Consider the following 72,089-nt stretch of genomic DNA (forward strand, 5'->3'; position numbering starts at 1 on the left):
TCCTCCTCAAGCTATACTAAGGTACTTTAGTTTATTATGTTTTTTTTTAGCTTACATGATATACCTTGCAGGAAGAAATATAAAATGGCTAGTAATATGGTTGACTACAAATACTCTCCCTATGAATCCAAAGAGCAGTATGGTTTTGGGAACTCTTCCAATTTGGAAGTTATATGATAAGCTTAAAGGAAGAAATAGGAGTTGCAAGAAGATAATGATAGGATCATACAAGCATAGGAAAAGCTAGCAGAGGCAAATGCAGTGATACTTTAGATCTTGTTAGATTTGTAGCAACAAGGATCATTTTGGATCGGTCATGTGCAGGAGGAAAAAAATAATGGGGCATATGGTAGTAGATCGCATGGTGGTCACTGATCAGACAAAGATGACACAGTCAGAGATGACAGATTGTTGGACACTCTGGATAGGAGAGGGGATAGACATAGGTATGATATTAGTTCTAATTTAGATAGGAACTATGATCGTCATCGTTATCATCCATACAGGAGGAGTGGTAGGGGATACTTACTGAATGAGTTTAAGAAAGAAAAGCCACCATTTTTTGATGGAGAGGTAAAGAGATCATTGGATGTAGAGGAATGGTTGCTAGGTATGAAAAAGTCCTTTAGGTTGCATGACTACTCAAAGAACATGAAAGCTAGAGTGGCTACATTCAGTCTTAAAGGTAAAGTAGACATCTGGTGGGAAGATGTGAAGGATGTCAGAAGTATAAATGAGGAAGACTTGACCTGGAATGAATTTGAGCGGCTATTCAAGAAAAAATATATGTTAGAGAGATACTTTGATGACAGGGAAAAAGAATTTTATGAGCTAAAGATGGTATCTATGACAGATGATGAGTACACTAGTAAGTTCCTAGAACTATTGAGGTATGTGCCTTACCTCAAGGAGGAGAAGGATAAGATTCAAAGATTCATTAGTGGACTGCGGGTTGCATTAAAATAAAGGATTGAGTTTAATGAGCCTAGATCATCAGAGGAGGACATTCGGAAGGTAAATCATTGCTATGAAAAATTGAAGCACAAATCTTAGACAAAGCCAAATTGGAAAGATAATGCAAAGAAAAAAGGAAAATGGAACAAGAAGCGAACAAGACCACAGGTTTCGAGAAATAAGGAGAATGTTGCACCACCTAAGAGGTTCAATGCATCAGATAAAGGACAAGGACATCATCCAGAGGAGCAGAGTAAGGAACTCATGCATTGTTGGACTTGTGGAGGGGATCATCGTAGGAGAGATTGTCCACAATAACAAACTGGTAGACCTCATATATACAATGCGCAGGAGACATAGATTGTTGGGGATGTCAGTCAGAGCATTCCATGTATCTATGCAGGATTGGATAACAAACAGGCAAAACATGAGGAATTTATCATTGAGATGGATAGTGATGAGCCTCAATATTGCAACAAGGATGCTACAACTCCTAACCAAATTTATTTTATCAACCCATGGTTTTGTACAAACTTGGAGGTGACAATACTATATGCACAACAGATGCAACATTCTAGTCATGTCACTTCTCAATTGGAGTGCTAGATCGCTAGGGTTCCAGAGTAGTCTTTTGTTGACCAGAAGGACTCAGATTACTGACAGTAAATGTAAATCTATTTCTAATGCAGGAAAGTAAATGCTTGTCTATTTAGGGAATGAAAGTTACTGAAAGGAAAACACTATGAAATTCCATAAATCATCTACCTAGGAAGTGACACAAATTACTTGCAGAAAGGAACTAGGCTAACCTTGCAATTTATCATCTAGCTATTTGGACTATTTGGACATGGAAAGTTGTTTTATCATCCTATGATCAATATATGCATGCGCTAATTATCTCCATTTATATTTTGCAGAGAAAAAGTATTTTAATTGCTAAATTCAGAAATGTAAATGCTAGGCTTATTTTTTCTAATTTTGCAGGTGGAAAAAGGCATGGGAGAGCTAATCTCAAGTGGCACTGATAGCCATGGAATCCATGAGGAGGGCCTAACCTACCCTCATACTAGAATTTATGGTCAAAACAATGTCAAACAGAATGCTACAAGAGATCATGTATCTGCTATAGGAAACTGCTATAAGATGTCCTAGTTTGCTATAGGATGTCCTGGTTTCCTACAAGAAATTAGTTGAAGTATTTGGGAGGGAAATAATAGTGATATGAGGTGTTGGAGAGATGTATGACTATGAGAGAGGGTGTAGGGAAGCTGCACATTGCCCAAGACTAAATCCAACACTTCAAGAAGGTTGGATTTTCCTAAGGTGACTGCAAAATAGAGATTCAGATTATGGGATGGTATGCCTTGGCACAAGGTGAAGAAACCTTAAATTAAGCTATTTGATGAGTTCCTCCTTGCAGATCAACAATCCCAACAACAAAACCTATTTTTATTTTCATTTATGGATCACTACATGTCAACATGGAAAAGATGAGTTGAATTTGAGAAAGTTTACCTATCTATTTCTAATGACTAGATATATGAAATGGAATGCCTCTTATGCTACAAAAAACTTAAGAAACAAGATAACAACTACTGGTGCTTCCAAGAAATCGTAAACATTGATCTATCTAAGAATGGAACCTAATCTATGTAATGACCAAAATACACTCTATTTTTTAGGCTGTGAGAGTGGGGACCTTTGATCAAGATCCCATGAAGGAGATGAGGAAGAGGCCACTGTCACAAGCTTTTCTAAAGTACTTTCCCTCCCTACTGCACCACTAGTCTACTTCTTCAAACTAATGGAAACAAGATTAAGAAATCATTCAAATACTTGTTAGGCTAAACAAATAATAAATAACTTCAGTAGCTAACTATCATCTTAATCTAAGAATACATATACAAAAATAGGAACTTCTGTTGCTAGGGTTGGGCCCTAACCCAAGAGCTTCAGCCCTCTGAGTCAACTCAGTGCTAGATCAAGGTTGAATTTCTCATTATCATCAAAATGTAAAATACAACATAGAAAATAACAGTCACAATGTTTTAGCTCAATTTGCCTCTAGGTTACAACAAAAAGTCGAACCCTAATGAGTCCTTTGGCTCTCTTATTTATACAAACTGAAGCTATCAACAACTTCCTAAAAAATAGGTATACTTGGCTCCCTAACTCAAGAATAATTTGTCTTTAACTGTCACTGGCTTGGCTGCCAATGAACTCGGCTTGCTTGGATGCTAGTAACTCTGAGATGATGAGATATGGTGGAGGAATCTTCGAATGATTTGAGGAGTAAAGGAGGGAGACCAATCTCCTAAAATATCTCTTGCTTGTCCACCTCGAGTTCCTACACTTAAATTAGCCCAAAACTGCTCCAATTCCTGCATTTAATACATATTAGGCCACATGACATAGCAACTCACCTTCACGCTTATCACTAAGCAAAATATAACAAAATATGTAAAGGTACAAAGAAGCGAGTTCATCATTGGGTAAGAGCTTGTGCATTTGAATTGAAAGGTATGCCTAATGCAACACATTTGAATATAGTATCCCTGGGTTCATACAATATGTTGTTGGGCATGAATTGGTTGTATCTTCATAGAACCGAGGTATATTGTTATAACAAAGCTATTTTTTTCTAGGATGACAATGGGAAACCAAGAGTCTTACAAGGTAAGAATAACGCCACATCAGCTAGGATGGCGAAAAATATGCAAGAAAATTGTAGCCACAAGAAAGGCTATAAGCTATTTGTTGTGCACATTTCTAGTGATAAGGGTAAGGAGGTTGAGGATGCAGATGTGTTGTGCAGGTACCCAGTGTTACAGTAGTTTAAGGATGTATTTCTTGAGGACATTTTAGAGTTTCCACCTCATAGGGAGGTAGACTGTTCTATTGAGTTGGTGTTAGGGATAGCTCCAACTGTTGGGTGCGGAGCTTGATTATCTTCTGTATTCAAAGGTATTGCTGCACATTGGACCCCAGTTCGAAATGGGGTGGTAACTCCGCCCGTAAAATCTTCGCTACAGGGGGGGGGTCTAGGGGCGGCGGTTGTGACCTTTGGGGAGCCCCCCCTGGCGAGGGGTTTCAGGGGCAGCGCCCCCGAAGCTAAGAATAGATGTAAAATTGCCTTGTAAAAGTATAGTAATTTTTAGTCAATCTGGGCCGTTCATTAAGCAGATATCTGACGGTAGAAGTTATGTTTAATTTAGGGTTTTTTTCCCTAGAAGGCAACCCCTCACTATATATGAGGGAATTGTATTGCATCTATGTAGATATGAATTCTGAGTGAGAAAGAGAGAGGAGATTGAGAGCGAAGAGGGTGTTACAACGAATCTGTTGTAGGTTGTATCTCTTGAGTTTGCTAGATAATATAAAAGGAAGGACTGGTTGTTTCTTCGTGGACGTAGCCCAAACTGGGTGAACCACGTATATCAGTGTCTCTCTTGTTTTATGCGTTTTCCGTGTTTACATTTTTGCAATATTTTATGTGTTCTGTTGCTCTATAATATATAATTTTCTAAAAACTGGTATCAGAGCCGAAGGTCTATTTGGCTGATAAACTCGCAGGAAAGAAGGTTTCCTTGTTCTAGTGGGAGCAATGGCAGAAGATGGTAAGTTTAGGGTCCAGAAATTTAACGGCCAAAACTTCTCTCTGTGGAAGATGCAGATGGAAGATTATCTGTATCAGAAAGATCTGTACCTACCATTGGGCGGAAATACAAAGATGCCGACGGGTATGACAAATGAAGAATGGAACCTTCTTGATAGAAAGGCACTCGGAACAGTACGGTTGTGCCTCACAACGTCGATCGCATTCAACATTTTGAAGGAGACAATGATAGAGGGTTTGATTAAGGCATCGGCGAAACTATATGAAAAACCCTCGGCCTCAAACAAGGCATCCTTATGAAACGGTTATTTAATATGGATATGTCGAAAGGTGGATCTGTTGCAGACCATTTAAATGATTTTAATACTGTTACAAGTCAGTTAAGTTCTGTAGGGGTAAACTTTGATGATGAAGTTAGAGCTCTGTTATTCTTGTGCTCATTGCCAGAAAGCTGGAATGGTTTAGTAATGGCCATTAGTAACTCTGTTTATGGATCTAGTACTTTAAAGTTTGATGATGTTGTCGGTGCTATCCTTAGCGAGGAAATGCAAAGGAAAAGCTCCAGTGAAACATCGGGTAATGCTTTGAGTGCAGATTCGAGGGGAACAAAAATGGAAAGAGGAAAGAGCTCAGAATATCGCAGTAAATCAAGGAAAGGCAGATCCAAGTCCAGATCGAGGATAGTGCGCTGGAAGTGCGGAAAGAAAGGACACCTAAAGAAAGAATATAGATTTCAGAAGGGAAAAGAAGGAGATGCACAGCAAGAAAACAATCATGAAGCAAATGTGACAGGTGAGGTGTTACAAGATGCTTTAATTCTTTCTTTCGAAAATATTATTGATTCCTAGGTGGTAGATTCAGGGGCCTCATTCCATGCCACACCTGATAAGAAATACTTTCATGACTATGTTCAAGGAGATTTTGGACAAGTCCATTTGGGTGATGATAAACCCTGTAAAATTGTTGGAATGGGTAAGGTTCTTGTAAAACAACAGAATGGAAACCAATGGCTACTAAAGGAGGTAAAGCATGTTCTAGATCTGAAGAAAAATCTGATTTCAACAAGTCAGTTAGGTGGTGAAGGTTGTGTGACAACTTTCACAGATAAAGTTTGGAAGGTCACCAAAGGAGCCCTGGTAATAGCAAAACGCGAAAAGGTTGGTACATTGTATTTATGCAATGGTATTTCTAACTCTGTTAATGCTTTACTTTTCAAAGGAGCAAATGCAACATTATGGCATCATAGGCTCGGACACATGAGTGAAAAGGGGATGAAGATTCTTCACTCAAAGAATTTGTTGCCAGGTTTGAAGAATGTTGATTTGGACTTCTGTGAGAATTGCATTTATGGAAAACAGAAGAGACTCGGATTTCTCAAAGTTGGGAAAGAAAAGAAAAATGAAAAATTAGAGCTTGTGCATACAGATGTATGGGGACCTGCTCAGGTATCATCTCTCAGTGGCTCTCGTTATTATGTTACTTTTATTGATGATGCAACTAGAAAAACTTGGATTTATTGTATTAAGAACAAACCTGATGTATTTGATACTTTCAAGAAATGGAAAGCTTTAGTTGAGATTGAGACAGGAAAGAAATTGAAGTGTCTCAGATCAGTCAATGTAGGTGAATATTGCAACAAAGAGTTTGATAGGTACTGTTCAGAGCATGGAATTCGCAGAGAGAAGACAGTTCCAAGAACACCACAAGAAAATGGTGTGTCAGAAAGGATGAACAGAACAATCATGGAGCGTGGAAGGTGCATGAGATTGCATGCAGGGTTGCCTTTACAATTTTGGGCAAATGTTGTAGATATTGCTATTTATCTAATAAACAGAGGGCCTTCAAGTTCCTTGGATGGTGGTGTTCCAAAGGAAGCATGGACAGGTAAAAAGGTAAACTACTCTTTTTTAAAGCCTTTTGGTTGTGAGGCCTTTGTCCATATTAATAAAGAAAATAGAACAAAGCTTGAGCCAAAGTCAAAGAAATCTACCTTTATTGGATATGGTGTTAATGATTTTGGTTATGGCTTATATGACTATGAAAATCACAAATCATTAGGAGCAGAGATGTAATATTCAATGAAGAGGTCTTGTATAAGAATCAGTTGCAGGAAAGGAAATAGGAAAAAGAAAACAAGGAATACACAGTTCTTGATGAAATCACTGAAAAAGTAAAGGTGCCTAAAAATAATAATAATCAACAACCACCACCACAACAGCAACAGGCACCCAAAACACCTGAAAGTGGTGTTAGAATATCTACCAAGATAAGTAGACCCCCTGAACGATACTCTCCTTCATTATATTATTTATTGTTGACTGATTCTGGTGAACCTGAATGTTATGAAGAAGCAATGCAGATTGAAAGCAGGAACAAGTGGGAGGTAGCCATGGAATAAGAGATGGACTCCTTAATGCATAACCAGACTTGGGACTTAGTCAGGTTGCCTGTAGGAAAAACTACATTGAAGAATAAATGGGTTTACAGGTTGAAGGAAGAAGATGGAGGAAAACAAAGTACAAAGCTGGACTTGTGGTGAAGGGGTTTGCACAGAAGAAAGGTATTGATTTTGATGAAATATTTTCTCCTGTTGTTAAAATGACTTCAATCAAAACTATATTAAGTCTAGTAGCAGTTGAAGATTTGCATCTTGAGTAGTTAGATGTAAAGACAACCTTTCTCCATGGGGATTTGGAGGAAGAGATATATATGCAGAAGCCACAAGCATATGAGGTGAAAGGGAAGGAGAAACTAGTGTGCAGATTGAAGAAGAGCTTGTATGGCTTAAAACAGGCTCCAAGGCAATGGTATCTAAAATTTGACAAGTTTATGTCTGAACAAGGTTATACTAGATGTCACTCTGATCATTGTGTTTATCTGAAAAAGAAAAATGATGGCAGCTATATTATATTGTTATTTTATGTGGATGACATGCTTGTTGCAGGGTCTAACATGCAATAAATAAATGTGCTCAAAATAAAATTGGCAAATTTATTTGCAATGAAGGATTTGGGAGCTGTAAAACAAATCCTTGGTTTGAGAATAACTAGAGACAGGAAAAATCGCAAATTAACATTGTCTCAGAATGAGTACATAGAAAAGGTGTTGAAAAGATTTAATATGCACAATGCAAAACTAGTTAGTACACCTTTTGCTAGCCATTTCAAACTTAGTAAGGAAATGTGCCCAAAGACCCAAGAAGACGTGAATTATATGTCTAAAATTCCATATGCATCAGCAGTTGGAAGCTTAATGTACGCAATGGTCTGCACAAAGCTTGATATTGCACATGCAGTGGGAGTTGTAAGCAGGTACATGAAAAATCCAGGAAAGGAACATTGGATGGCGGTGAAATGGATTCTCAGATATTTGAAAGGTACCACAAATCAAGCATTATGCTTTGGTGGTTCAAACATTTCTCTACAGGGATATGTTGATGAAGATATGGCAGGTGACAGAGATAACAGGAGTAGCACTATAGGATACGTATTTATTGTAGGTGGAACAGTTGTTAGTTGGGTTTCAAAAATCCAAAGTGTTGTTGCACTTTCAACAACAAAAGCAAAGTATGTTGCTGCTACAGAGGCTAGTAAAGAAATGATTTTGCTACAAAGGTTTATGGGTGAATTGGGTAAGGAGCATGATATGGGCACGTTATACAGTGATAGCCAAAGTGCCATTCATCTTGCAAAGAAATCAACATTTCATTCCAGGACTAAACACATACAGCTCAAGTACCGTTTCATACGATCAGTGTTGGAAGATGGAGAGTTGAAGCTGGAAAAGATACACACTAGCTAGAATCCTGCAGATATGATAACAAAAGTTGTAACCAGGGAGCAACTGAGAATCTGATCAGTTTCAATTGGTCTTCAGGTATGATGAAGAAGATGAGAAACAGCCAGGTCCAAAGAGGAATCATTGTCCAGCAAATGAAGCAGCGGTGGAGTTGCTATAATCAGTCTCCAAGTGGGATATTGTTGGGTGTGGAGCCTGATTATCTTTTGTATTCAAAGGTATCACCACATTCGACCCCAGTTCAAAATGGGGAAGCAACACTTCCTGTAAAATATTCACTGCAGGGGGGGTCTAAGGGGGGTGGCTGCGACCTTTGGGGAGCCCCCCCCTGGCAGGGGGTTTCGAGGGCAATGCCCCCGAAGCTAAGAATAGATGTAAAATTGCCTTGTACAAGTATAGTAATTTCTAGTCAATCTAGGCCGTTCATTAAGCGGAGATCTGATGGCAGAAGTTATGTTTAATTTAGGTTTTTTTTCCCTAAAAGGCAACCCCTCACTATAAATGAGGGAATTGTATTGCATCTATGTAGATATGTATTCTGGGTGAAAAAGAGAGAGGAGATTGAGAGTGAAGAGGGTGTTACAACGGATCTGTTGTAGGTTGTATCTCTTCAGTTTGCTGGATAATATAAAAGGAAGGACTGGTTGTCTCTAAGTGGACGTAGCCCAAACTGTGTGAACCACATATATCTGTGTTTCTCTTGTTTTATGCGTTTTCTGTGTTTATATTTCTGCAATATTTTATGTGTTCCATTGCTCTGTAATATATAATTTTCTAACACCAACATCGAAATCACCTTACAAGATGAGAACACTTGAGTTGGTTGAGTTGCAGTTGAAGGAGATGTTGGACAAGGGATATATTAGGCCAAGTGTATTGCCATGGGGTGCACCAATATTGTTTGTGAAGAATAATGATGGAACACTCAGATTATGCATTAATTACAGGCAGCTGAACAAAGTGACTATCAAGAATAAGTACCCTTTGCCGAGGATTGATGACTTGTTCAATCAGTTGAAGGAAGCAATAGTGTTCTCAAAGATTGATCTGAGATCTAGATATCATCAGGTACGCATCAAAGAGGAGGACATTCACAAGACTACATTCAGGACCAGGTATGGGCATTATGAGTTTTTTGTAGTCCCATTCAATTTAACTAATGATCCAGCTACATTTATGTGCGTGATGAATAATGTATTGTGTTCGTATTTAGAGAATTTTGTTATTGTATTCATTGATGATATACTAAAAATGAAAAAGAACATGTTGAGCATTTAGAAACAGTATTTAAATTGTTGAGAGCGCATCAGAAGTATACTAAAAATGAAAAAGAACATGTTGAGCATTTAGAAACAGTATTTAAATTGTTGAGAGCGCATCAGAAGTATACTAAGCTCAAAAAGTGCAGTTTCTTTCAGACTGAGGTACACTACTTGGGGCATGTTGTCTCCAAGGAGGGCATTGCAATAGATCCAGAAAAGATAAGAGGCATCATGGGATGGGTAGCGCCTAAGAATGTGGATGAGATGAGATATTTCATAGGTTTGGCAGGTAACTACAGGAGTTTCATCAGGAACTTCTCTTAGATTTCTTAATCTATTACATTTTTGCAAAGAAAACATAAGAAGTTTGAATGGACAGAGGAATGCGAGGCTAGTTTTGAGCAGCTCAAACAATTATTGACACATGCACCAATCTTAAAGATTTCAAATATAGATAAAGAGTTTGTAGTGTGCACAGATGCTTGCAAGAGGGGACTTGGTGGAGTCCTTATGCAAGATGGGCAGGTAGTATGCTATGAGTCGAGGAAACTAAATGAGCATGAGCAAAACTATCCCATGCATGATATTGAGTTGGTAACGATTATGCATGCATTAAGGATGTGGAGACACTATCTTCTGGGTAGGAGGTTTACATTGATGAGTGATCATAGTGGTTTGCGATATCTATTTAACCAACTGCATCTGAATGGTAGGCAAGCTCAGTGGTTAGCTATGATTAGCGAGTTCAACTTTGAGACCAGATACATCAAAGGTAAAGAGAAAAGAGTGGCATATGCTCTTAGCAGACGGGTATAGGTAAATCACTTAGCAGCTATGAACTCTTATGGGACAGACTTACAAGACAAGATCTTGTGGGCAAGACATCAAGATGTCAAATATAGCAGTATTGTGCACAAGTTACAGCAGAGTACAGGTACATGTGCAGGTGCACAAGATATGGACTATTATTTTACAACAAATGGATTGGTTAGATTCTGAGACATGATATATGTGTCAGATGACAGTAATCTCAAGAAGGTGATCTTGAGAGAGTTTCATATGAAACCATATTCAAGTCACCTAGGTTATCAGAAGACACTGACAGCAGTGAAGAGATCTTACTATTGGCTGAATCTAAAGAGGGATGTAACAAAGTTTGTGGCTAGATGCTTTGATTGTCAGTGAGTGAAATAAGAGTGTAAAAATCTAAGTAGATTGTTATAGCCGATCTCAATTCTTGAGTGGAAATGGGAGGTCATTTCCATCGACCTCATCATAGGGTTGCCAAAGACAGTGAAGCAACATGATTCCATCATGGTCATTGTCGATAGGTTGACAAAGATTTCACATTTCATTCTGATGAAGTCTATGTTCTTAGCTAGTGATGTAGCATAGGTATTGATCAGAGTTGTGGTTATACTACATGGTGTTCGATAGAATATTGTGTCAGATAGGGATGCAAAGTTCACTTCCAAGTTTTTGAAGGAGATATTTACAAGTTTAAGCACAAAGTTTGCCTTCAGCACAACTTATCATCCCCAAACATATGGACAAACAGAGAGGGTCAACAAGATACTAGAGGATATGTTGAGGATGTATGTAATGCATCAATAGTGAAAGTGGGAAGAGTATCTCCCTTTGGTAGAGTTCGTGTACAACAATGGTTATCAAGAATCATTGAGGATGAGTCTGTTTGAGGCATTGTATGGGTAGAGTTGTAACACTCCCATCCGATGGAGTGATCCAATGAATAGGGTATTGATTGGACCAGATATATTGGCAGACATGGAACTGGAAATGCAAGTGATCAAAAAGAATATAAAGGCATCAGAGGATAGGCAGAAGAGTTATACATATAGGAACGGGTTATTCAAGGAGTTCCAAGTTGGGGAATAGGTGTACTTGCGTATCAAATCGAAGAAGAGCTCCTTGTGGATTGGATCATGTGCTAAGCTGGCACCACAATTTTGTGGACCCTTCAGTATCATTAAGAGGATTGGGCCAGTAGCCTATCGACTTGCACTTCCCTCGACAGTGAAATTACATGATGTTTTCCATGTCTCATTGCTTAAGAAGTATGTTAAATATGTTGATCATGTGATTGCCTGGTCTATATTGCAGGTGGAACCAAATGGATAATTCCAGTCAGAGATCAGTGTATATTGCAGAAAAAGGTGCTCATGCTTCGGAATCAAGTAAGCGAGCAAGTTAAAGTGAAATGGAAGAACTTTGGGCCCAATGAAGCTACATGGGAGATGGCAAATCAAACGCGGGCTATATCCTTCCTCATTTTCTGGTTGAGGCAAAGTAACTTCGATATGGTGGTGTGTTATATGCTTTATGGTGGTTTGATATTTGTGTTATGGTGGTTTGGTATATGCTTTATGGAGTTTTGTTATATAATTTGATATGGTGTTTTGACATATACTTAGATATGGTGTTTAGTATGTGTTTTGATATATATTTCGGTATATGATTTGGCACATGTTTTGGTACACATATTTTGATGATGTTTCTATATGCACACATGTGTATGGATGTGAATACCGTAACGAGCCATGTTATAAAGTTCCACTATGTGGTATAGGTGTCATGTCATTATGGTTATGTTACTATGTTATCATGTGGTTGTGTTATCATGATGTTATGATGTCATGTGGACTAGCACTCAACATGATGATCATTGCAAATACCATAACGAGCTATGTTATAAAGCTCCACTATGCGGTATGTTGTCAGGTTGTCATGATGTTTTACTTTTGAGCAGTTCTTTCATTGTAAATACTGCATTGAACTGTGTTATTAAGCTCCATGAGTAGTATGCCTTCTTTTAGCAAGTTGTTCAAGTGTTTGTGTGATTGAACATCGAGGATGATGTCCCCATGGGGGAGGGTTCTGTAACAGCCCTAGTGGAAACTTCATGTAATAAAAGTAAATAAAGGAAAAATAATAACCACGGATGATGGGACGCTCATTCCAAGCTGAATGTTGGGCAGAATCCTAGTGATGGGATCACTTGTGATTGTTTATGGCTAAGGAAATTGGCAAAGGAAATGGCTAAGGCTTTGGAAAGGCAAAATGGCATTTTTAGCACATATTTTTTAAAATAATGGAAATTAGGAGAAAAGGATGTGAAAGGTCACATGTCGCATGTGAGGAGTAAAATGAAGGAAAATAATGGAAATTGAAGAAATTAGAATACTCATTCATAGAAAGGCTTCTGAGGATCAGTTGGTAACCTTTTATCAATTCAGTGTTGGAGCTCTTTCTCATTATTCTCTCTCTCTCTCATACTCTTGGATACTTAGAGTTTTCTTGGAGCACTCTTAGTGGGTGTGGCATTCTTGGATTCTTGGAGCAAGAAGGAAAGGGAAGAACAGGAAAGTGCAAGAAGGCATTGGGATCAGCAACTACATCAAATTTTCTTGCAGGTACCCACTTGCATGTATGTTTCATTCACTAGTTTTGGCATGCATGGCATATGCATGTGGATTCTTGGTCATGATCTGTCATTGGCATGGACGATTGCCTGGAGCGACAATGGATTGACTAGCCTTTCCATTTCTTTGTTATCCATGGTGATTATGGGTTTACTTTCATTGCTTATTTTTGGTTGGTTCTCATGTTTCCTTAGCTGTGGGTTGAGTTACTAGTCCTAGAGCCTTGGTTGGACAAACTCTCTGGAGCCCTGTATCGGCTTGGGTTGAGTAGTAGTCCCATAGCCTTGGTTGGAAAAACGCTTTGGAGCCCTTGGTGGGTTGAGTTACTAGTCCTGAAGCCTTGGTTGTACAAACACTCTGGAGCCCAGTAAAAGTTGTAGGTTGAGTTAGTAATCCTGGAGCCTTGGTTGGACAAATGCTCTAGAGCCCAGTAAAAGTTGTGGGTTGAGTTACTAGTCCTGGAGCCTTGGTTTGACAAACGCTCTGGAGCCATAGATGGTTGTGATAGAGACCAATTTGATGATGATTTTGTGATGTCCAGTCGTGAGGTGGAATCACTGTTTGATGGGTGGAGGTGTATGGCCTCTGGAAGCCCTAGATGAGTTATATTGATGTGTTCTATGAGATCCCACATTCATGCTTGGAATATGGCACAGGGGTGAATGGTTGAAGAGATGTTTGGCTCAACCATTATATGGTCGGGCGGAATGTGGAAGTCCCATCCCAGGTTTGGATTTTGCATGATTAATGAAAGGTTATTTCTCCTTGTATTTCTATGAGAATTTTAATGTTTTATATGTGGTTTATATGAATGTAATTTCATGAGTATTTCTGTTGCTATTATGCTAGTTATGTATATGTTTTATGACGACAGTCATGTGTGGCTTTCATCATGTTTTTACTTGTACTTGAATGTTCAATGTATCTATGACCTAATGGATGGAATGACAGTTGATGTGTTAATGCGTCAATGGTTCTTAGCGATTCATAGCTAAGTATGATACCCCTATGCTCATAACTATGAATTACACATGTAGATTACACATTTTCAATATGTTTGACGAAATGCCTGTCATGGCTAGTAGGGGTCCAGTCACGGCCTTGAATAAGTATTTTCTTTAGTACTGTCATTTCCATGCTATTTTACTGATTTGTAGAGATGGATCAATACTAGGCAGTGACCAAGGCTCTAGGCCTAAAAAAGTGGCTCAAATCCTGGAGTCGCTGGCATAGCATCGACAATTTGGGTCTCTGGTCATTGGCAGGCAAGCCTGTGGGAGAGAATTTTGGTTTCTAGCCACCCTCATGCCTATAGCATGGGAAGGACTGAGCCTTAAATTGTTCAAAAGCTCAGTGGGACCCCAAGGCAAGTTTTCTAAAGTATTATATTGGTTCATGAGGGTCTTGTAGTTGATGTTTAATGTCTGTATGGTGTGTTTCCATTGGTTCCATTTCCTTAACGTGACTTAGGAGGATGAATCATATCATAATGGCCTCTCGTCACATGTTTACCCCAGTGGGCCAGTTGCTTGGGTAGATGTGGGAGGAGGGTGCTACATATGATTAGAAGAAATATACTAGTTGTGAACCAACCATGCCTTTGGGTCAAACACTAGCATATTGGAATAGGTTGACTTGGAACCTATTGTACTATAGGGCCAAACACCAACCTTGATGTAAGGAGTTATGTTACAATGATATCCTTCTATCTACCCCCTTTAGCATCTTTGTTTTGTTCCTTTTATAATAGATTCAATACAAAAGAAAAGGCATTCGATAAGATAATTCTGAATCCCTCATATTTTCAGTTACTACATTCATTGTCAACATATTAAGTAAACATGGTTTATGCACTGTGTTATCACTGTAAAACTTCCTTAAAAAATTTGGACAACTTACATGGTTTCTCAATTCTTGTATCAGTCATGGTCAAGTCATGGTGAAGTCATTTTTATGTTTTAGAGTCTAAGTCATAGGGTTAGAGTCTCATGTCCATCTTCAAATAAAGTTTGACAGCCTTATTCCATGTCCTAGAATCCTCACCATGTGTTTAGAAGTCATATCTCACATCATTTTGAAGAAATTTTAAAACTAGCTATGAAATCAGTGTTTTCGTAGTGCGCTACGAAACCCCTGTAGCAGCCTGTTTTAGCAGAAAAACTGTTTTTACTAGTTAACTTTCAAAAGCTTTCCTGAGCAGCCGAGAACTTAATTTTGAAAAATGAAAGAGGCTTTTCTTCCTAACATGCTGCCATACAAAAACCTCTTTCAGTTTCTTCAAACTCGTTCTGAGGTGGGAGGAATTTATGGTTAAACGTGCGCTACGAAACTGCTGAAAGTCAAGCTTTGTCTACTGGTTTTAGCAGTCTTTTTCAAGATCCGTTTTTGGTTACAGGAAGACGTATTTTGGTATTTTGAGGGAGGTTTCTCTTCATAAAATGTCCAGCTACAATAACCTATCTCACTTTATTCATAAGTGTTTTCAGTTGGGATATACTAAGCTTTCATTGAGACCCTAATTTCAGAAAACGGATTTTTCCTGTTTGCCACGTGTTTTTCAAGGACAGTTTCTGGACAGCTGGAGAAATGTTTTCAAAAACCAGGAGAGGTTTTTTTTCTGGACAACATGGGCTACAAAAACCTCCTTCAGTTTCGTAAAATGTGTCATGGATGAAGAGATAAAGGCTCTGTCCCACGTGCCAATTTTCAAGGATCTAAACCTAAAAACAGGGAAACATGTTCCCTAATTTCTAGGGTTTGTCTTCAGCAGTCAGATGACCACGTGGGAGGCTTCATCAAATTCGACTTCTTGAGGTTGCAAGTTGTCAAATAATGCTTTAAATGCTTAGATAAGGTTTTTGAATCATGATAAGGAGTTACACTCCTAGTTGTATTAGGTCACTAGCACTCCTAGTTAACAGCTAGTTCTAATTAATGGTTTGTTTTATGGTTAGAATAGGTGTCACTGATGGCAAATTCGAATTCTCTTGATGAGGGATGATGGAATCCTAATTGTAAATGCTTTATATAGAGAAAGAGGTTGAATTAGCAAAGGGTTGGAAAATGTTAGAGAAAAAGACTACTTTTGTAAGTGCTATGCAGGGATTGATATATACAGAAGCAGTTGGACTTTTCTGAAGCTGAGATTCTTAGTGTACTTTAGTGAGATTCATCTTTTATCTTTGAAACGCTTTACTTCCATAGTCTTAATGCTTATTACTCAGAATTCATGGAGGAACATGCTCTGACTTCCTTTAAGTGTTAAACTATGGTGAATTGAGTTCAGTAATACATGCTTGACTTTACTTCTCAGGATTCATGAGGGATTTTTTATGTTCAGAATATGTGATGTTGTCCTTTTCTTAATTCTTACAGTGGTATGGATGTATAATCACTCAGAATTCACTGAATGTGCTCTGACTTCTTGTATACATTCATAAACTGTGTGGTCCCATATGAGTTTATGTTCTGAATGTTTAAATGCTGAATCCCCTGACTTCCATGTAAGGTTGAGTTCATTGTTATATTGAGGTGTTGTTGACTCAGAATTCATGCCCACATGCTCTGACTCCTATGAACTTCAAGTTGTTGAAACTTTCTTGAATGTGTCACTCTTTCATTGAAGTATATACAAGCCTCAGTTTTATAAGAAGAGCTATTTGTTGTCCTTATCTCTGTCACTGACTCCATAGCCCAATGGTAGCAAGTCTCCATCTTCCAATCTACAAACATATAAAATCACAAACCATAGAGTTAGCCATCAATCCATATCTTTAATCAATATAATTAACCCTTTGAGAGAGCCCTCTCAGGCTAAGGAGGCTAAGCCTTAGCTAAACGATTGGTTTGCAATAGTTACTTAAAGTCAACCTGACCAGCAGCCTATCAGGGCCTGATTTTGAGATAACATTTTGGTGTGTCTGCCAGGAGTCTGAAGATTATTCATTCCCGAAATCAATGGCTGAACTTCTGAAGGTAGCAGGAGCTCAGACATCATTTTGAGGCTGCCAAACTACCTTGGCGACTCCACACATCGAATAAGAAATTGGAAGGTGACTCCACTGCTAGAAGATCAGTAGCTTGATGAAGTTTCAAGATGAGTTCCATTGCAATAATGAATGCCAGGTATGCTCCTATGAATCGGTCTCATATCCCTGGCTTTCCAAATCCTATGCCAGAGGTTGATTGGTTAGATGATCTTCTAATATTCAAAGATGAAAAGAAGGACAATGCTGCTCTTCATTTGGTTAGGTTTCATATGCATGTACGCAATCTAAAGGTTCACTTTCCTGAGGATTGTCTCATGAGGATGTTTAAGACCACTTTAGAAGGAAAGGCATGGTCTTGGTATAAAATTTTGGAAAATGGTTCATTATATTCTCTTGCTGATTTCCATGATGTGTTCTATGACATGTATAAAGAGTGTCATCCCTCCTTATTGCTGGTCAAAGATTGTTGTAAACATTCTACGAGTTTTATTCAATATTTGGAGGATTGTTATGATGATGATGAATTTATGGATGAAGAAATTTTAGAGGCTCTTCATAACAATGCATTTCAGCACCAAGAAGAAAGTATAACATCTCATGAAACGCAACATGAAGATCAGCAGGGGTTTATTTGTGAAAACCATGTTTCATCCTTTGATATGAATGAAAAGATGCAGCAGATTTTTCAGTCTTTTGATCATAAAGAATATGAAATTGATTGCAAACACCAAGAAGAAATACTGGAAGAAATTTCTTATAATCCTCAGGCAGAAGAAAAGGTTGTTCATTTTTATGATTCCTTGCAGCAGCTTACATCAAAGAATGATCACAATAGTGAGGAAAATTACATTGTTTGTGGGCATCATGCAGAAAGGCAGTTGGATAGTACATCAAAGGGGTCTTGTGTGGTTGAAAATCAGTTGTCTGAAGATTTAGAGTGTTATGATGATCATCAAAATAATCATTTCTTCTTTGACCCTATAAGTGAATACATGGCAAAGTTTTGCACACCAGTATTTCATTTTCATTTGCATTATGAAGATCAGGTACATTATAAGTTGATTTGGTCATCTCACTATCATGGTTATTTTGAGGTCGAATGCAGTCAAGAGCCTCCTATATCAGAAAGGACTATTGATTGGCTTTATTGGAAGTTTCATGTTCCCTGAGTTACAAGTGGACCTTGCAGCTGATAGGGTAGGTAGGAATGTGCAAATAAGCTCAGGGTAGGTTGACTGAGCATCTATTTCAGTAGGTACAGTTTGAATTCTTCTTACAAAAAATCATTCAAGGCTTGAGGAGCAAATTGGGCAGAAGTTCAAAGTTTTCTTCTAGAGGATGGATAGCGGCACTGGAGCTACAGGTTCTTAATGTACCACAAGGGCACACTATCCCTAGTGGAGCCACTGTTATCACTGTAAAACTTCCTTAAAAAATTTGGAAAACTTACATGGTTTCTCAATTCTTGTATCAGTCATGGTCAAGTCATGGTGAAGTCATTTTTATGTTTTAGAGTCTAAGTCATAGGGTTAGAGTCTCATGTCCATCTTCAAATAAAATTTGACAGCCTCATTCCATGTCCTAGAAGCCTCACCATGTGTTTAGAAGTCATATCTCACATCATTTTGGAGAAATTTTAACACTAGCTATGAAATCAGTGTTTTCGTAGCGCGCTACGAAACCCCTGTAGCAGCCTGTTTTAGCAGAAAAACTGTTTTTACTAGTTAACTTCCAAAAGCTTTCCTGAGCAGCCGAGAACTTAATTTTAAAAACTGAAAGAGGCTTTTCTTCCTAACATGCTGCACTACAAAAAAATCTTTCAGTTTCTTTGATGGGGACCCAGCCCACGTGTCCCACACTCCCAAATCCGATGTGGACCTGCGTGATTATTTCGTTAATGGATATTGTTTGATTGTGCTTTTATGAGTTTGGTGATATTTAATCACCCTTCTGTACTTCTCCGCCTCTCCACGCTCCACCTGTCCGTCTCGGGATTTGGCAAACCCTAATTCCTCCTTGGCCCTTTTCCTCAGCTAGTTCGCGCTCATTTGGTCATTTTCACTGTAATGCTTCGCTCTCTGAGGCTCTACTCTGGTATTCGGCTCTGTATATGGGTTTTGTTCTTCACTGTAATGTTTCGCTCTCTGTGGCTCTGCTCTGGTATTCGGCTCTGTATATGGGTTTTGTTCAGGGGCTCGGCTCCGTCTCGGTGGAAAGCTCAGGGTTTCAACTCCGTCTCTGGTTTCAACCCATCATTCAACTTCGTCCGCTCAGGTGAGGGTTTTGTTTCATGCTGTATGCTCCTATTCTCAACTCGAATTCCGACTAACCCTTCACAGCTCCTCTGTGGTCAGGTTGTCACTGAGCTTCTGCGAATTATGGGTCTGGTTACAGCAGGTAAGGCTCCACCCCTTTCTCCCTCTGCTCTTTCTATTTGTTTTTCACTGAGCTATTTGCTGTTGCATGAACTTGAATACATCCGCGACCCTAACAATATTGTGTTATGGTGGTTGCAGGTAACTGGTCCCGTGGCCTTGCAGGAGATTCGACCGTCTATCCTCCGGGTAGCTCTGTTTCTAATCTACCCTTTTCTGTGGCTTTTGGTCTGCACTGTAATTGCTTGCTATGGTTGTCTGTATTAGATAATGAGTCAGGTCTGCGTGAGGTTTCAACCCACTTCTGTAATTCAGAGGGTTTCTATGGTTGCTTTCGGTTAATGACTCGGTCCTTTGCTCTCTCGTTACTCGGTCATCCTGTAGTAGTGCTTAGGAAATCTTCTGGGTTCTTGTTTGTTTAGCCGTTGAAAGTTTTATAACCGGCAATATTTTTACACAGTGAATGTAATAATTTTGGGACTTGGTGCTGTTGCTTACCAGTGGTTTGAGGACCGTTGTTTCTTGCTTTGTTTGCCCGACTCCTTTCGCTTTCCACTTGACCTCGGCTTCGGCTGGTCGTGAAGCGCTTGTGGTTAGATTGCTCTGTTACTGTGTCGACCTGCAATGTATTTTCATGAACAGAAATTTGTATATATGTGCGTTTGCCTCTCGGAGTAATGAGACTTGGTTATAGTAGCTACTTTGTAATATGTGAATGTAAACAGAAATGAATGCGCGTGGATTTTGTGAAACTCTGTCACGGTTCTTATTTGTATTAGATGGAATGAAAAGAATTCACTGTACATGCATGTTTTATCTTCGAGGACATAAATTCACAATCTGGAAATTTAAGAATGCACTGAACAATATATGAAGGAATGAATTGTACTCTGCTATTTCTCTTTTTCAATGTCACACTCCAGAACCTTTTTCATGTATCTTTTCTGTCTTCTTATACAATAGCTCAGCAGTTAGACAACTGTTTGTTAGTTCCAAATTACAGTTTACTTGACAGTTACTCTAGTTACGTGACTTGGCTATTGTTAGTTTGTCTTTTCCTTCTATCCCGTAAGGGTTTGACGCTTTACATTGATTTATGGTCTTTTTGTCTAATTCTATAATAATCTAAATTTAAAGCCTATAACTACAAGCCCTTAACAACTCTAGTTAGGACCTGTTATTACAATTGAAACAGAACAAGTTAAAAAGACACTTAAGCTAATAAACTAAATACTGTAGTTAATCCTTGAAGAACAAAATGATAAAAAAAAAAACTCTGACAGTCTTGCTGTCCATTTGTTGAAATATTCACTTCTCCCAATCTTCTTCAGAAACCTTGTCTGCCTTTTCTCGGTCTGCGCCCTGTCGACCAGATGCTCCTGCATCAGGCTGCCGGGGTAAAAGAGAGTTCTCATGGCTCCGTTCCATGAGTTCTTCCACCGAGTAACCTGCCTTTCGGATCTGCATCTCGTCAAGCCAGGAACTGTCCTCCATTGGACGGTCCTTCCATTTAACGAGATAACGCAGATACTCCTTTCTGCGTGTCTTCTTGGCCACCTGTGTGCTGATGATTCCTTCTATCTCATGGGTCTTGACCGATGGTAACTGTTTCTTCCAAAGACTGTCCTCGAACTGGGTGTCCCGTTGTGGCTGTACCACTCGTTCATCCTCTGCCTGGGCATGATATGGAAACAGGTCTGCCACATTAAATATGGGTGATATGCCTATATCAGGTGGCAGCTGAATTTCATACGCATTTGCTGAGAATTTTCGCAGAATTTTGCATGGGCCGATTTTTTTGAACTTCAGTTTGTTATACGTACCCTTAGGAAACCGTTCTCGGCGCAAATGTGCAAGGACTTCGTCCCCAATTTCGAAGTTTACCTCTCGCCGCCTTGTGTCTGCATGTTGCTTATATTTCTGCGTGCTGTCCTGTAATCTCGTCTTGACCTTTTCATGCAGCTCACTCATTGCTTCTGCAAAATCTTCCCCGTCTGCACTTCTTCTTTCTAGCTGTCCCAAATCTCGTAATTCATGTACTCCTCGCGGATGCATACCATACAAGATTTGAAATGGGCTAAGACCGGTGCTCCTATTTGGCGAATCGTTATAAGCGAATTCTGCCTGGGCAAGAGCTCGGTCCCACAATCGCGAGTTCTCTCCCGTCAAGCTGCGTAATAAGTTGCCCAAACTCCTGTTTACCACCTCTGTCTATCCATCAGTCTGCGGGTGATACGCAGAGCTGAAATTTAATTGTGTGCCCAGCTTTTTCCACAGGGTGCGCCAAAAATGTCCTGTAAATTTCACATCCCTGTCTGAGACAATAGTTTTTGGTAAGCCATGTAGTCGAACTACTTCCGTAAAAAAAAGATGTGCCACGTTCGTGGCGTCGCTTGTCTTCCGGCAAGGAATGAAATGAGCCATCTTTGAAAACCTATCCACCACCACCATCACTGAATCATACCCCCTTTGCGTTCTAGGCAATCCTAGGACAAAATCAATGCTGACTGAATCCCACGGCCTGCTTGGAACAGGTAGGGGTGTGTACAGCCCCGTGTTCTGGCTGTGTCCTTTCGCCAGTTGGCAGATTTTACACCTGGTTATATACCTCTGCACGTCTCGATTCATCCTTGGCCAGTAATAAAAATGCCCGAGCTGCTCCACTGTCTTATTGACGCCAAAATGTCCCGCTAGTCCGCCACTGTGTTTCTCTCTCACCAGATTTTCCCTCATCGAACAATCTGGAACACACAGCTGTCCCCCTCGAAACAACAATCCTTCTTGTAGATTGTAATCTAGCCATGGGCTTGTATTCCTCAATACGGGATTCTGGCATGCTTCAAAAGCTTCTTTGAAATCCGCGTCCATCTGGTATAAATCTTTCAAATACTCAAATCCCATCACCTGTATGCCACTTTCCTGTAAGAGCAGAGCTCTTCTACTTAAAGCATCCGCCACTTTGTTGGCTTGCCCACTTATGTGTTTCAACACAAAAGTGAAACTTTGTAGGTACTCCACCCACTTAGCATGTTTATGGTTCAGTTTGTGCTGCTGAGTTATGTACTGCAAAGCAGAATTATCAGAGAACAAAACGAACTCATTTCCCAGTAAGTAGTGCCTCCAATGTTTCAAGGCTTGAACCACTGCATAAAATTCCTTATCATATGACGAATACTTCTGCCGACTTTCATTCAGCTTCTCACTAAAGAATGCCACTGGTCTGTCCTCTTGACTGAGTACAGCGCCAATAGCTGTCCCGCTGGCATCACATCGAACCTGAAAAGGTTTGCTGAAATCGGGCAGTCTCAAGATTGGCCTTTCTGTTATTTTACGCTTCAGGAGTTGGAAACTGTTTTCTGCCGCCTTAGTCCAGCAAAAAGGTTGGCTGGCCTTCTTGATGGTTTCCAACATGGGTGCGCAGATTTCACTAAAGTTCCTGATAAACTTCCGATAAAAACTTGCTAAACCGTGAAAACTACGTACCTCGAATAAACTCTTGGGTGACGGCCAACTCATGATCGCTTCAATCTTCTCTGGGTCCATCTTCAACTCATTCTCTGCTACCACAAATCCCAGATAAATCAACTCCTTCTGCAAGAAAGTGCATTTTTTTAAATTTACCAGCAGTTTGTTCTGCTGCAGCTTTTCGAATACCCTTCGGATATGTTGAAGGTGTTCTCTTTTCGTCCTGCTGAAAATCAAAATATCATCCAGATAGACTATTACAAATTTTCCTATAAACTCCTTTAACATCTCGTTCATTAATCTCATAAAAGTGCTTGGAGCATTACTCAATCCAAATGGCATGACCAGCCATTCGTACAGTCCTTCGTTGGTCTTGAAGGCTGTCTTCCACTCATCTCCCTCTCTAATCCTGATCTGATGGTACCCACTTTTCAGATCTATCTTAGTAAAATATGCTGCCCCACTAAGACAGTCCATCATATCATCCATTCTAGGCAAGGGAAACCTGTATCGAATGGTGATCTTGTTTATGGCCCGCGAATCTGTGCACATTCGCCATTCTCCACCTTTCTTGGGTGCAAGGACTGTAGGTACCGCACAGGGGCTTAAACTCTCTCTGATCAGTCCCTTATCTAATAATTCCTGCACTTGTTTGCGTACCTCCTCATTGTCCTTGGGGCTCATTCTGTATGCTGCCTTGTTCGGTAAACTTGATCCTGGTATAAAGTCAATATGGTGGCTGATGCTCCTCTTGGGAGGTAACTTATCAGGTAACTCCTCAGCCGCAATATCCTGAAATTCCTCTAACAGCTCTTGGATCTCTTTGGGCAATTCTGACCTTTCCACGCTCAGTAATACTGGCTTCATCCTCCTTACCACTGCAAAATTAATCTCATTTTCTTCAATCTGTTTTATATACTGCTTTCCTCCAAGTAATAATGCTTTTGTCCCGCTTGATTCAGCTGTATCTTCCTCCTTGATGGGTACAAGTGTATGTTTGACCCCATCCTTCGTAAATTTATAACAATTTGTTTTGCCATCGTGTGTCACCTTCCTGTCATACTGCCATGGCCTTCCGAGCAGTATGTGGCACACGTCCATTGGCATGACATCACAGACCACTGTATCGTGGTACTTGCCAATGCGGAACTCCACCTCACATTGTTCATCGACCAACAACTGGTGGCCTTTCTGCAGCCACGACACCTTGTAAGGTGTGGGGTGCTTCAGCCGCTTCAACCCCAACTTTTCCACCATCTCTGTGGCAACCAGGTTATCGGTACTCCCGCTGTCTATGATGACCTTACAGCACTTTCCATGCGATTTACAGACTGTCCGGAATAGTGCTTTCCTCTGGGTTGTGTCGGCCACTTCCTTGGTTGGCTTTATTAATACTTTATTCAAAATTAAAGCTTCCCCCGTTTCTGCCATGTCTTCCACTTCCCGGGGTTGTGCTTCAGCTTCTTCAGGCTGTGCCATCAGCGTTCCCCTTTGACCAGCCTGTTCAACTTCTGGACACTCAAAGGCTCTGTGCCCCCACTTGTGGCACCTGTAGCACTGGACATTCGCCCCTCTTCCGCGGCCATTCCCTCGTCCTCTCTGGTATGACCGACCTCCTCTGGTGCTATCCCCTTTTTCGGCTGTCCCTGAAGTTTTTGAACTGCTGCCTTCTTCGCTGTTTGCAGCACTTTTGCCTCTTCCGTAGGACTGTCCTCGTCCTCTGCTACTTCCTCTCCCTCTTCTGCTGTTCTGTTTTCTGTTAATCTTTTCCTCAGCCTTTACAGCGCTCTGAAAGGCTTCTTCGATATTCCGGGGAGAAAGAATACTAATTTCATCTAATATCTCCATCCTCAATCCATTTACGTACCTTGCTGTCTTTTCTGGGTTATCATCAGTATAACCAGCACGTAAATTTACTCTGTAAAATTCTTCTGTATACTCCCTAACTGTCATTCCTTTTTGTCTTAAGCTCTGCACTCGCCGATATAATTCCACCTGGTAATCTTTCGGCAGAAACCTGCCCTTCAACTTTGCTATCATTCTGGACCATAGTCGTATCGGCGACTTGTTCATTTTCTTTCTGTCTGCTTGGACACTGTCCCACCATAATAGTGCGTGTCCCTTCAACTTAGTGGCAGCGAACTTAACCCTCTTATCCTCACTGACTTCTTCATTTTCAAAATATTTATCCAGTTCGCTTATCCAGTCCAACAGGACTTCCGCAGACAGACTGCCATCATAATTTGAGATTTCTGTTTTTGGTTTGCTGCTGGCCATTAAAACCTGTCGCAGCAACCTCAATTCTGGAGCTTCTTCATCAGACCCTTCTGCAGCAGTCATCACTTCCTCTTCACTGGTGTCTCCCAGTTCTGGGTCTCTTCGTCTACCCGCTTCTACTGCCTCCAAGCGAGCTGTAAGAACTCTAATTTGTTCCCGCAATCCTTCATCTGCTCCTCTACGTGCACCTCTTCCACGTCCTCGTCTTGGCACTTGTCCTTCTGCCATCTTCTCTTAACTAAAAGAAACTGCTCTGATACCAATTGATGGGGACCCAGCCCACGTGTCCCACACTCCCAAATCCGATGTGGACCTGCGTGATTATTTCGTTAATGGATATTGTTTGATTGTGCTTTTATGAGTTTGGTGATATTTAATCACCCTTCTGTACTTCTCCGCCTCTCCACGCTCCACCTGTCCGTCTCGGGATTTGGCAAACCCTAATTCCTCCTTGGCCCTTTTCCTCGGCTAGTTCGCGCTCATTTGGTCATTTTCACTGTAATGCTTCGCTCTCTGAGGCTCTGCTCTGGTATTCGGCTCTGTATATGGGTTTTGTTCTTCACTGTAATGTTTCGCTCTCTGTGGCTCTGCTCTGGTATTCGGCTCTGTATATGGGTTTTGTTCAGGGGCTCGGCTCCGTCTCGGTGGGAAGCTCAGGGTTTCAACTCCGTCTCTGGTTTCAACCCATCATTCAACTTCGTCCGCTCAGGTGAGGGTTTTGTTTCATGCTGTATGCTCCTATTCTCAACTCGAATTCCGACTAACCCTTCACAGCTCCTCTGTGGTCAGGTTGTCACTGAGCTTCTGCGAATTATGGGTCTGGTTACAGCAGGTAAGGATCCACCCCTTTCTCCCTCTGCTCTTTCTATTTGTTTTTCACTGAGCTATTTTTTGTTGCATGAACTTGAATACATCCGCGACCCTAACAATATTGTGTTATGGTGGTTGCAGGTAACTGGTCCCGTGGCCTTGCAGGAGATTCAACCGTCTATCCTCCGGGTAGCTCTATTTCTAATCTACCCTTTTCTGTGGCTTTTGGTCTGCACTGTAATTGCTTGCTATGGTTGTCTGTATTAGATAATGAGTCAGGTCTGCGTGAGGTTTCAACCCACTTCTGTAATTCAGAGGGTTTCTATGGTTGCTTTCGGTTAATGACTCGGTCCTTTGCTCTCTCGTTACTCGGTCATCCTGTAGTAGTGCTTAGGAAATCTTCTGGGTTCTTGTTTGTTTAGCCGTTGAAAGTTTTATAACCGGCAATATTTTTACACAGTGAATGTAATAATTTTGGGACTTGGTGCTGTTGCTTACCAGTGGTTTGAGGACCGTTGTTTCTTGCTTTGTTTGCCCGACTCCTTTCGCTTTCCACTTGACCTCGGCTTCGGCTGGTCGTGAAGCGCTTGTGGTTAGATTGCTCTGTTACTGTGTCGACCTGCAATGTATTTTCATGAACAGAAATTTGTATATATGTGCGTTTGCCTCTCGGAGTAATGAGACTTGGTTATAGTAGCTACTTTGTAATATGTGAATGTAAACAGAAATGAATGCGCGTGGATTTTGTGAAACTCTGTCACGGTTCTTATTTGTATTAGATGGAATGAAAAGAATTCACTGTACATGCATGTTTTATCTTCGAGGACATAAATTCACAATCTGGAAATTTAAGAATGCACTGAACAATATATGAAGGAATGAATTGTACTCTGCTATTTCTCTTTTTCAATGTCACACTCCAGAACCTTTTTCATGTATCTTTTCTGTCTTCTTATACAATAGCTCAGCAGTTAGACAACTGTTTGTTAGTTCCAGATTACAGTTTACTTGACAGTTACTCCAGTTACGTGACTTGGCTATTGTTAGTTTGTCTTTTCCTTCTGTCCCGTAAGGGTTTGATGCTTTACATTGATTTATGGTCTTTTTGTCTAATTCTATAATAATCTAAATTTAAAGCCTATAACTACAAGCCCTTAACAACTCTAGTTAGGACCTGTTATTACAATTGAAACAGAACAAGTTAAAAAGACACTTAAGCTAATAAACTAAATACTGTAGTTAATCCTTGAAGAACAAAATGATAAAAAAAAAACTCTGACAGTCTTGCTGTCCATTTGTTGAAATATTCACTTCTCCCAATCTTCTTCAGAAACCTTGTCTGCCTTTTCTCGGTCTGCGCCCTGTCGACCAGATGCTCCTGCATCATTCTTCAAATTCATTCTGAGTTGGGAGGAATTTATGGTTAAACTTGCGCTACGAAACTGCTGAAAGTCAAGCTTTGTCTACTGGTTTTAGCAGTCTTTTTCAAGATCAGTTTTTGGTTACAGGAAGACGTATTTTGGAATTCTGAGGGAGGTTTCTCTTCATAAAATGTCCAGCTACAATAACCTATCTCACTTTATTCATAAGTGTTTTCAGTTGGGATATACTAAGCTTTCATTGAGACCCTAATTTCAGAAAACGGATTTTTCCTGTTTGCCACGTGTTTTTCAAGGACAGTTTCTGGACAGCTGGAGAAATGTTTTCAAAAACCAGGAGAGGTTTTTGTTCTGGACAACATGGGCTACAAAAACCTCCTTCATTTTTGTAAAATGTGTCATGGATGAAGAGATAAAGTTTCTGTCCCACGTGCCAATTTTCAAGGATCTAAACCTAAAAACAGGGAAACATGTTCCCTAATTTCTAGGGTTTGTCTTCAGCAGTTAGATGACCACGTGGGAGGCTTCATCAAATTCGACTTCTTGAGGTTGCAAGTTGTCAAATAATGCTTTAAATGCTTAGATAAGGTTGTTGAATCATGATAAGGAGTTACACTCCTAGTTGTATTAGGTCACTAGCACTCCTAGTTAACAGCTAGTTCTAATTAATGGTTTGTTTTATGGTTAGAATAGGTGTCACTGATGGCAAATTCGAATTCTCTTGATGAGGGATGATGGAATCCTAATTGTAAATGCTTTATATAGAGCAAGAGGTCGAATTAGCAAAGGGTTGGAAAATGTTAGAGAAAAAGACTACTTTTGTAAGTGTTATGCAGGGATTGATATATACAGAAGCAGTTGGACTTTTCTGAAGCTGAGATTCTTAGTGTACTTCAGTGAGCTTCATCTTTTATCTTTGAAACGCTTTACTTCCATAGTCTTAATGCTTATTACTCAGAATTCATGGAGGAACATGCTCTGACTTCCTTTAAGTGTTAAACTATGGTGAATTGAGTTCAGTAATACATGCTTGACTTTACTTCTCAGGATTCATGAGGGATTTTTTATGTTCAGAATATGTGATGTTGTCGTTTTCTTAATTCTTACAGTGGTATGGATGTATAATCACTCAGAATTCACTGAATGTGCTCTGACTTCCTGTATACATTCATAAACTGTGTGGTCCCATATGCGTTTATGTTCTGAATGTTTAAATGCTGAATGCCCTGACTTCCATGTAAGGTTGAGTTCATTGTTATATTGAGGTGTTGTTGACTCAGAATTCGTGCCCACATGCTCTGACTCCTATGAACTTCAAGTTGTTGAAACTTTCTTGAATGTGTCACTCTTTCATTGAAGTATATACAAGCCTCAGTTTTATAAGAAGAGCTATTTGTTGTCCTTATCTCTGTCACTGACTCCATAGCCCAATGGTAGCAAGTCTCCATCTTCCAATCTACAAACATATAAAATCACAAACCATAGAGTTAGCCATCTATCCATATCTTTAATCAATATCATTAACCCTTTGAGAGACCCCTCTTAGGCTAAGGAGGCTAAGCCTTAGCTAAAAGATTGGTTTGAAATAGTTACTTAAAGTCAACCTGACCAGCAGCCTATCAGGGCCTGATTTTGAGATAACACACTGTTAGACTGGACATAATAATAGAAAAGGATTAATTTTTTGCTTTATTATTTATGAATGATGTGGAGCATGATATTTGGGGCATGTTGTGCTTGAACTTATCTGCGTAGTTGGCATGGACTAGAATTTTGACCACGAACCCATGCATCATATGATGGGATTCGAGGTAATTAGATAGCTAGAAAACCATCTTGCTAACCCTCTAAATAAAAATCATATGACCATTTTTTCCTTTGAACAATGCCCTTGTGAAAACTAATGAGGTATTATTGGATTTCTAAAAGATCGACAACTATAAGAATTTTGGTAACAATTCATCATTTTGGTAACATTGAGTTATTGCCAAATTTTTGGAAATTGTTATGAATTTGTTGAAATTATGGTGACACTTTGTCAATCACAAATTCCATTCTAAATACTCATCAAAATATGGGGAATCATTAGAGATTAGTTATTAAATACCTCATGAAGCTTACTTGAATTGTAAACTTTGTAAAATGGATAAATGCAATAATATAAGTTATGGAGAAGTCAAGATGAAAGGTTAAATTAGGCAAAAATGAGCTGTCTAGCATTGTAAAACATGTCAAAATCAAGGTTCAACAAATTTACCTAGAGCATTTCTAATAGAATCAAAGTAGTCTCTTTTCAACAATGAAGAAGAGGGTGAGGAAGTCTGACCCACATAGGAACATCAAAAGGAACATAATTTTCAAGGTTGAAATTTGGTTTCCACCTATTTAGATAGATTCCTTGTATTCCACAAAAGTACATAGATCTTCGAAAAATCAAACCTCTATCCCCTTGTGCTCAAATTAAAAAGCAAGAACCCATAGGAACCACTCTGAAAGGAGATATTTCCTTTAATAGATTTATAAAATATTGTGGATTTTAAACTTGATAGTTTGTCACAACATATCTGTTAAATAAACTAAAATCTATACTATAAAGGTTAAATTCCTTTTGATTCCACCTTTGTTAATGATTGATTTACTATTTATGCATGAAATAAATAAAACGAAGAAAATAGAGAAAAATAAAATATAATCACACGCCAGCCAAAATGAACACAAGATATGCTCTGGGAAACCCTTACGAAGGAGAAGCCAATTGGAAGGTGAGGTTCTCTACTCTCTCATTCTTTGAAATCGAAATAATCTAGTACAAAGGAGAAGCAACTCTGCTTGGAGTTATCTTATATCTATTTCCTAATTGGTTGCTACAAACACTAAACCCCTTATTTTATGCTCTCTTACTACTACTTTGAATTCTATACTCTACTATGGAAAAAGATAGAATCAAATAGAATGAAACCCCTTTCTCCCCGGATGGCTTGGTTATGACATAGCTCGATATCCAACTAGGGGTCAGATTTGACTCCTTCAACTTTCAACTAGAGTTGCAACTTTGAACCTTCTTGAGTCTTCTTCATAGCTCTCATGTGGCTATGATGCAAGAGTATCTAACCTAGGATTTCCTTTACCAAAGGGGTTGGTTCCCAAGTTAGATTTAATTATTTAAATTGAATGTATTTTCCTATGTTTCGAGGAGAATTGGAGAAGAATGTCTTATTAATTATAGTGTTTCCCTACAGGGAAATTTGAGTGTATATGTTATTGAGTGCATATTCATGTTGTTTGCTTGTATACTTTCACTATAGTATTGAGTGTATACAAATTTATATGCCGGATGAGGTGTTTCGTGCATTAGGCTAGCCCAAAATGAATGAGCAATAGGGGTTGATGTGGTTTCCATGCTTACCATGGTGGTCTTTAAATATGTAATGTTTTCATAGGGACCAACACTTAAATATGAAATTTTTACCCTTGAAAAAAGTCATTTAATGCCTCAAAATGACCCCTAAAGGTTTCAAACTCTAATTTTACAAATTGGAACTCATCGATAAAATTGTTCATACAAATTCATTTCTCTATTTTTTCACTTTGAAAGCATCAAAAGAATTGATAAACAATATAACGATCCAACCTAAATCCTTAATTATAAAAAACTAATATAAATAAATTATTGTAAAAGTATATATATCAAATAACATTTCACTTATGTTATAATAGTTATTAGTAATTTAAAAAATGAAAATAAAAATAAAAATTAACTTATCCTAATGAAATACAAATCTATATAACATTAGATAGAAATATATCAAAAAAATTCTTAAATTTTAAGTAAAAATTTGTTTTTAATTAATTAAATTTAAGAGGATAGAATATCAATTATATATCTTAGGTTTATAAGTTGAGTAAGATTTAATATTTGTGAAAGAAGTTGGATTATAAATTGAGTAGGATTTAAACATTGTGAGAAAAGTTGTAAAGTTGTGCGAGTGGATTTTATTTATGAAAATATTTTGTTAATGTATGTTTTTTATTAAAAAAATATTTATATATTTTTAAATTATTTTCTATAAAAATAAAATTATATATAAGTTTGGTGCACTATATTTTTATTATGTTTAAGATATCATTTTGATTTGAGTGGGGATTTGAACCAGGGGCTTCACATTAATGTACTTGAACTTGAGACTTCACATCAAGGAGTGCCTTAACAAAGCACCGGATTGAACTCGGGACTTCACATTAATGTGCTTGACTTCACATCGAGTGCCTTAAAAAATGGATCACCCTCTATCCAAGACCCCTTGGACAAATCTTTTTGGGTGAAAATCACATAAAGATTCATTTGTCTACCTGTTTCAGTGTGGGATCACCCTCTATCCAAGACCCCTTGGACAAATCTTTTTGGGTGAAAATTACATAAAGATTCATTTGTCTACCCGTTTCAGTGTGGTTCATCGTCACCACAAGATGAAGAATCAGATCATGGAAACAAGTTAAATATAGGTGCAGGTCATTCCAACCTCTAAATTGCAACGACTACATTTCACTGGGTTATAAATTAGGTAAAGGAATAATTATATAATAATACCATTAATTAAATAAAATATATTCAAGATAATATTTTAAGATCTAAATTAAATTAGACTTAGATTAAGGAATATGAAAAAACTAAAAACACATAAATAAAATAAGATTAAGGAATAAATAAAAGATATACCAAAAAAAATTAAATATAAGATACTATATAAAAAGCAAATTGTGAAAAAAAAGACAAGGGGAGAGCAACCTCATAATAAAAAATAAAAAAGAGGGCTAAAGATAAAGAAGAGAATCTGGATACTCAAAATGAGGCATGGGATATATAAAACAAATCTACTTTAGGACAAAATTATCAATCAACCATCATTGCATTCAATTATGAATCATTACTTTGGAGCTTAAAATGAGATATTTTGAAAATCTTCAAATTTGATGACATCATTGTAATAACACATCATAACTCACTAATGTATTGAATTATTAATCATTACTTTAAAGTTTAAAATGAGTATTCTGAACAACTTTGAAATTTTATGACATCATACTTTAATAGGAAATCTGGAAATAAGGAACATGTTAAGACCTATATTATAAAAATTTGGAAGTGTAAAGTGTCTCCATGTAAAAATTACATAATCTTAAAAGCTTAAAATGAGATATTCTGAACAACTTTGAAATTTTATGACATCATTTTTTAAATATATTGAGCATCATATTTCAATAAGAAATCTGGAAATAAGGAACATGTCAAGACATATATTATAAAAATTTGGAAGTCTAAAGTGACTCCATGTAAAAATTACATAATCCTAAAGTTCCGGTGGACATTTCCCCAGTCCTCTCCCCGATCTCTTGTAAAAAGAGAGAAAATTCACTACACCAAAATTCACCATAAAAATAATGTTCTTTTATATTTTCTGCTCTAACCCATCTTTCTAAAAACTGTATGACCTCTCTTGTAGACTTTGTTACTATTTCTACTGTTTTATTTGCTTTGTTGATTTTGTCTAAATTCTCTATCACCATTGAACAGCCCCACAGTCTTATTTTTTGAAGCTTTTTAATATCCAAATAACATTCTGGTAACATCCTCAGTGCTTCACATGACATCAAAGTGAATATTTGAAGTGAAGGCATTGCACCTTCTTCTATCAAGGGTAATTCTTCTAAATTTTTTAAAAAAATTATTGAAAATATTTTCAATAAAGGAAATGTTCCTTTTGTACCAAAATTTTCAGGAAATTTTTTTAATTTAGAACAGTTTATAATTTCTAATTTTTTTAAATTTTGAAGTTTATTTAAATCTGGAAGTTCTTCCAACCTGTTGCATCCCTCCAACCTAACCCAGCTTAAATTCTCAAATATGTAAAACCTACTCTCCATTTTAACCACAGAAGGACATTTTAACAAAAGACTTTTCAGCTTAGACAGACTGAAGAAGTCATTTGGTAAATTTGTGAGCGCTGTGAATCTCAATTGCAGAGTCTCTAATTGATCCATACTGCCCATTGTTCCCCTGCTAATGAATTCTCCATTGTTATCCAGGAATAACAGCTTCAGCTGGGTTAGAGTGTGCAAATCATTTATAGAAGCCACCATTTTAGGGCTTCTTCTGCCATTTTTTGTCCACATACGACTGCAACCAGTGATCATTAAGTACTGCAAAGAGGTAAGCTGTGACATACGCCAAGGCAGATATTGTAAATCTTTACAGTTCTCAAGCCCTAAAACCTTTAGGGATCTTAGCCTATGAATGTCAGACGGCAATTCTTTGATTTTTGACCCACAAAGTAGGACTTCCAGGGATACAAGATTTGTAAGTGAGGCAGGCAGCTTGGTAATGGGCACCCCTTCTAACCCGAGGAATACCAACTGTTTCAAATACCCTACACCCTCCGGCAATGACCGGAGGGACGTCCCCTTCAGATCCAAAATCTTAAGGGAAACCATACTCTTAATCATTTTTCTTGGAATCTCTCTGAAATTTGCATTTCCAGCCAACATCAACGAGGACAATTCTGGAGCTCGGAACGACACTGGAAGTGATCTCAATTTGTTGTAGTTCAAGAAAAACCGAGTGCGCCCTGAACATTCATCTTCAGTTAAGGCTGCCAAACCCTTACCAGCACGGCAGTAGAAGTTTTCTTCCCGCTCAGCGATTTGTATTGCTAGATCACGCAGGACGTCGTGCATCCTGAAATACACCACGGATCCATCCACGTCTCTCAATGTAGGTTCGATCAAGCAACGATCCGCCAAAAGGTTTATGTAAATTCTCCCCACCTCCAATGGGTCGTGGCTGCGCCCATTCTTTCTTGCAAGTAGCCCTTCGCCTAGAAACAGTATAATCGGACGTTCGATCCAGATGATCTCGTCTTCTAAAAAGGCAGATAGGTATAGAAAGCACAATTGCAGATTAATGTCGTACCTGCCTAGGGCGTCGTAACTCCACCTCAGTGGATCATACAGAGCTTCTCGAAGGTCTTGGGCGTCGGCGTTTGGCAGCCTCCCGACTGCGAACTCCCATTCTTTTGGATCAGTAATGCCTGCCATTGACCTCCCAACTGCTTTGATCGCAAGGGGAAGCCCTCCACACCTGGCGCACACAACCCTCGCCGTTTTCTCCTCAATGCCTACTGGCGGATTTCTATTACTATATGGAAAAGCGTGATGAGAAAACAACGGCCAACTCTCATCTTCCGTCAAATCCTCCATTTTTATTGTGGACCTTTCTGCATTAACCCCCATCTCGAACAATGCTCTGTTATCCCTCGAACTCACAATAACTCTGGAGGTCGAGTGATTGGTTAGCAAGGGTACACCTAATTCTTCCAGCAATTTCGCACCATCTCCCCATACGTCATCTAGGAACAAGGCAAATCTCTTTGCCTGCATACTCTGATTCATCCAGATTTTTACACCTTCTGGGTTCAGATTATATTCCACATCATGCATATTTGTTTGGATTGCTATCTGCTGACAGAGTTCCTTCCCAAGACTTTTATATGACGGACACTGAGAGACAGTAAGCCAAAGTAATAAGCCATCGCTAAAGACATTCCGCACCCTTTCACTGCTGAAGATTCTCTTGAGAAGAAGAGTCTTTCCAGATCCACCTTTGCCAACCACGCCAATGCACGAGAACTGTGAATCTATCAGTAGCTTCTCTAGAGTTGCAAAAGCTCTGTCTTGTCCGACTATAAGGGGTTCCTGGATGAAGAATCCCGTTGAAGCAAGAGATTGGGATGTGGTTGCAGAAGAAATGCTTGAAGAAGGCATGGCTTCGATGCTTTCCTTCATACTCTGCCCAATTTCCTGCTTGAGTTCCTCCAGGAGCTCAGGAATTTGGGCTCACACAGCCAAAGGATACAATTGTAGATGTTCTTTAATGTCTGAAATAAGATGAGTGATCTTTCTACTTGATTGATATCGGAAAATAACATTAATATACCTTTGTGTAGTTGTGCATTGTTGCACCATTTCTGAAGCTTGTTGGAGGAGGAAATCCAACTTTGTAAGCCATATATTGATGGGTGAAACCTTGTGATAGCACTGAGAAGAGGGAATCCCATTCTTCCTGTTCAACACTGGGCGGTATCGCTGGATCTGCTTGATGATAGGTTGGATATCTGTTAGCAGATACTGAAGAGAAGCCAATTCCTTTTTGTAGCGAACAGCAATCCCTATCCGGTGAAGAATCTGGTTGATTACTTTTTCTATGCCCACACCAACAAATCCAGAGACGACCATAGCTTCAGCCATTATATAAAGACAAACACAACAAAAGGGCGCACACAGAGTATCTCAAATGACAATTTCACAAATCTCAAAATGACAATTTCTTCTGTCACTGGAATTCTCTAGCGATAATACCAGTACTGAGTACAGCACTGTCTGAGGAAGGCAATCAAAAGTTCTGTAGATATTTTAAAACAACATAAATGCAAGATAATCACCACTAATGTCGAACCTCTTCTGACTGCCATTTCACACCTGAAATAAGCAAACAATTGCAGGTTTAGAGCAGGGCACTCTGAAGTCATAGTCAGTTCGGATTTGACATGCATATTAGTAGTTGGTGACTAAGAAAATAGAGTCTTCCTAATCCTATAACACAAATTTTTAGATTATTAAATTATTTATTCAACATAAAACATATTATGTAAGATTATTGGATTTGACATGAATATTGTCACTTGAAAACTCTCAAATCTATAACATAATTGTCACTTGAAAACTCTCAAATTTATAACATAAAGTCTTATATCATTCTGAAACATCTCTATTCTATTACATAAAATCTTATATCATGTTGAAATATTCCAATTTTATAATATAAAGTCTTAGATCATTAAATATTAGAACCTATAAGTCTTAAATAATGATTTGACATGAATATTGTCACTTGAAAACTCTCAAATCTATAACATAAAGTCTTATATCATTATGAAACATCTCTATTCTATTACATAAAATCTTATATCATGTTGAAATATTCCAATTTTATAATATAAAGTCTTAGATCATTAAATATTAGAGCCTATAAGTCTTAAATAATGTTAAAACATCCTAATCTTAGATCATTAAATAATGGAAGCTAAGATATAAAATCATTCAATCACAACATTAAACACACTTTGCAATTCTATGGGTTAGATTTTTGACATATATTTAAAAATCTTCCCAATCTTATGATCTTAGAGCATACGTCCACCATTTTGTCTTCTCGACGCCGACTACCATCCTCACTCGCCTTATTGACCACATAAATTTGAAACACCAAACGTCAATATTGCAAACCCCGCAGCCGTCCTCAGTCGCTTTATTAACCACAGAAATTTGTAACCCCACCTTACGCAAGTCAAGTAAATATTCCAAACCCCACATTTCTTACGTGATAAGTTAGGGTTCCAAAAGGCACATTACCCACCATTCCAAACCTAAAGTTCTCCTTTCACAACTCAAATGGTTCACTCATTTTGACGACTCAAATGGTTGACACTCAAATTTGACAACAGAAATGGTTCACTCATTTGATTTGTGATATATCAGTCAGAAAAGCTATGGAATTAGTGGCTACTAACTTGGATTTAAGTTGCTTTAAAATATCTACCGAACTTGTGATTGCCTTCCTCAAACCGTGGTAAAATATCTACCGAATTATTGTTGGGCAAGTCCAGTAAGAGATGAAATTATCATTTTGAGACTTCTGAACATATTTTGAAAATTTCACAGATACTCTGTACGAGTGCTTTCGTTGTGTTCGTGTTATACAAAATTACTTGATGAACGAAGCTGTTGTCGTCTCTGGATTTGTTGGTGTGGGCATAGAAAATTTAATAGAACACTTTAAGTTTGGAGAGTTGGGTAATCATAAATATGATTTCAAGGTTGCCACTCAACACTATGCAAGAATAAAGTAAGGCTGGATGTATGCTCTAGTTATTTATGTAGAAGAAGAAAAGATAAATATTTTTTCTTAATGCTGCCAAAGCAATTGAAGCAAATAAAGGAGTAGGTTCCTCTAAAACTAAAAATAACCCTGAACATTTAGAAAAGGAATCACAAGAGAACATGTATTTAGAGGAGAAAAGAGTCGAACTTACAAGAAATCAAGAATAGGAGGCCAAGAAAGAAAGAAAAAATAAATAAAGGGAAGAGAAGGAAGCTAAAAAGAAAGAAATCAAGAATAGGAGGCCAAAAAAGAAAGAAAAAATAAATAAAGGGAAGAGAAGGAAGCTAAAAGAAAGCCAAGGAAGAAGCCAAAAGAAAGAAAGAAGAGGATACAAAAAAAAAAGAGGAAATGAAGAAAAAGGAAGAAGAATGTTGATTTTTTGGCAAGGAAGTTGAGAAATTAAAGGGAGAATTGGCCATTGCATAACAACAAAATGATCAACTTCATGGAGAATTTCATACCTTGTCAGCAACAAACTCATGCAAGGAAGATCTATAGTCAGAAATTCTTGAGGAATTTAAAGTACCCATGGGAGTCATAAGGTGGTTTTATGATGAAATCATGGTCTTACACAAGGTAGTAGCCCCACTCCTTGAGATGCATGGAGAATTAGAAGGGAGATGAGCATTGATAAAATTCACTCTTAGCCATGGATTACATCCAAGAATGGAGCATGGAGTATCCTGATGCACTGAAAAAACTATCCAAAAAAGGTAGATTGAATGTGGAAGTAAGGATGTTTGTGCTATCACATGGAAAGTAGGGTAAAAACATGGCTATAATGATATCTTCTTATCAAAAGATTCATAGTCACAGCTGGAATCTCTCATCAAAGTGCATAAAATACCCTCTATTGGTGCACCGAGAGAGATAAGGCTAGGAGAAGAAGTTAGGTGAGCGATTCAAGAGGTATTAGATCCTATAAAACAAGTTGTTGTATGGGATGATCAAGAAGTTACAAAGGAAGCAATTACACAGTATGTTGCAAAGCCAACAAAGCTACAAACTAAGTTTTTGATGCTTTTGATCTAAATGAAAATGAATTCAAAGATGTTTCTCCCTGATGCCTTGGAATGCCAAGTAATATTTGATAATTAAATTTCACAAAAAATCAGATCAGTTGCTACTGAATCAAGGCTTGACACACATATATGACTCGGGAGTTACACATTGGGGCACATAACATGCCTATTATGCATCTTTCTCCTTGAACATATCATGTTTTCTTAATTTCCATTTAATGTTTGTAAATGAAAGTATTTTGAAATTATAAATATAATAAATGTAGAAATGAAAAGTCAAGTGGAAGTGGGAACGTCATGAGGGTTATTGAAGAGTCATTAAGGGAGGTGAAGAGTCACCTCATTTCTATATAAATATACCCTCATAACTAGAGAGAAAGGACTTTTATTTTTGGACTCCATTTTGAGCACATTGTTTAGGAAAGCTTGCACATCCTTTTGAGAAATAAGTGATAGCTTAGCATTTCCATTATTGGATTTCATGGGTGATTCTTGTAGTGGTGCACTAGACATTGCAACATAATATTGAGAAGCTCATTGAGTCATGACAACAATTTCATGCATGCATTATTGAGCATTGTGGGACTTATCTTGTGGTGATTCAATAGTATGTGTTTGTATTTACATTTGTCAAAGTTAATGAACTATTTCATTTGGTTTATAACACATATCTTATTTGAAGTTGTATGTTATTCATGATGTTATCGTTGTTCCTAGTTGCGAATCAATTCACAATTGACAAACAATTCATTTCTTTATCCATGTATCTTAATTGAATTATCCTCACATTGTTCCTTTAAAGATTCATATTATTTATTTTGGTTGTGGATATGTCTTTTGTGAGTTACTTGCGTAGTATTTCATAAAGCTATTAAAACTTGTGTTTTTCAAGAGTTATATTAGTTTTCTCAAGCATTTATCTTTTTGTCCAAAACAAACCTCAAAAAAGCATGGTGGTGGCTTGGCCCACATACCGAATGGGACTCCTACCCCAAACAATGGAACGTCTAATTGGGACCTTGCACCAAGGTTATCCAACAATCCATGATTTTTCATATAAAATTGATACATGACCCATCTGAGATTGGGATATGCAATATTTAAACTTTCAAAAACTCTGAAGATGTCCACTATCACAATTATAAATATATTATATAAGTTATAGTAGGAAAAACTTTTGGTTTTATTACTCCACCAATGTGATGAATTGAAAACCTAAATGTATTCTTTTGTCCATGGAGTTGTGTCCTTTTCAAGAGAATTGAGCTAAAGGATTTCTTATCTTGTTGTGAATATTATTATTAGTATCCAATTTTAAGGTCACGTCCAAGCCAGACACCAAATTGGTGTATGAGGCCACCTTGTTTGTGGGACAATGGACCCACCTCCACGCAACGATTTGACTACTATGTCTATGAAGACATACATACTCTACCCCCCTCTGGTTATGAACCTACGACCTCTTAGGAGGAAACACATGCTCTTAACCATTAGGCCCATTAGTCTCATCCAAAACAATCAAATATGGGCCCAAAAAGAATTGTACATAATAGTTGCAACCCTATAACAAAATTCAATTTTGTCTCCTCCAACGCCTATGGTCAAAATTCAATTTATGCCAAGATCAATAAGTTTTGTTGTGGAATTTTATGCAATGCTTCAACCATGTTAGGAGAAGAAATGGAGAGACGAAATTTGAAATGGAAAGACAATATTTGAAGTAGAAATAAGAAATGGCTAATTCATAGTTTAGAAATGGAAAGAGAAAACATATGGGAGAATGTGAGCACTATAAGGATAGATGTGACCATTAAAAATGATATTTGATAGAATGGTTAATTTATTTGTTAACATTTAAGATTTGATTGGTGTGTTTGTTGTTTTCTTACCTTCATTGCCAGTTATTTTAGTTTGTTTATTTTGTGATACAAGTGGTCCTCAAGTCTTTTTTACAATGTCCAATTAAGATATTCTCATCATTATAAGATATTTAACTTAAACAATTCAAATATTATATATTGACAAATTTAAAAAATTATAAGTTGAATAAACAAATGGTGTTTAGTAAACCTCAAATTTAGTTTAATATAAATAAAGTATTTGTTTTGTTATAAAGATCTTATGTCATGTAGATATATGTTTGGTACATTATTTTATTTATTTATTTTTATTTGGAATAAAAGTAAGGGAAATTTTGGAGTATTTCCCCATATTTTGTGGATGGTAAATTGGGTAAACCACCACAAATCTTGATGAAAAAATCTCACCCCAAGGAAATTGAAGAGAATGATCAAAAACAACTAGCAACAATATGAAAAAAACTTCACGTCTAGCTATAAACCACTTGAACTAACCCTTGAAACTATAAATACATATTACATACATATAATAATAAACAATTGAATTACAAAAATGAATTTTATTAGTCTTGTGAAACATGTATAAATATATGATATTCAATTTAGAAAAGTAGAAAGTTGAAAAATTAAGATTAAATGTCCCTAACACCTTTTGGCTAGAAAATGGCACATGAAACAAGCCCCACATATTTTTCTTTTTGTTTTTTAATTATAATCAAGTAATCTCTATTGTGATTGACTTTACAATTTCAATTAGAAAGTAACATCTAAATGTGGGGACTTTGAAGCACCACTATGTTGTGCTTGACTTTAATTTCAATTAGAACGTAACATCTAAATGTGGCAACTTTGCAACACCACTAGGTGTATTATCTAAATGTGGGGACCTTTGCAACCCCACTTGGTGATTTTAATATGGATACCGATACTCGTATAATACAAAGTCTTAGGTTATTACATCATTTCATATGACATGGTGTGTAAGATTATTAAATTAGACATAAATATTAGTAATTCGAAATATAATATCAAATAAAATATTGGTAATTGAAATGTAATATCTAAATAAAAGGACTTAGCAATGCTATTTCTTTAGATTTGACATAAATATTAAAGGTCCGTAGATGAAGTTTTATCAATTCTATAATATAACATAAAGTCTCAATCATTGCATAATTTGACCTAAATATTAATGGTTGGTGACTATGTAGATGAAATTTTATCAATTCTATAATATAAAATAATATCTTAGAGTATTGGATAATTTAATTCATTATATATTTCTATTTAATTGAAACATCTTACTATGAAGCCTTAAGTTTATTGAATTTAACATAAAAATTTGATAATTAGAACATAATATTAAATACACTTTGTAAGACTAATGGTTAGATTTGATATATTTATTAATAATGGGTAAAAGTTTCGGTGAAGTGTTAGGGACTCTTATCATCTTAGATGTGTATGAGTTTATTAGATTTAACATGGAAATTGGTAGTGGGTGAGTAAATGCGTTTTTTTCTTTTAAAACCAAATTCCAGTGGTTGAGTAGTAATTGTTTTTTTTTTTTTCCTAAACCAAATCCCAACACAAGAACTTTATTTTTTTCCAAGTTGTTTTTAGCAGTGCATATGTACCATCCGCTATTTTGTTCTCTAGACTTCGACTGACTTCCTCACTTGCTTTATTTGTAATCTCAACTATTTCAAGAAAATTTCTTGAAAATTGAAAGCTATCGTACCTAAAGATTGTAGCCATTGGACTCCTAGTAAAACATCAGCACCACCAACTTTTCAAGAACTTTTCTTGAATTTTTTTGGGAAGGAAAGGAAGTTGAATTGAGGGGTATCAAAGGAAAACCTGGAAAGGTAATCAACTCTAATAGCATGAAAAAGCTTCTAAATAAAGAACAACGGGGTATAATTGCACAATTATTTTCACTAGAGGATCCCACATCGAAATCATGTATTTGTCCAGATCTCCAAAACGTTTTGGACAATCATTCCAAGGTATTTGAGACTCCCAAAGGCCTCCCACCTATTTGTGATCATGATCATGCTATTCATTTTATTCCACGAAGTGTTCCTCCAAACATCAGGCCTGACATATATGAATATGCCCAAAGGAGTGGGAACTCATTCAAAAGTTGCAGAAGATCCCAGTTCAAACATTATTGCGAGAACTTGACAAGGAAGGAAAAATCATATTGGAACCTGAAGCAGTCACAGAACCGAGATATCGAAAGCTATGAAATAGATCAATTTCAGAGTATCTCATCAAGTGGAAGAACTTACTTGCTGAAGAGTCCACATGGGAGGACAAGAATTTATACAGAAGCATCAAGAACTACTCAAGCGTCGAGGACAACACTTTTTGAAGGAGAGGGGCATGTTAGGTCCCTATACTACTAGTGTAACCCCTTATTGTTATTAATACAACCCCCTTATTATATTGTTTTGCCCATGTAGTCCCCATATTGTTATTATTGTGCCCAATAGAATCCACACCTCTGATACCAAATGTTATGAAACCAACTCACAAAAAGATAGAAAAGATAGATGAACGCCTTAGAAATAAGCTTCTTCGAGGGGGCAACCTCCTTTACATTACACAAATGAACAATTCTTGGATGATACAAATGACAAGACCTCCTTTCTATATATAGGAGTCTAAGGGGTCATAATATAATTAGCTAATAACAATAGTGGGCTTCTATGGGGCACAATAATAACAATATGGGGACTACATGGGCACAACAATATAATAAGGGGGTTGTACTAATAACAATAAGGGGTTACACTAGTAGTATAGGGACCTAACAATATCTCCCCCGCTTAGCATCATGTGATCATGTGTGAAACCTCTATCTTGACTTGTCCTTATATTTTCAGCTAAAATCCTAATCTACTGAAACTCTAATATCTTAGTGGAATCTTTGATTGAGATTAATCTTAATTTAAATCATAAATACTTGACATACACTTTATTGAACTCATCAACTAAATATCTTAGTTTTTACATTTCCCACTAAATAATTACATAATAGAATTACTTTTCGAAATAAGTTAATTATTTTCAACACATTCACACAAAAAAATGTGCAGAGTTCTCATCTTAACTAATTTTTTGAACACCTTAGTTAGTGAAAATATTATTTTTTATTTAAATTTAACCATTTTTCTTATAAAGAATGAACTTTGAATAAAGACCGTTTATATAAAAAGTAAACTTGTGAATGTGAACAATAATCTTAAAGTCCAATTAAAAAATCTATTTGCAAAGGCTATCCTATTTTTCAATATATCCATATTATATCCTCCCATATATTATCAATAACAAAAACCATATAAACTATGGCAAAAAAAACTAATATTTATTAATAATGTAATTTAAACTTTACAAATGGATTAGTTTTTAATAGCTTTAATATATATATCTATATATATATATATATATATATATATATATATATGAAATATTAAATAATAAAATTGTTGGGTAGCGAAGGCCCTGCGTAACAGTTTTGGGTCTGAGAGCCTAGAAGTTATGATAAAAATATTGTAAACCTCCGAAATATGAGGAGCGCGAAATGTAAAAGGTCGAGTCAAAGGGTTTTCCGCCCAAGAAATAATATAGAATAATAAAGAGTAAGTCAGTCCGCGGACCATAGGAAGGTATAAATAGAGCGCGGCTCTATGGGTAGAAAGCAATTTTTTTGGTATGATCTTGGATCTGAAAAGCAATGGGTTTTTGAGAAGGAAAGTCTAAAAGCGTCCGTAAGTCCGAGTCAAGGGTATTGGGTAGTGGATAGAGGCTCTGAGCTATGTGTGCAGAGGCCTAGAAGAGTTCGCAGCTATGTGCACGAACCCCTGCAGCTGAGTGCGCAAGGCAAATCTGGATGTATTAGTGATAAAGTGGAAATAAAGATAAGTTTCTTCTGTAATTCTGTGTTAAATCTGAATTATCGCGGATCTGTCTTTTTGTATGGTTAATATAATTGTTTGATCTATGCGCATATGCTTATGTTATATGTGAATCTGAGTTCATTCTAAGTACGCGAATTGGTTAAATCTGATAAATGTTTGCTTAAAAACCTTGCTAAGTAGATCTGATTTATAATACCTCATCAAGTAATTAATATTACGAATTAGCCTGAGTCCGAATCTATGCGGAAGCAAAGCAGCGCGAGGCTGCAGAACGGCGCGCAAACCCTCCAGACCACATCTAGACATCCCAAGGGTGCGGAAACCTGGTTCCAGCACCCTCCCCTGCTACCTCGGGTGAGACCTCAGTCCGCACTGCGCGGGCTGTTGTCGAAAGCGCCGATAGCTGCGAGATTTGTTTGGCTAATTAATTCTTTTGAACCTGGGTCAGGCCCATACAAGCCAACAAATGGTTCCATTACCGGGCCCAGCATCTGCCTAAGGGGTGTCTAATGTGGAATGCGAGGACTCTATAGAAAAAGAATTGAAGCATCAAAGGGACTAGGAGCAGTAGTAGTTCAGAGTACAGTGGCAAAGTTGACAATGACGAGCGCGATCCAGCTACCAATATTCAAAGGAGCAGGAAGCGAAGACCCAGAACAATTTTGGTTCGTGTTAACCTCAATGTGGAATGCACATAGAATTGCAGATGATAATATCAGAAAGGCTACCTTAGTTAGTGCACTGCAGGACCGGGCGCTGACATGGTACATAAAGTACTCAAGCGATCACCCAACTGTGGGGATGGCAAAAATCCAAACCGAACTAAAGAAAGAGTTTAGCCGGCCAAAGTCAGAAACACAGTCGATCATAGGGTTCAAGGAGATCGCGATGATGCCTGGTGAAACCCTATGGGATTTGGACCAAAGACTGAAAAGTACTATTTGCGAGGCTAACATGACACTAACGGATGCACAACATTGCGCTTGGTTTATGGCATCCTTAACACCACATCTGAGGATGGCTTTGTCACAACAGAAGATCTCAACCTAGGCTGAAGCATTGGAGACAGCGATGAGGTTGCACAAAACTCCGTTACAATACTTGGGGTTGGGAGTTCAGCAAATCCAAGCGCATATCCAAAACTTGTGTTTGGAAATGAAGAAGTTAAAACAAGAACATGTATCGTGACCATAAGTTTGGGAGGAAGTATGGTGTATAAAGTGCAGGAGCCAGGGACACGATAAAGATCATTGTCTGGTCTCAGTGAATTATGTGGCAACAGGGGGACCAACACCATTGCGACCAGAGGCATAGGCAGGGCCAAGCACAACAACCTTGCTCTGGTGCGCAATCTGTCAGGTGGGAGGAAAACATAACACCGATAACTATCATCTACTGCCAAAATACAACCAGACCCCCCAGCAGCTATTTTGCAACTTTTACAGATCAGTGGGCCACGAGGAAAGAGACTGTCGTAGCTATCAATTATTAATGGACCACGCACCTGCTTACAGAATGCAGACTGAGGCGCGAGGTCAAGATCCAGCTGCGGCGATCGCGCGCGGTGGGTTCCATGGACGCGGACAAGGATGGGGCAGAATGGGGCCAAGAAGGGGTCGCGAGCAGCTCATCTGTTACAACTGTAGAGGACTAGGACATTACATGCGGGATTGTACCAACCCAACTAGAATTTCATGCACTTACTGTGAGCAATTCGATCATGAGCTAATAGATTTCCCTACGCTGATATCCCGGATTCGAGAAAAAGGGCAACGCAAATAGCAACGACCCAGAACGTGCAGATGATGAGGTCTGAACCCCGTGATGAAGACCCCAAAGTAAACATGGTACTAAGAAGTGGAAAGGCCATAGGAGCGGATAGACAGAACTTAAGTAAGGAAGATGCAGGGGTTGGCAAGGAGACATATCTGGAAGCTAGGGAGAGCTTCACGGAGGTCTCTACCCCAGGTAGTAGGGATCAACCTGAGCCAGATAGGGATCCATCGATGATAACTACCTTTTTAGAGACATGTATAAAATTTCTTCGTGACAACAGGGTAGTTAAAAGATTACAGGAATTGTTCAATAGATGCGCAGGATGGAGTGAACCTCGTGTAGTTCAGAAATTAGGAAGACATGTGTCGCGGATTGGGCGAGAAATGCGATTAACGGCGCAGATCGACGATTATGAGATGGATCAGGTCATTTTAGACTTGGGCTCAGATGCCAATGTACTACCTAAACAGACTTGGGAGCGCATGGGTAAGCCTACACTACAATGGTCCCCTATCCAATTGCGGATGGAAAACCAGCAGAAGATCCTACCTATGGGAAGGTTGCAAGTAATTATGGTAGATATTGATGGTGCAAGTACTCGGACAGACTTTTAAGTTATTGAAATCGTGGATGAAAGTACGCCTTATCCTGCATTGTTAGGAATATATTGGGCCACCGACATGAATGGAGTTATTAATTTAAAGAACCGGACAATGATATTTGAAACAAAGTCGCTCCGCATAGTCGTTCCGCTAGATCTAGCTGAAGGACCATGCTACATTGAACCTGTGCGCAACAAAGAAGGTGACGACGAATTAGATTGTATCTACAAAATTTCTGCACAAAGGCAAGGATGGGTCAAGTCAACGGAGGATCGAAGAATATCACGGGGCTATGCAGAGTCCTGTACCACTGATTCAGATGAAGAAGACGAGCGGTGGCATAATAGGTTGAATGGAGTAACCACACTACACTGCAATATGGTGACTAAATCTTTGTACTGCGTGAGGGCCTAGGATCGCGAACTACTGATGTATGATGGGCTAACAATAATAGATGAATTCATGACCAAATTTGAAATCGTGGTACCAGAGCACCAGTGGTTTGATGCGTTGAGATGGGCGTTGCGCGTGACACCTGTGTGATGGTGGGGCACACATGAAGGGACGTTCGAAGATTGGTGCGACTGCAGGCGCATGATGAAGATAAGATTTGGAAAGCCAGAACTACGAATAACGGAGAAATACGATGGCCGTGATGACCCGCGCATGCACCTTACCCGATGGATCAAAGCCTATGGAGAGGAACCTCAACCAGAGTGGGTGCACTTATTTTATCACACCATGGACGTCATTCCCAAAAACTGGTATATTGAAGCAGAGCTCTGGCACAACACAGGTGAGTGGGATATCTTACGTGAAGGTTTTTTGTTGACATTCCTCTTTGAAGATCAATGGATGGATCCTATGGATGACATGTTATAGCTGGTGAAAACCGCCATTTTCAAAATGCCACTGGAACCAGAAGAAACCGTGCAGCCCAACTGGTCGTGACAGCTAAGCCAGGTGTTATAGACATATTTGGGCACTGCAACCCCAATCTTATATGTCCATAAACCAGGGGCTTCTAAGTCCCTAAAACTGTTGTTTCATACCCTAAAGGAACAAGGTCAGCTGATTACATCTGTTATCACTCAGGTTGTCCCTTTTGACTCCCAAAGGGATACAGCCGAGGTAACCACAAACCAATCTTTGGGCTGCAGGTCCTAGCCTACCTGCAGTCAGAGAGGGCTCTCTCTTTATGATTTAGCTTTGTTTAAGGGATGATTTTAGGCTAGATATGATGCACATGGGTTTTGTTTGAGTTTGGTGGGATGGTTGATCTATTCAAGCAGAGTTGGCATACAAAGTGTAAGAAGTTCAAACCATTGGGCATGGAGTCAATGAATGTGAACTGAAGGGTGTGTTTTCCTTGGCAGAAGAGGGGAATATGGAGCAAGATAGCTACGCATGGCACAATGATTAAATGCTGGAACAAAGATGAAATGGAGGTTAGGGGATGAGAGGCAATTAAGGATCTCTCATCCATCCAAAGAGGGAAAGTGGATGAAGGCTAAATAGGAGCAATGAAGAGTTTCCTAGACAACATTCATATGTGAAGGAAATAGCTTAAACATGATCAATTAAGTATGCATATTTATCACTAATTCAGAGGAAAACATAGAAAAGTTACAAGAATTGAGCACAGAGGGCATGAAAGCCAATTCTGATCTATTCCTTTTTCCTGCAACTTAGATTATGATATATAGATGACACTGATACATATAAACTGATAAACAGAGGGAGGAAAGACTTATTGGACCATGAGCAAGCACGAGAATTCCATATCAAGCTCTTCAGCCATTGAAAGCACAACCAGCCATTTCAGATGCAAATATTCCAGCAATCTTTGATTACAGAAGTTCTTAAGCTTATAGCGCAAGTCTGGAATGAGAAATACAACCAACCCACCAAACTCAAACAAAACCCATGTGCATCATATCTAGCCTAAAATCATCCCTTAAACAAAGCTAAATCATAAAGAGAGAGCCCTCTCTGACTGCAGGTAGGCTAGGACCTGCAGCCCAAAGATTGGTTTGTGGTTACCTCGGCCGTATCCCTTTGGGAGTCAAAAGGGACAACCTGAGTGATAACATAATGGCGACTCCACTGGGGAACTGAAATCATTTGTTTATTACTGTATACCCCCAATTTTGATCAGTTTGCCTTGTTTTCTGGAGAAAGTGTTCCTTTTCTTCAGAGCTTCTCATGTTTAGCTCTGATCTATGACGGTGGACAAAGATCAGGCACTTCAAGGTTAATTCATCCACCTGGCGACTCCACATCATCCTCATAATAAAGACTCCACTGGAGAAATGAACCCAAAAGAGATATATGAGCAGATCAGGCTTTTGACCTGGATTACTATCCAAGAGGTCATGTTTTTTCTCCATAAAGTTTTGCTGTGTATATTGTATTTTAAAGACGATCCTATATCAGATTTTTATGTTTTTCCTTTGGAAAATCTTGTTGAAAAGCCTCCTTGCACATTAGAGCAGCAGTCTTCAAATGCTATTGAAGATCATCATACAGCCAAGGAGGAACCAAAAATAGAGCCCAGTCTTACAGTTCCTGTATATACTCCTGTGTCTCATAAAGTTCCTGATAGATATAAGCCTCTCATGTTGCCTCCTGTGCTGAATCCTTTGCCTGCAAATCATCCCGAGTATCTCCCTAGATTTGATGGAGAGAATGGTATTACTGCCCAGAAACATATCCAGGCTTTTGAATATTATCTTAATATATTTGAAGTGGAAGATGAAGATGTTAGTCTTAGACTATTTGCCCTTTCTTTGCAACGCGAAGTTAGGACTTGGTTTAAAGCATTGCCTGAGGCCAGCATCTCTAATCTTCAGCAGTGTTCCAAGCTCTTCCTTGATAGATGGATGATTAAAATCAATTTCCTCTCACTCATTCAAGACTATGATGAGTTAAAAAGGCTTCCAAATGAGTCGGTTCAACAATTTTCTGATCGATTCAATCAAGTCTATCTCTCTATGCCATTGAATATTAGGCCTCCCCCTGATCTGGCTCTATTGCAATATCCAAGAGCTTTTGATCCAGAAATGGAATTTCGTTTGAGAGAAAGATGCCCATCCACTTTGAAACAGATGCAGGACGTAGCCGTGGACGTGGAGGAAAATCTAAAGAGGAGGGAGGAACAGCGCAAGGCAGAGCAAGAAGAAAGACTTCATAGTGTGTTACAAAAGTCAGAGGAAATGATGCAGTTGATCACAATGAAAGTTGAATGCTTAGAGCACAAGAACACATCTGTTGTGCATGAGGAAAGTAGTGACATTCACGAAAAAACCTACCACAAATCAGATGACATATTCATAGAGCCATATGTGAAGGAGCAGTCTCCTAATATACTGTGTGAATATAATAGCTTCTCTTCTTTCAACTGTCTGCCCAAATATGATCTGTATGATGATGATTATGAGCCTAACGACCAAATCAGCTTTGCAGAGGAATCAGATCCTATTTTGGCAGGAAGCGAAGTTCAGGTTCAGCAGCTTGAATGTAATGATCAGCTTACCCAGTTCAGCTATGAAGTAAAGGAGGAAAGCGCAGAAAATTTTGATTTCAGCGTAGGAACTTTACCATTTTGTTTTGAGTCTTTTCAATTTATCAGGGATAATTATCATGTTGTGTATGATCAAGTGTCACCTTGTGTTGCTATTGACCGCCTGGAGGTTAATCAAAATATTGTTCCAAAGGTATTGCCTCTAGTTTTGCAGCCCCAAAGAGCCATTGAATATCAGATTGAGGAAGACTTAGAAGCAGCAGCATATGATCAAATGATCGAAGTGGATCCCCTGCCTATTTGTTTTCAGCCATCTGAGTTATTCGAAGAAGAAGATGAGGAGCAGCCTGCGCAGATCAGTCAAGTCCTATTCGATCCAGATTGTAATAAATTGCAAGCACCTCTGCAAGTTTTGAATGACCTATCTGCTGGCAGGAAGAATGATGAAAGAGATCAGTGCTTTTCTCCATTAGCAGGTTGCAAGGCTCAGTATCAAGTTGTCGATGATCTCCCGACTCCAAGGCATGATAGCTGTCCCAAACTTTTGTACAGTTCTTTATTTCGGCCCAGCAATTGTATATATATGTTGCAGGACAATTTTGTACAGTGTTTAAACACAGCAAAGGAGGTCAGTAGCTTCCTGATCTTCTCAAAGACTAACAAAGTCACATCATATTGCAAGATCTCAGTTGGTCTCACCAGCAAGCACAAGCAGCAAAGCCCACTCATGTTTTTATTGCTTAAATGGCTGCATTGGTTATTTCACTTCACCTAACAGCAAAGTAAGTGCTGGTTAGGGTAGGTAGGTAGGTAGGATCAATAAGGCAGCCAGCCAAGGGAATTTTGCAGAACACAACAACAATTGAATACAAGGCAGTCTGACCTGCTGTTCTTGGCTTGTCACAAGGAAAAGCCATCCCCAAGTGGAGCCACCGTTAGCCTCCTGCTGCAGCAGGTTAATCATCTTTAGTGATCGAATTTTTTACATGCCAAATATGTCGTACTATGCATGCTGCAATGCTCCATATTTGCTACAGATGGCCAAAGAAGTGTCCATGAGAGTGTGCTAGTCTCACTGCCACTGCTGTGTTCCAATTTTGATAAGCAATCCATTTTTTGGTTTGAGGCAGTTTTTTAGTTGGAGGACTTCAAGCGAGGCATGTCTAACTCCTCCCTTCTTCCTTTTTCCCCAAGTCTCTTACTAACTCCCCCTAAAAGAGGTCAAGATCTGCTTGATACCTCTTAGTTTCATCATTCTCCATATCATTTGCCTTGGTGAAGATCTGCTTCACTCAAGGAATGTACACACTTCTTCTATGAGTCATTTTCCCTCTTAATAGCCTAAGATTCACATACTTAGCGCTTTCTTATCACTTTTCATGTTAGCTACTAACTTTACTATGTAGCTCCCTATCTATTTCCCTTTCCCCTACTAAACTATGTATATAACTCCCCTATATACTTATCCCCTCCCCCTGGTTGAAAGATAACCATATACATCCGCAGGAATTGCTAAGTTTATCTGAAACTTAGCAAGAGCCCTCAATACCCCCTCTAACCATCTCCCAAATGCATAAGGACTCATTCCTTTGCATAGTTTCCCTTCATATGTATAAAAATCATCCTTTTGGCCTTGTTTTACCTTTTTAAGGCATAAACCCTTTGTTTTGGCCATTAAACCCCTCTCAAAACACATAGAAATCCCCCCAAGTGCCTTTGGAATCCTTCCAAGGCATGAATCCTCCCTTTTTGGCCATCAGACCCCTTCTGATGCCCTAGAAGTCCATTCCAAGCACTTACCTCACCCCTTCGAATTCATTTGCCTTGCATTTTTTTATAAATAATGGCTCCAGCAGCGAAAGTGCCGACCAAATCTGGGCCGTCCATCTTTCCGCCCAAATCAAACGGCCCTCGGCGTTTCGGCGATCGCAATATGTAAAGGTTGTGCCCTCCACCCCGCCGATTGTCGAAGTCCCGAATTAATCACAACCATCCATTCTTGGGCCCCAGATCAATGGCCCATATTTAATCGCATCGCTCCCATATGGTTCTGACAAGCAGAGCTGAAAAGTAATAAAGCGCGGCATAAATATATTTCGAGTCCGATGGGTTTCGGCGTTTCTATATGGCAGCCCCTTGACCCCGCCGATAGCGAAATGCCGACGTAATCTCTGTCGTCCATCGCCTTCACCAAATCAACGGCCCATGTTTGATCGGCGAACACCCCTTATGTTTGGCTCTGATATTCCAGAGCCGAAATATTATAAAGGTGGGTTTTGTAAAAGCTATCGGGTCCGTGAGGTCCCCGGGCACAGCGAAAAGGGAGGTCTCCGATATTCCGGAGCCGATAATTTATAAAGGGCAGTTTTGAAATGGATTTTGGGTCCATTGGACCCGTTTCAAATGTAAATCCGCCGATATGATGGGTTCCGATGGTTCGGACCCGATATCCATTAAAAATGGGCACAAAGGCATTTCGGGTCCACAAACCAAATTTTTGTAAGTCCGCCGATATGACATCGCCGATGGGCCAGACGCGATTCCAAATAAAAGGAAGGGCCTATAGCATATCGGGTCCGCGCAGTTTCGGCGATTGTTTATGTGCCACCCCCCGGTCCGCCCGATGCCGATATTGCGATTTAGCGCCAGCCGTTGGATTGGCCCACACCGGATCCAACGGCCAGAATTTAATAAAATGAACAGTTGCCGCTTGCACCCAAATTTCATGAATTTGCACAATTTTGAAAGAATTTTTTATTATAATAAAAGGGCCATTTTTAAAGTTTTGTGTACAGCGCTCTCGCCCGCCACAACCGCAAAAGAATGATGCCTTCCTTGGCCATTTTGAGATCGCTCCGGGCCCAAATACTTCCAAATGCAGGGATTTCTCCTCGGCATGCCGCCAGAGCTTCTTTATTCGACCCAGTGTTGCAAATTTATCAGTTTAAGGACCATTTTTGATCGGCCAAGTGCCGATAGCATCCCAAAGGCCACAGAAGCATTTGCAGCAGTTATTCTTGCATTAAATTGGCAGATAAAGGGGCGAATAGACAGTTAAAGAGTATCAGAGAGAGAAAGTGGCCTGATTCAGTGTCAAAGTGTATCAGAGGAAGCGGCAAAGAGTATCAGATCAAAATATCAAGCAGCCCAAAGCAGCAGAACATTAAAGAGGCCCCCATCAAAGTCAATAAAGCAGCTCAGAGCCATCAAAGCCCACCAGATCATAGTTATGAGCATTAAAGCCAGCATTAAAGCCACTTTGCAGTAGCAGAACCGCCTAAAGAGGCAATTCAAGTGTTTAAAGCCCAGTTATTGCCAGAACAGTGTATAAAGACACCTGAGAGCAACGCTGCAAGTTCCCAAGGCGCAGTTATGGCAAATTGCCAGCGCAGAGCTCTAAAGGACCATATGTAGTGTTCTAGCTAGGGTACTAGGCTAGACTCTATATTTAATATCGACCAAGGTGCGTAAGCTTAGAGGCATGGTCTAAAATATATAGACATAAAGGATTGTTGGCCAAGTGATTATGATGTAGGTTACAAGGCTTCTTTACGGAAGGCTGGGATATGTCACCTATCATTCAAACACTCAGATTACCTTACTAATATACCTGATTACAATGCTTATCATTAAATGCATTTACCAAATTAAACCCTGAACCTAAGCACTGTGTATGACTGTGCGAACCTAAGCACTGCGTATGACTGTAACAATGATTTTAATCTCCTTACAAAGATATTACCCAGAAAACCCTTGTTCAGTAAACACACAACATTCAATGATATTTACACTATATCAAACTATATAGAGAGCATAAATGAATTGTGGAATAAAAACAGAGTTTATGATGGTGCTTTTACAAGACACACAGGGATCGAATCCCTTACAGGACGCACTTCCAAATCTCAGTGATGACTGTGCAGCATAACCATAAACGCAAACCAACCATAAGCGCAAACCATATACATTCAATGGAAATCGAAAGCTATGGAAATCGAAAGCTATGTAATTGTAACTATTATGCAAACCATATAAAACCTATTGAAATCGAAATCCAATCACTGTGCAAACCATACGATAACCGAAATGTAAATGAAATAAATGGACAGTATACCGATTGAACGTAGGGCCCATCCGCGTTCCAAGGGTACACTGGCTTATAATCGACCGGCTACCAAATCAATGCACGAGATACACAAGTCGTAACTGTGAATAGGTCTTAGTATTAAACTTAAAAACTCTGTTCTGGAACGATTCAACGATTAAACATTAACCATTAACCGGACTGTATTTACATATGTATATCCACAGCCATGTCATTGCTACAATGAATGTACATTCGGCTGTTGCCGCTTTTATTACATCAAGCCTTTTCAAAATGTTTCTATCCTAAGTGTTTTCAAAAAGAACAAAAACCAAATAAAAATAGAACGAGCTGCTGTTGCTGCTTTTGTCTGCCAGGTGCCATGCTTTGACTTGAGTTGACCGCGCATATAGGAGGATCGATTCGGCTGGGAGATAGGTGTTTGTCCATGCTTGGACATTCTGCTTTTCGTCCATGCCTTTCGTTCTAGCCCAACTGCTGCGCCACATGTCAAACGATAAGCTTATTACAGGATGTGGGAACTTCCTGTAACCATTTCATCAAAAACTTCTAATTCTTCAACATAAAACCCCTAAATCAATTTCTATGCAATTTAATAACTATAAGACTATTAATAATCAATTTTCAAGGATTCTAAGGGATATATGATGAAAATGAATGGATAAATGATATGTTTTTGGGAGGAAAAAGGGGTCTTGGGATGATACCAACATCTCTCCCCGACTTAAGGATTAGCATGTCCTCATGCTACCCCCGAAGTGCTTCCCTTGAACTCTGTCCCTGCCTGGATCTCTGCTGCCTTGAGCAAGGTGTCTACATTCTTTTTCACCTGGTTATCTTTCTGTCCCTTGAGCTCCTGCTTTAACTTTTTATATTTTTCTTTAAGGGTCTTCTTCTGATTGTACCACTTAGTGGCCCAGTTAGAAATCTCAGTTTGCTCAGTCTCCAATTCACTGATTCTTTCCTTTAACTTTTCATTTTTCATCTGAGTTTCTTTGCTTTGCGCCCAGAGAATTTCATTTTCTCTTTTAATAACTTTTTCCAACATGTTAGCTTCCATGAGCTCTTCCTTCAATTCTTCAATTTGTTTCTCTAACTTCTTCTGTCTTTTGATGGGAGGTGGTGAACATTTTTCCTGTTTGTTATTGCTTTCTACCTCCATGTCAACTTCTGGTGCTGGTAGTGAATGGTCACCACTCTCAACATCCATTTGTGCAGGTGCATGAGATTCAAACTGGTCTTCTTGCAACTGGGCTTTTGGTGTCCTCCTTGTTCTTCGTGAGTAAGTGGTAAAAATTTTGTCTTTTTCGGCCCTCTTAGCATCTCCTTTTTGCATGTTCCTGGTCCTTATGCTGCCCATAGGTAGAGGTGCTTTGCTGGCTTTGGATACTGGAATTTCTTCATCAATGTCCTTCATAAACCCTGAGTCCTCTTGCACTTCTTCTTTTTCTTCCTCATCTCTAATTTGATTGACAGCTAGGAATTCTTTCCATGGTTTCCCTCTTTTCTGCAATTCATGCTCAATGAGGATTTTAATTAAGCCAAAATGGTACAAGCTCTTGTCTTCATTCCCCTTCTGCTTCTGGATAGTCTTGGACATCTTAGTTAAGCTTTCTAGCAGAAAATATGGCACACTGATTACACATTGTTTCTTCAAATGGAGGAGTAGTTTGATGTGGTATAGATAAACAATACTGTACCTACCTTCACAGGTTATGAATTTTTGAAGGATGTAAACCATTTCATCCCAAGGATGAACTAACCAGCTTCTTGGAACACCCTTCTTCCAGTTTACTGAGGAGACTCTAGATCTAGACATGAACTGTGTCCATGATTTCTCTTTAAATTGCTTGGTTTTAAAGTACTTCTCCCCTTCTAGACTAATCCCTATTGCCTGAGCTATAGTATCCTCTGAAATTCTGAAGGAGAAGTTACCTATTAGGGCCTTTTCTCCATTAAAGGTGAAGGAAAATTGCTTGGTAACTTCCTCATTACTTCCATGGAATTTTTCTAGAAATGGTAACCACTGTATTTCTCTGAGAATTTCAATGCAATCCTCATGGTATTGTGAACTGTCGAACACACTCGGTTCGACCCTATTAGTCATGGTGGTGGCAGAGGGTCGTGCTTCTAACCCTTCTCTGTCTATATTCTTACAATTTTAACAAAGAAATTTCGAGTTGGTTACCTGATGTATCGCTTCCTTCAGTATTCAATATGATGCTCGGCCGGTCGATATGACTGTGATGGGAGTCAAAATAGAATGGTGATACTTTCCTCTTTCGGCACTCACTGGTTTCAATCTTCACTGTGTAAATCGACCCAAACGGTAATACTCCCTTCGACGCTCCTTGCTTCTGGTTCTCACTTTGGAAGTTATGGGAATCGAAGGTGGAAATGATGGTGAGATAACCCTGTACTCACTTCACAACATAACCATTCATTTAAAAAAAAAACAGAGGAGTGTTGTACGCTTGCATGGATGTCACCACAAGAGCGCTGGTAGTGTATCTATAATGCTGGGTATGATTTCGGGGAGCCCCTTTTGATCATTGGGTACGTTGGGTGGTGAAGTTATGATTTGGCTGTGTGGAGTGAAATATATATAGGCCGCTTATTATGATTTGGCTGTGTGGAGTGAAATATATATAGGCCGCTTTACATCTGTCTCTTCCTTTGTATTTAAAAACACAACTCACCACGTGCCCTTTTCAGTTGGTATTCGGTCGTATAGAGGATGTTGGTATGACTGTAGGATATATGACAAGGTGGATGTGTTGGTAATGGGTTTTAGGGATATGAATAGGTTGATGTATGGGAATGATGAGAATCGGTGGGATAAGGGGTGATAGGAGATTGATGTAGGTGTCCTTGAAACTAATCATAACAGTTCATAGTCATCAAAGTTACATTAAAAATCAATCTAGGAAATTAAATGTTTAAGAACAGAAACACATTACTCTTTTGTTGATCGTTATTGTATTGACATGCTGAGTAGCTAGTCCCTTTTTGGACTGTTCTTTTGCTTGTTGTAACAGGTCCTCTGAGGAAGATTGAATGCACAGGTCCTTTGAGAAAAATTGAAGATGTAACAGGTCCCTTAGAAAATTTTTGAAGATGTAACAGGTCCCTCAGAAAATTTTTGAAAATGTTCATGCAGCTCCTTATATTGTTACAGGTTCACTGAGCTTGGCATTTGATGGAGTGTTGGTGCCCAAATCCTTGTAGAAGCTTGATGAAATTCTGTTGAAGTAGCCCTTGGTGTCAATTTCTTTAACAGGTCCCTTCTGAATGTCTTAAAACAGGTCCCATTACTGCTGGTGTTGGTAGCGTAGATATCTGAACAGAACAGGTCCCCCTGCAAAATGTTTATAACCAGGTCCCTCTGAAATAAAATCATGACAAAACAGCTTATTTATTGAAGTCTGGAATGCTGGAACAAGCTGCTGTTGGAAATTTACAGTGAAAATATAGAATAAGAAATCTTGAAGAATTTACAAGGGAGAGATAAAAGTAACAGAACAGAATGCTGATGCCTCTCTCCCCGACTTAAAGTTTGACTTGTCCTCAAGTCATGATTCAGCTGAGAAATTAAACAGTGAACAAAAGAAAGAGAATTCATACCTGCCAACGAATTGGTTTTCAAGTAGGAATTCGGGGTTAGATTGTGCCAGATACTGGTTTTCACATCTAACCCATTATTTATTTATTTATTTATTTTTAGTTTTTTATTTTTTTTTGTTTTATAAAAAAATTTTATATTTTTTTTTTTTGACTTTGAAATTGAAAGGAAATGAAACTAAGGCAGTGATACTGCAGCTGAGGGCTGCAGTATCTCAACCTCTCTTTGCTGAGATAGTGTATGGAGAAAATCTTGCTTGTTGATGGGCTTGGTGTACAGTTTCAGGCGATGACCATTGACTGTGAAGGAGTGACCTTCGCCATCAATAGTTTTGAGCTTAACTGAGCCATTGTCATAAGCCTGAATAATTTCATAGGGGCCCATCCAATGGGTGGTGAACTTGGCTTTATGATCCTTGAATTTTGAATCAAAAAGTAAAGCCCAGTCACCTTCCTTGAAGTGCTTCTTCTTAATGTGTGAATCATGCCATTGCTTCCTGTGTTTTTGCATGAGGATGGTGGTTTGTTCTGCTTGCTGCCTCATCTCATCCAGCTGGTTCAACTGCTGGATTCTTTCTTTTTGTGCTTGGTCCAAATCAATTTGTAAATCTGCAGCCAGTTTAAAAGTGTGAATTTGGAATTCAATAGGAAGCATGACCTCCTTACCGTACACCAATTGGTATGGTGTAAATCCTGTGGTATCTTTCCAAGTAATCCTGTAAGCCCAGAGTGCCTCTTTGAGCTTTTCTTCCCAATTTTTCCTGTTCATTGCAACAGTTTTGGTAATGATCCCCTCCAAAGTTTTGTTTGTTGATTCCACCTGCCCATTGGCCTGTGGATGATAAGGGGTACTTTTTCTATGCTTTATTTGGTACTTGTCTGTGATGTCCTTCATGAGCTTTGAGGTGAATTGAGTACCTTGATCAGTTACAATTTCCCTTGGTACTCCATACCTCACAAAGATCTCCTCAAAAAGGAAATTGACTACTGTGTGTTCGGTTGCTCTCACCAGTGCTTTTGCTTCTGCCCACTTTGTGACGTAATCAGTACATACTAAGATGTACTTCTTACCATTGGAGGCTGGGTTAATAGGTCCTATAAAGTCCAGAGCCCACTTATCAAATGGCTCTAAGTGAACTTGGGGCTAAAGGGGCATCTCATCGTTAGCTGTTGGTCTGCCCATTCTTTGGCAGCTATCACAACTCTTTACATACTTCTTGGCATCCTTGAAAATGGATGGCCAGTAGTATCCAAGAGTAAGAACTTTGAAGGTTGTCCGCTTCGCTGCAAAATGCCCACCACACGGTTCATCATGGCAAGATTTTAAAATGTCAATTACCTTATCATTTCTTACACATCTCCTAATGATCATATCAAAACCAGTATAAAATAGATCGCCATTAAGCCACGAATATCTAGCACTTTGTTTGATTAGTCTTTTCCTTTCCTTTGCAGTGAAGTGTGGAGGTGTCCTTCCTGTAGACAAGTAATTAGCCAAATCAGCATACCAAGGAGTTACTATGGAAATTGCAAATAAGTGTTCATCTGGAAAAGAATCTTCAACTGGAACAACCTCACCTGGATTTTGCAGTCTAGAGAGAAAATCAGCCACCTGGTTCTCTCTGCCTGGTCTATCTAACACTGTGATGTTAAATTCCTGTAACAATAGTAACCATCTGGTAACTCTGCCACTAGTTATTGGTTTATTCATGAGATGTCTAATGGCAGAATGATCAGTATGTACAAAGACTTCATAACCAGTTATGTAATGTCGGAATTTATTCACAGCATAAATGATGGCAAGCGTTTCCTTTTCTGTAACTGTATAGTTTAGCTCTGCAGGTGTTAGATTTTTACTAATGAAATAAATGGCATAAGTACAAGATTCCTCTTTTTGGCCTAATGATGCACCTACTGCAGTGTCAGATGCATCGGTAAAAATATGAAATGGTAAACTCCAATTAGGCCCTCTCAAGACTGGTGCGGTAGATAGTTTCTTTTTGAGTTGTTCAAATGCATGTTGACAGTTCTCAGTCCAATTGAAAAGTACATCTTTGGTTAGAAGTTTAAACAAAGGTAAAGCTATCTTGCTAAAATGTTCAATGAATCTGCAGTAATAGCTTGCATATCCAAGAAAACTTCTTACCTCTCTCTGATTTTGTGGAATAGGCAAATCGGCAATAATCTGGATCTTGGCTGGGTCAACCTGGATGCCTTGAAAAGAGATATAATGGCCCAACACTATCCCTTCATTTAACATCATAAAGCACTTTTCGTTTCTGAGGGACAGGTTAGCTTCAATACACCTTTTCAAAACTCTCTCAAGATTTTCTAATGCATGTTCAAATGAATTGCCATATACTGAAAAATCATCCATATACACTTCAACACAATCATGAATTAAATCAGCGAAAATAGCTAACATAGCTCGCTGAAATGTAGCTGGAGCGTTACAAAGTCCAAATGGCAAAACATTGTAGGCATAGGTGCCCCAAGGACAGGTGAATGTGGTTTTGTCCTGGTCTTCAGAGGCAATCCTGATCTGGTTGTAGCCACTGAAACCATCAAGAAAAGAAAATGATGATTTGCCAGCTAGGGTGTCTAACACTTGGTCAATAAATGGCAGTGGGAAGTAATCTTTGAGCGTTGCTTTATTCAGCTGTCTGTAATCAACACAGATGCGCCACTTACCATTTTTCTTGGGCACGATAACCAATGGAGATACCCACTGACTGTCAGAAATAGGATATATAAAGTTGACTCTCAAAAGTTTTTGCAATTCCTCTCTGACAATGTCTTGGAGCATGGGGTTCATTCTTCTTTGTGGTTGCCTCACTGGTTTAATGGTGCTATCTGTGTAGATATGGTGAGTGCATGTGTCGGAGTGAATCCCATGCATGTCAGTGTAATCCCAAGCAAAGGCTTTTTGGTACTTCTTCAAGAGTCTAATCAATTTCTCTTGCTGAGATGAGTCTAGGTGGTTGCCTATGTTCAAAGTTTTCCCTGGACTGATCTCTATGACCTGACTCTGTGTATTGGTGATGGATTGAACTGGAAAGATGTCGTGAAATGTAGATTGCAAAGAGTGGATAGTGCATGTTTCTTGAAAGTTTTGAGCCAAAAGTACATCTACAGCATTATATTGTTCATTTCTCAAATTTTCAGATACATCGGGTTGAGAAAGAAATAATTCTACCAAATCATTATTGTCTTCGTGGAAATCATAGATCTGGTCAATGCTAAAAACAGATTGTACTTCTTCTTTATCATTAAATTTATCATCAAGCCACAAGTTATGTGTTACTACTGGTGATTGTGCCGATGGATAGAGGGTGAGTTGTTTTCTTTCGGTCCCTCTGGAAATAATCATGTTGCCTGATCGGCATCCAATGAATGCATCAGCAGTCGCTAACCATGGTCTACCTAGGATGATAGGGTGTCCTCCTAAATTGGATTTGGGTTGAAGGACTAGGAAATCCACTGGATACTCCCAAGAGTCCAGTGAGACAATGATGTCTTCCAAAATCCCTTCCGGAATGACTTTGGACCTATCAGCTAGTTCAAGAACAATCGTGGTATGTTGCAAATTCATGAGCTGGAGTGTTCTCATGGTTTCAAGGGTCATGACATTGATTGCGGCTCCAAGATCTATCAAAGTGTTTGGAATCCGTATGTTGTTAATGATGGTGGTCACTTTGGGAATGCCAGGATCAACATACTTCTCCATGGAGATGGTATTGGTCATAAGGCCTGCTAAATTTCCTAAAACATGAATGGTCTGAGGATCAATCCTTTTCCTAGCAGGCTTCTTGAGACACATGTCTTTGATGGCTTTGGTATAGATAGGAATGTCCTTTATAGCTTGCAGCAGTGGGATTTTTATGTAGACATTTTTAAGTTCATCCAAGACATCAAATTGTGGTGGAGGCAGTGGTGGTTTTACTTGGACCAATCGGTCTGGAAAAGGTGGATGCAGTGATTTCATCTGTTTATCTTTGGTATCACTGCTTGGTTTTGTTTGAGTTGTCATTTCATTGTCTTTTTCTGAGTTTTCTTCTCGCTGATCTGTTATTGGAGAATCCTTCTGGAGCACCCTACCAGACCTCAGATTAATGTTTTGCAAAGGCAGTGTGGAGTATGAAGTTCCTTCCTCTACATTATAGGCTGGCCTCTCTGCTCTATTATTCAGATTTGGGACAGTTTGAGCAGGTATTTGAGTGGGTCTGGGAGGTTGTGGGTTAGTTGGAAATTGCAGTTGTGGTACATTTATTGGTGGAGGAGCAAGCAGTGCTTGTTGAGAAGGTTGGGGCTGATAAACAACTTGCTGAGGGTGCTGCTGATATGTTTGAGAATGTGATGGATATGGTTGTTGGTACTGTTGATATGGCTGTGAGTAAGGTGGGTATGATTGAGGATATGGATGATAAGATTGTGAGTATTGTTGAGACGGTCTCCATTGATTTTGTGGTTGGTTTCCATGCTGCCATGGCATGGGTACATTCCATGAGTTTTGTGCATACATCTGATCATTCATAGGAAATTGCAGATTTTGATTAGGAAACATACCTTGGGGTGCTTGCCTTGGCTGCCATGGTCGCTTTGCGCCCATGTAATACACGTTTTCCATCTCTGTACTGGCTGCCATGTTATAGTTCTGCAAAATTTTAACTTTAGGACAGTTAAACATATCATGATGTTCAGTACAGAAAGCACAAACTTGGATATTTTCTAGAGGGCAGTCTTTTAATGCATGTTTCTTGCGGCATTTGGGGCAGAAAATAGCCATGATATTATCTTCTTCTTCCTGTTTCTTTTTGGCCTTTAAGGTATCAATTTGGTTCCCTAGAGTGCTCAACAAATCTGTTTTAAACTCTTCTAAAATATTACCAATTTCAGCCCGGGTGACACTAGCAGAGGCAGTTTTTGTGACCCTTGATGACAAGGTTCTCTTTCCCATTTTAGCTTTACTCCTTGAATATTTTTCACACAGCTCAGCTATTTCTTCAAAGGGTAAGGCAGAAATGTCACCTTTGCCCATTAAGTTGAGATCATCCATGTATTCTTCCCGGATACCTTTCAAGAATATTGTGCGGACCAGATCAGGAGGCATTGTTCGGTGTTTAGATTTTTGCAAGTTATAGACAAACCGTTCTAAATATTCTTCTAAGGTTTCATCCTCCTGCTGACTCATTCTAAAGATGTCATCTTTAGAGTCTTTGGATCTGCAATAAGGCTGATATTTCCGTAGAAATATTCTCCTCATGCCATCCCAATCAACTATGGCATGCTCACCTAGCCCCATAAACCATTTCAAGGCTGCTGCCTTTAATGTGGCTGGAAACAATCTGAGCCTATGAGCATCATCTGTATAGCCATAAGTTCGACATACAATGTCAAACTCGAATAAGAATGAGTCCGGATCCTCTGAAGCCATACCATGGAAATTGGGTAGCACGGATGGGGGTATATTTTTCATTTTGATCTCCTCATCCTCCTGTGGTTCTTGTATAGGGAACTTAAAAGTTGACTCCTCCTCCTCTTGGTGGGGAACTGATCCAGATCCCTCCTCAGCCATTCTAATTGGTCTCTTTGTGTCAGTGTCACTTGGTGGAAAAGAGAGAAAGGAAGATTGCTTGGTAATTGTACTACTTTTCCCTTGTGTAGAAGATCTAGGAAAGGGCTTCTGCTGTGATTTATGTGCAAATAGAGTTTCTCTCTCAGCAAGAGTAATTTGCTGTCCTAAATAAAATATTTCTTCCAATGTTTGGATATCCTCCTCAGCTGGTGTTGTATTCCCTAGAGAGTCTGCTCCTGATGATGATGGGTTAGTTTTTAGATGGTGGGGGGTTTTTACAAATCTCCCTTGATTGTCTCTAAGTCTAGGCATAAATGAACATGATTTCTAACTGTGTTTTTGTTTATTTTTTGTGTATTGAAATTTTTTTCTTTTTGTTTGAATCCTTTAAGTACGCCTCCCCAGCAACGGCGCCAAAATGTAGTGTTCTAGCTAGGGTACTAGGCTAGACTCTATATTTAATATCGACCAAGGTGCGTAAGCTTAGAGGCATGGTCTAAAATATATAGACATAAAGGATTGTTGGCCAAGTGATTATGATGTAGGTTACAAGGCTTCTTTACGGAAGGCTGGGATATGTCACCTATCATTCAAACACTCAGATTACCTTACTAATATACCTGATTACAATGCTTATCATTAAATGCATTTACCAAATTAAACCCCGAACCTAAGCACTGTGTATGACTGTGCGAACCTAAGCACTGTGTATGACTGTAACAATGATTTTAATCTCCTTACAAAGATATTACCCAGAAAACCCTTGTTCAGTAAACACACAGCATTCAATGATATTTACACTATATCAAACTATATAGAGAGCATAAATGAATTGTGGAATAAAAACAGAGTTTATGATGGTGCTTTTACAAGACACACAGGGATCGAATCCCTTACAGGACGCACTTCCAAATCTCAGTGATGACTGTGCAGCATAACCATAAACGCAAACCAACCATAAGCGCAAACCATATACATTCAATGGAAATCGAAAGCTATGGAAATCGAAAGCTATGTAATTGTAACTGTTATGCAAACCATATAAAACCTATTGAAATCGAAATCCAATCACTGTGCAAACCATACGATAACCGAAATTTAAATGAAATAAATGGACAGTATACCGATTGAACGCAGGGCCCGTCCGCGTTCCAAGGGTACACTGGCTTATAATCGACCGGCTACCAAATCAATGCACGAGATACACAAGTCGTAACTGTGAATAGGTCTTAGTATTAAACTTAAAAACTCTGTTCTGGAACGATTCAACAATTAAACATTAACCATTAACCGGACTGTATTTACATATGTATATCCACAGCCATGTCATTTGCTACAATGAATGTACATTCGGCTGTTGCCGCTTTTATTACATCAAGCCTTTTCAAAATGTTTCTATCCTAAGTGTTTTCAAAAAGAACAAAAACCAAATAAAAATAGAACGAGCTGCTGTTGATGCTTTTGTCTGCCAGGTGCCATGCTTTGACTTGAGTTGACCGCGCATATAGGAGGATCGATTCGGCTGGGAGATAGGTGTTTGTCCATGCTTGGACATTCTGCTTTTCCTCCATGCCTTTCGTTCTAGCCCAACTACTGCGCCACATGTCAAACGATAAGCTTATTACAGGATGTGGGAACTTCCTGTAACCATTTCATCAAAAACTTCTAATTCTTCAACATAAAACCCCTAAATCAATTTCTATGCAATTTAATAACTATAAGACTATTAATAATCAATTTTCAAGGATTCTAAGGGATATATGATGAAAATGAATGGATAAATGATATGTTTTTGGGAGGAAAAAGGGGTCTTGGGATGATACCAACACCATATTAATTCATTCTTGAGGCTGCTGTCCCTGCGCAACTGGTAGATAGGCATTCTTTCATTTATTTGCAATAAATGTTAGGATAGAAGCATTCATTTCTATAGATCTGCTATCAGATCTGCTGTTGTAGATATTTTGTAGATATTTTCTCTATTTATACCACCCTCTGGATAGTGTAAAGGGTTGGTTGGTTGTATTTCTCATTCCAGACTTGCGCTATAAGCTTAAGAACTTCTGTAATCAAAGATTGCTGGAATATTTGCATCTGAACTGGTCGGTTGTGCTTTCAATGGCTGAAGAGCTTGATATGGAATTCTCGTGCTTGATCATGGTCCAATAAGTATTTCCTCCCTCTACTTATCAGTTTATATGTATCAGTGTCATCTATATATCATAATCTAAGTTGCAGGAAAACGGAATAGATCAGAACTGGCTTTCATGCCCTCTGTGCTCAATTCTTGTAACTTTTCTATGTTTTCCTCTGAATTAGTGATAAATATGCATACTTAAATGATCATGTTTAAGCTATTTCTCATTTCTGAATGCTGTTTAGGAATCCTTCATTGCTCCTATATAGTCTTCATCCACTTTCCCTCTTTGGCTGGATGAGAGATCCTTAATTGCCTCTCATCCCCTAACCTCCATTTCATCCTTGTTCCAGCATTAATCATTGTGCCATGCGTAGCTATCCTGCTCCATATTCCCCTCTTCTGCGAAGGAAAACGCACCCTTCAGTTCACATTCATTGACTCCATGCCCAATGGTTTGAACTTCTTACACTTTGCATGCCAACTCTGCTTGAATAGATCAACCATCCCACCAAACTCAAACAAAACCCACGTGCATCATATCTAGCCTAAAGTCATCCCTTAAACAAAGCTAAATCCTAAAGAGAGAGCCCTCTCTGACTGCAGGTAGGCTAGGACCTGCAGTCCAAAGATTGGTTTGTGGTTACCTCGGCTGTATCCCTTTGGGAGTCAAAAGGGACAACTTGAGTGATAACAACATCATCTCCCAGAAGTTCTCCATGAAAAACTGCTCAAAACTGGTCAAAACTAGACCATCTCACCTGCTCCATGGTCATAGTGCGATGCATCTCACCTAATGCACACAGAGGGTGCAATGCATACTGAAAAGCCCTTCTATGGGGTGCGATGGGTGAGAGTAGACAAATGGCAGAGACAGTTTGGAAGGTGGATGATCATGGAATCTTCCCGAAACTTCTCCTGTGACACTTGCCTCTCTGAATTCGCCCAGGGATGAGTAAGAGATCATGAAATCTCCAAGTGGAATTGAGAACTATCATAGAAATGACACTAATAAAAAACCCAGAAGTTGACTCACCCACCTGCAAACATCTATATATGGATCCCTCATCCTAGAGATCTAGAGGATGGAATTTTGCATCTTGTAAAGAAGTGTTGTTGGTTTCTTTGTGGAACATCATAGTGTTGGGTGATCTAGCTTTTCATGAGGTGAAGAAGGGCTTTCATGCTGGGAGGATGGCGCTGGGTCAGATCAATGGGTTGTAATCCTCTCTTCTACTACTTCTATCAATAAAGCTATTTGATTTTTCCTCCATATTCTTGTATGTCTGAGTTGATATATGCATTTGTATGGTTTATATATATCTGATCCTATATTGTTTATGATTATAGATCTCTATGCTTTAATGGTATTATGATACTTTGATTCTACAGGTGTTATTTGAAGCGGGACAAGCGAGGAAGGAGTGGAAAAGATCTGTCAAAGGGGAGAGGAAACAAACAAGGAGCCAAGCGAAAGACTGAGGTTGGTACTCTCTGCTTCTCTCTCATCTATTTCTCATAAAGGAAAACATAAGTGACTTTAGTTCTTTTGTTTCTAAGATAGCTACCCGTCTTAGTGGGACTAGCAGTTCTGAATGGACACTAGTTTTCCTGAAAAAAAAATGGCGACTCCACTGGGGAGCGAATAGCTTGTTTGCTTGTTTCTAGTTTGTTTACTTTATAAACCACAGACGAAGCCTGAAGTTATGCCAGCTAGCCTTCGAACTACTTTTTCTATGCAACTGCAAAGTAGATAAACGTTGCTTCAGTCAATCTCCAGGTTAGTTTATGAATTAAACATCTGACTTACAAACATCCTAAGTGCCCTGGTGGTGGCTCAAGTAACCTCATTAGATTAGCCCCTATGTTTTGTATTTACTGACTATCATTAGCTCAGCCTAAATCCCTAAACTAAGCTGCAAACTGTGACCAAAAACCAAGTTAAAGTCTCGTCCCTGGACCATCGCACTGTCTCCTTTTGACAGTCTGGATGCATCGCACCTCCCGTGTGCTGTAGGTGAGATGCATCCCTGTTTCCCTGTGTTACAGGTGCGATGATCAAATAAGACTATTTCTGCCTCCATATTTTGGTTTTTCTTCATTCTCTTCAGCTTTATTAAGGAGTTTTGTTGTATATGATCAGTATACCACTGTTGAAACTCCCTTCCTTTGCATCATTTAGTCTCCATTGTACAAAGAATTGTGAATGTTTTTATGTATTTTTCGCCATTTACAGTTCTCATTTACAAACAATAGCTTAATCGAACTATCGTCTTTTGATTTGAAAGTGTCGCAAGTGTCGTTTTCAGTCAAAGAAAAGAATCCTCCTCTTTTTGATAGTTGATTACACTGTTACTCTTGTATTTGATTTGAATTAATAGTATTTCAAGTGTCAAAAGCAGTTTTCAATTCAAAATCGCAAAGTGTCGTCCTTGTCTTCCTTTCGTCTTTTGAAAAGAAAATTGTTAGTACTATCGCTTTGAAAAGATAATTCAGATTTGTACTTAGCATTCTTTTTGTCATTCACACATTAAGAAAGTGGAAAACAAATACATGCATGTGCATTTGCTTTTAGACTGCTTGTTGATTTTGATTTAGGACAGTGCATCTAGTGTGTGCTCTCTACTTTATGTTGAAAGAATTTCGCTTCTCTTTCCTTAGTAGCTAGGATTTTCATTGCAAAAAGAAGAATAAACGACTGTTTATCATCTTAGATTTCATATTTAGGAATTGTATATCTACAACACACGGTGAACCTTAAAGGCAAACTTCTTAAGAAAGATCAACTATAAAATAAATTCAATGAACATAAAAACTCTTTGGAACCTAACGCACAACATTTAGAAGTCTAAGCTAGAGACGTATTCTGGTGTCGTAAAGCCTGGTAACTATCGCTTTCATCGTAGGTGGGGTGATTCCTCCTCTTTGAGACGACAAGTGCTAGTACGGACTTGTGCTCCCACGTACCTTCGAGTATATATTGGGAGACCACAATAGGCTATATCCTTTATCTTTAGGAATCCGTGTCTGCCGCCCTATTGATCGCAATGCACTGAACACAACATTCGGGAAGATTGACTGCCATACTGTAAAAAGTATTCTGCAGTTTTGTGATTAGTTTGGTAATCCCTCTGTCTAGATTTACAGAGTAGTCACTTTCATTCCTTTTTCAGACTCTTTAAAAGAAAAGGTCCATCTAAGCAATTGTCACTTCAGGCTCATTAAAAATCGAAGGCAACTAGAGTCATCTTTAGCTTTTTCTCGACTCTTAAAAATTGAAAAAGAAAGTTGTGTCAAAGCGTCATAAAATTCATTTAATTCGGAATAAAATTTTCCCCTTTTTATTTTGGAGTTGATCAAGTAATCCGCAATCGTGGAAGAAAGTCAATCAAAACCCCATCGTTCGTAGAGACTAACGAGTCAACTGTCTTTCACTCTGGAAACGAAACCATTCCGGGCCAAGTGAACTCGTTTAACTAGGTCAAAGTCTCCTGGTTTGTTTGAAGCTAGTGCTACAACATCCTCAGAGACTCAAGATTACTCCAACTATTTTTGATATCCCTGCCTCTACAGAAGAAGTTCCACAGTTACAAGAGGACATTAGAACTGATCCTAGTGTAATGGTAAACACTTCTATTCCTGAACCAGCTCCATCTGGGATTGATTTGGAAGGTGTTGCCCCTCCAGTACCTATCACTGCAGAGTCTATACTATCTTCGACACCAAAAATATTTTATGGACCTGACGGTCTACCTCTTCTGCCTGGACTGATTTCTATAGAAGAAATTACGGAGGATCTTCAATCCAATACTCCATTGCATTTTGGAACTGGGATCCACCTATATCCTTCTACTTCAGAAGATAGTCTGGCTTCATCGCAAGTTCCTGTAGAATCATTAGGAAGTCTTTTGGATAGACTCGATATGTTTGGACAACCATCGACATCTAGGAGTGTGTTTTCCGATATAGCGGCAACAGAACCTCTTGCCGCCACTTCGACAATGTTCGCTGGTATACCATCTATCCCAACTAGCTCTCAACTGCTAGAGGAAGTCCACCTAGGGACTGTTTTGACAGTATGGTCTGTTCCCGTTTGTTCATCCGGAATAATATCTGGAATTTCTTATGTTGAGTCTCAGCAAATTGATCCTTCGCAACAGTATCAATTTGGGCAGTCCGGTCTCCAAAGGCCAATCTTTCCTTTGAGCACTGGATTGCCACCGTATGGGGGGCAGTATGCCCTTTCATTGTTCCCTCCGGGAGAACAACCATATGAGAGTTCACAACAGAATTCGGGTCAAGTTGGAATCACATCCAGTGGTTGGGTGCCAATACTGCCTCAACAACCAAGAGTTGTATACTCAATGCAACCAAGTCTACCTGTGTCGAATATCCCCACTACACCGGCTATTGTGACGGTGTCACAAGTACAAACGTTGCATGTTGTATGCCAACCTCAAGTTTCTCAGGTCGTAATACAACAGCCTCTTGTCTCCACGACACAACCACAATCGTCGATTAGTGGCTCCTTAACTGGAGTGACTCAGGCTCAAACAAGTACTATTACCCCTCATCTTGGTCAGACAGCCAGTATTGGACAACAGCAAATGGTTTCACAACCATGGCTGGTACAATATCAACAACCGCAATTCCAACAAGCTTACCAAGGACCTAAGCAACAAAACTTTGCGGGTAATGGGCAGTCGTATATTCAAAACGGTCACCATCAATCATATCATATTGGTTATGCCCATCAACCTTATCAGCATCAGATACATTATGCTAGTATGTAAAGACCCACTGCTCAGGCGATCCCATCTTATCCTGGGTATGCTTCGCCAAACCTGAATCAACAGTTTCCCTTCGTAGCAACTTTAGAATTACTAGATCTGAATCGGCTAACAAATGATCCAATTGCTTATGCCCCTTGGTTGCCGGTGATTCCTCATAAACTTTCGTCAGATATTCCTAAATTCAATGGAAATCCACGTAAAGATCCATCAAATCATGTGATGACCTTTCATCTGTGGTGTTCGTCCAACACTCTTAATGATGATTCGATTAGGCTTCACCTTTTTCAGCGAACGTTAACTGGTCCAGCAGCAAAATGGTACATTGAATTGCCTAGAGCTTCATTCGATAACTTCAGTGCCCTTGTGATGAGCCCCAATTTTTGGTACAATTTGGGCTCATATTGGCCTACTTACCTTGCTCAACCATTCATATTTTACCACTTATGCATTCATTTCTTAGTATATTCGTGTTGTTTGTAGGAAGAAGGGCAGGCATTATATCTATGTGACTAATACATGATGATTTCAAGTTCTTGGCATTAAAGAGAGCAAAAGACCACGCAAAAGGAGACAAGGAGACAGCAAAGGTGACATTGCGGGTTCATAGGGAGGTTGTCCACAGTCTTGATGACTCTCCTCGTGATTTTCACCTTCACTCCGAGCTCTAACAGCTCTCCCCACCGAGCTTAAATTCAGCCAACACGTTCTACAGGATCAGCAGTTTTACAGCAGTTTGACTTCCAGTTGGACAGCCAAGCTCCACGAATGGAGGAAGCCAGCTTGATCTTCATTTTGTATAAATATGAAGGCCATAGCCTTTGTTAGGAGCTTTTTTGAACTTTTGGATTGATATTGTAATTTTTGGAGCATAGCTCGGTGTTTGTTTTTGTAAGCCAGTTTTGGCATGACATCAGACTTTTGATTATGAATAAAGGCAAGCAGATTTGGATCTAATTCTGAGCTTTTAAGGGAGCTATAGCTCTCAGGTTAGGGCCCAACCTGAGAGCAATAGATCTCCTCTTCTTGTAGTGTTATTTACCTTTCTTTCCAGCACTTTGTTTACTTGTTTTGATATGCATTTCAAGAACACAGTTTGCTGATTTGATTTCTTTAATAGGATTGAGTAGGATTGGTTTATGATTAAATTACTTTCAGCTGTTTAGATTCGGATAGGAGGTTTGTAATCCACTGGAGCTCCAAGAAAAGGTTGTTAGAGATCACTGCCATCTCTGTTTAGGGATTGGGGTGCAGTCTATACCAACCACCAAAAAAAACGCAGTCTTTTCTACCTTCATGCAAGCTGCAACACAGTCGGTTTAATCGTGGATCCTTCCATGCACTTTCGCTCTTGAGCCATACCTCGTCATTGCAATTCCATGCACGAATTTTCTTCATGATTTACATCACTGTTTATTGATTTAGTAGCACAGGTAGCATTGGTTAATGAATTCTCGTTTTTGGTGCAAGACATCAGTCATTTGTTTTATTTACACTGCTCCATACCATTCTACTTCCTTCTTCTTCTTCTTCACCTCTCCTCAAGCCACCTACTCGACCTCTGTTCAGCTCGTTTACCTTCCAACTCATCCATTGCCACGTAGCTTCATCTTTTTGACCTTTCGTTGCTGCCATCCTTATATCCACCAATCAACTCCATGCACTCTCTCTCCATCTTATTCCTCTGCCCCTGAGCCATCACAAGATCCATCTCCACCTTACCTATCCACCCAAGCCGTTCCATCACTTCACCATCACCCAAAACTTCCACTTACAGCACATCCTGTAGAAGTT

The 72,089-nt window shown here is 39.0% G+C and overlaps 1 protein-coding gene across 1 annotated transcript; it reads right to left on the minus strand.

Annotated features, from left to right (window-relative positions):
- Nucleotides 1–24,841: 24,841 nt before the first annotated feature.
- On the minus strand, nucleotides 24,842–35,183 carry LOC149199275 (putative disease resistance protein At1g61300). The gene is made up of 4 exons (XM_089400522.1): nucleotides 33,249–35,183; nucleotides 26,485–26,605; nucleotides 25,183–25,310; nucleotides 24,842–24,994 (listed from the first exon to the last, which is right to left on the minus strand). The coding sequence occupies exons 1-4, from the start codon at nucleotides 35,181–35,183 to the stop codon at nucleotides 24,842–24,844; spliced, it is 2,337 nt and encodes a 778-aa protein (XP_089256648.1).
- Nucleotides 35,184–72,089: the final 36,906 nt, after the last annotated feature.

Source organism: Pinus tabuliformis, chromosome 2_1 (genome assembly GCF_031772625.1).
Source record: "Pinus tabuliformis cultivar Carrire ecotype Pingquan chromosome 2_1, CPIR1, whole genome shotgun sequence".
Classification (NCBI taxonomy): Eukaryota; Viridiplantae; Streptophyta; class Pinopsida; order Pinales; family Pinaceae; genus Pinus; species Pinus tabuliformis.

What these genes read in the sequence shown, in the direction of transcription:
- LOC149199275 (XM_089400522.1), bottom strand. Translation starts at nt 35,183, where the DNA reads ATGCCTTCTTCAAGCATTTCTTCTGCAACCACATCCCAATCTCTTGCT. An exon ending in TATTTGAGAATTTAAGCTGG is followed by an intron (nt 26,606 to 33,248) that starts GTTAGGTTGGAG and finishes AATACATTGCAG; the next exon opens with GTCGACACAGTAACAGAGCA. An exon ending in AATTGAGGTTGCTGCGACAG is followed by an intron (nt 24,995 to 25,182) that starts GTTTTAATGGCC and finishes ATGGTGGGACAG; the next exon opens with TGTCCAAGCAGACAGAAAGA.